At 44.8% G+C, this 66,991-nt stretch overlaps 2 protein-coding genes across 2 annotated transcripts in view; both read right to left on the bottom strand.

Moving 5' to 3' along the window:
• Positions 1 to 25,672: 25,672 nt before the first annotated feature.
• Positions 25,673 to 49,592, bottom strand: LOC311238583 (amino acid transporter heavy chain SLC3A2-like). Its single transcript, XM_084326692.1, has 11 exons — positions 49,471 to 49,592; positions 47,681 to 47,871; positions 46,863 to 47,050; positions 40,169 to 40,342; positions 37,365 to 37,459; positions 36,390 to 36,526; positions 31,916 to 32,025; positions 31,061 to 31,263; positions 30,354 to 30,431; positions 29,640 to 29,853; positions 25,673 to 26,480 (listed from the first exon to the last, which is right to left on the bottom strand). The coding sequence occupies exons 2-11, from the start codon at positions 47,842 to 47,844 to the stop codon at positions 26,341 to 26,343; spliced, it is 1,503 nt and encodes a 500-aa protein (XP_084182818.1). The 5' UTR covers positions 47,845 to 47,871; positions 49,471 to 49,592; the 3' UTR covers positions 25,673 to 26,340.
• Positions 49,593 to 64,425: 14,833 nt separating this feature from the next.
• The window catches only part of LOC311238576 (amino acid transporter heavy chain SLC3A2-like), a 23,579-nt gene continuing 21,013 nt past the window's right edge, over positions 64,426 to 66,991 (bottom strand). Inside the window, exon 10 of the mRNA XM_084326678.1 lies at positions 64,426 to 65,212. Within this exon, the coding sequence (XP_084182804.1) occupies positions 65,073 to 65,212 (140 nt within the window). The 3' untranslated portion in view covers positions 64,426 to 65,072. The remainder of the gene's footprint in view (positions 65,213 to 66,991) is intronic.

The following is a 66,991-nucleotide window of genomic DNA, read 5'->3' as shown; positions in this document are numbered from 1 at the left end:
ACTAGTAGGTTTTAATGAGGGTCTCCAAATGACAAGAGTACTAGTAGGTTTTAATGAGGGTCTCCACATGACAGGAGTACTAGTAGGTTTTAATGAGGGTCTCCACATGACAGGAATACTAGTAGGTTTTAATGAGGGTCTCCACATGACAGGAATACTAGTAGGTTTTAATGAGGGTCTCCACATGACAGGAGTACTAGTAGGTTTTAATGATGGTCTCCACATGACAGGAGTACTAGTAGGTTTTAATGATGGTCTCCACATGACAGGAGTACTAGTAGGTTTTAATGATGGTCTCCACATGACAGGAGTACTAGTAGGTTTTAATGATGGTCTCCACATGACAGGAGTACTAGTAGGTTTTAATGAGTACAAGGGTAGATTTTTTGGTGAGTGTGATGAGACTGAGGTTGGGAAAACTCCTATGTTATGGCTATCTATAGCATCAATATTATAAAAATATTTAAATTCAAAGTGGAAATAGAAACTGTTCCTACATGACATTCTTTTCCAATTTATTGAATATGCTTGTCATTTACTTTGTCACATGGTAGTCACATGTCTGTAACACGTATTCTGACTGGTATTATGACTATTTTGGTTATTGAAGTGGTATTTTTATAGCAATGTACATAAATAAACATATATAAATAAACATGTGACTATTTACGGCTTGGGTATCAGACGTATTATTCTAATCAGTGTGGATGGTAAACGTTTAGGAACAACCCTGGACTAAATGGATTTAACAGCTGAATGCTCTTCGATGCTGACATTAAACGTTCTAATTGGGGTCTGCTGGTGCTAAGAGGGCTGCTGGCAGCGTGGGTTCGAAGTCTAGGTCATCATGGCCTTTGTTGCACGTTACCCCCACCCCACCCCCTCTCACTCTTTCTCACTCTTTCTATCTATTTATGTACTGTATCTCTATGTCTCTCTCTCTCTCTCTCTCACTCTATCTCTTGAATGACAACAGACTGTGAAGTATCTAAAGCTGTTATGATCGAGGTTATGTCACCATATGGGGTGACAGTGGCTCAGGAGGTAGAGCGGTTGTCTGGTAATCAGAAGGTTCCCGGTTAGATTCCAGCTACTCTTGGCAGTAGTAATAGTGTCCTTGAGCAGGACATTTAACCCCTAACTGGTTACGATGAGCAGGTTGGCACCTTGCATGGTCGCCTCTGCCATCGGTGTGTGAATGAATGTGAGGCATAAGTTGTAAAGAGCTTTGGATAAAAACAGTAAAAAAAAAAACTTTTTTAATTACACTAACCTGTGAAAGGTGTGCGCGCATGTTTTTGTGTGCGTGGGTGTTTGCGGTGTACAGTAGATGTTTACAGAGTGTGTCAGCTGAGTCAGCTGACAGGAAGTGAGCGAGGAGGAAACAGGAAATGAGATGGCGAACAACGACCAGGGAACCCTCTGAACACTCCGCTATCACTGCCCACACACACACACACACACACACACACACACACACACACACACACACACACACGCACACACAAACACACACACACACACACACATCAAATCGAGCTTTTTCCAGTTGAGGCAGCTGGCCAAAATTAAGCCCATCCTATACAGGCGCAGCATTTTGAAGCAGTAATCCATGCATTTGTGACGACTAGGCTGGATTACTGCAATGCACTTTATATATCAGTGGCTCGCCTTCAAATGGTGCAGAACGCCGCTGCATGTCTTTTAACTGGCACTCGTAAATATGACCACATCTCACCGATTTTATCCTCACTCCACTGGCTCCCCGTGCACTTTAGGATTAATTTTAAAATTATTTTATTTCAAGTTTCAAGTTTCAAGTTTCTTTAATATATGCTTCTTACTGTTACGCTCCAGAGACTGTGCTAGACAAGATAGTATCAAATAACATAGTATAGCATGTAATTTAGAAGTAGAAAATGAGGTCACAGTGTTCAGTATAGACATATGTACAATGTTCGATGCAGAATAGACGTAACTGAGTTACCATATAATATACAATACTATGCAGTGTACTAATGTACAGTACTATATAGTGCAAAGCAGAAATGGGATGAGGTGCAATTTAGGTACAATTTACAGTAAGGTGTACGAGTTGTAGTGCAATCCTTCATCAATAAATATAAAGTGTGGGGAGTGGGTGCTACAGTGTGTTTGTTTAAAGGTGTCATGCAGTGCTATTCCTAGCACTATTTGGGCAACTTTACACACTTCCTGTGAGTCTATGTAACACATGTGTAATTTTTATTCCAAAAATAATCATTGTTTTATATTTCTAATCTTGTACTCAAAACCAGCATTTTTCAGCCTCATGAAAGCAGGCTATTATTGGCTTGGCTCCACCCACACTTTGAGTGACAGCCACCCACCAAATAGCTCCGCCCATCTCCCCGTCATTCCATCCAGGTGGAGGTCTTATTGATTGATTGATTGATTGATTGATTGAAAACTTTATTAACAGATTGTAGAATGGGTACAATACAGTACAGCTCAATACACACAATTGTTAAGGGGATGCAGACCAGAGAAAGACTTTCGTCTTGTTTACATCAGGGTCCCCCCTTAGGTTTCAGGTTACATACAAATATGGTATGTCATAAATATAGAGATGTAGCAGTACTGTCTATCTATATATATATATGTTACCACTATTTGTAAAAGCCACAACCACGTTACCATATTTGTAATAATGTAAATCATTGTGTCGTTGTACATATTGTGTATACACCGTTAGAAGCTAACATAGGTTCCATCACTCTGAGAGTCCATGTTATGAACTATTACCACAGATATTTTCAGTTTTCAGGGTTGATCTAACAGTTTTGATTATGAAATCTCAGTCAAGGGTACCACAGGTCCTCTTCTCAGACCTGTGGGGCAAAGCACTGCACCATGCAAGCTACATGTCGCTGCATGTTGATCAATAGTAGCCCACTCGGTGCATCACAGTGGGCTACTATTGTGCTAACAACATGCTGCGACGTCTAGCTTGTTAGCCGGCATGAATACCCGATTTAAAATGGTTCTCTCCTCTTTGTATACCTTTGTCCTCACAAGTATTCTGCCAGGGAACTTATGGACACGACAATAGTAGTAGTTATAAGGTGTTTGAGCTTGTAACGTTAGTTAGCTCATAGCTATCGTGGTACACGAGAGCTATGAGCTAACTAACGTTACAAGCTCAAACGATAGCTATGAGCTAACTAACGTTACAAGCTCAAACACCTTATAACTACTACTATTGTCGTGTCCATAAGTTCCCTGGCAGAATAATTGTGAGGAAAAAGGTATACGAAGAGGAGAGAACCATTTTAAATCGGGCATTCATGCCGGCTAACAAGCTAGACGTCGGGGTATGTTGTTAGCACAATAACTACCAAGCTAAGCTACGTTAGCTTCTAACGGTGTATACACAATATGTACAACGACACAATGATCAAACACCTTATAACTACTACTATTGTCGTATCCATAAGTTCCCTGGCAGAATACTTGTGAGGACAAAGGTATACAAAGAGGAGAGAACCATTTTAAATCGAGCACTCATGCCGGCCGACAAGCCGGACACCGCGGTTGTTGTTAGCACAATAGTAGCCCACTGTGATGCACCGAGTGGGCCACCATTGATCAACATGCAGCGATGTGTAGCTTGCATGATGCGTGTGCAGTACACAGGTCTGAGAAGAGGACCTGCACATGATAGCAACCGGGAGCGTCGCGGAGCATTCCTAGATCCACTTCAACCAGCCGAGCGTCGGGAGCTCCAGCAGCTTGTCGATGTGCTAATAGCCTGGAGCCAGCTACCGTTAGCTTGCAGAGGCTATTAGCACACCGACAAGCTGTGTAGCCAGCAGGCTGAATGCTCCGCGACGCTGGTTGAAGTGGATCTAGGTAGCCAGCAGGCTGAATGCTCCGCGACGCCCCCGGTTGCTAACGCCGGCCCCGGCTGGTGCTAACTAGCTAGCGATCGCTCCCGAGTCCCGAGAGCTAACGCCGGTCTGTCTGTCGAAGAATGGAGGCGGGCATTACTAAAACCACAGAGCCAATCACATCACCGTGCGCTATAAACAGCGCCCTGTGACGTGCACCAGGTCGTCAAATCAACATGACCTGATTTACTAGAGGCAAACAGGGGATGGGCTGTAGCTGAGGAATTCGTCAATATAGTATTTAGGCCCAAAAACACATTGATACGAACTCCTATTACTATAATACAATGCTAGAGACTGAAAAATGACATTTATAACGCATAGCCCCTTTAAAGTGGGTGTGTGCTATAAAGTGTGTGGAGTGGGTGCTACAGTGTGTTTGTTTAAAGTGAGTGTGTGCGTGTGGATGTGTGTGCTATGTGCGTTTGATGGTTGTTGTTGTGTAGTGTTCATTGTTCGTTTAGCAGCCTGATGGCCTGGGGATAGAAGCTTATTTGCTTTTAAAGCTCTTCATGACCTTGCCCCACCCTACCTCTCTGAGCTGTTGCAGGTCTATACACCTTCTCGCTCTCTCAGGTGAGCTGACCAGCTGCTCCTATAGTGCCTACAACTAGGCGTAAGCTCAGGGGGGACTGTGCCTTCTCCGTTGTCGCCCCCAAAATGTGGAACGAGATGCCACTGCAGATTAGGCAGGCCTCATCACTGCCCCGTTTCAAAGGCCTCCTTAAGACCCACCTTTTCTCTCTGGCTTTCGACACCATGTAGCTTGTTGATTTTATGATCTTATTGTCTTACTGTGTTGTTGTTGTTGTATCGTTTTGTTACTGTGTCCTTTGCTTTTAAATATATTTTAAGTACTCTGATCTATTTAAATTTGTATTGCTGCCTATGTTTACCTTCTTTTTTTCTTCTCTTTTTTGGTACTCTTGTTTTATTTTTTAATCTATTTTTAGTGCTGCTTATAGTTTTTAATATGCTCCCTCTGTACAGCACTTTGTGCCCCTGTGGCTGTTAAAGCGCTTTATAAATAAAGTTGGATTGGATTGGATTGGATTACTATTTCTGTTACTATTACTATTTCTATTACTATTACTATTACTATTTCTGTTACTATTACTATTACTATTTCTGTTACTATTACTATTTCTGTTACTATTACCATTACTATTCTGTTACTATTACTATTTCTGTTACTATTACTATTACTATTATGAATGTGCTTTTCTTCTTCTGTTTCATCATCATCACCAACAACTTCTCAATGTGTTTAAGGACTGCAAATTCTCCATCTTTGAATATGAAAAAATAAATAAACACAAACTAGACTGAACCAAATATGCCCACCCACCCCCACCCCCTCATCCAGGACCCATCCTGTACAAGAAATGTATTCTGCATTCAGAATGTTTTTATAAGAAACATATTAGTAGAGTCAAAACCCTAAGTTCCGTGACCATCCTCTGGCAGACATGTTCTGATGATTTTTTTCAATTCTGGGGACTATTTAGAGAAGATTTTGCCCCCATGTCCCTCCAAAAAAAAAAAGTATATTTTTTTATAGGGCTTAATACAAAATATCACCTGGTGGCCATCTTGAAAATGTAACTTTTGAACTAAACCACCTAGAATCATACATGATGACCACTTTTCATATAAATCAAGCATGAGGATTCAGATTCTGACATCAGTTATATGTTTTGACATCATTATGACACAGAAATCCAAGATGGCCACTGTCTGGCCTTTCAGATTTAGTGAATTAACGGAACGTAGGCCAAATGCGTCCAAATTTTTATAGGATTCTATCACATTTTCATAACAATAGCACCCTGCGCCGTTTTCATTGAGGTTCTTACAAATTGACAATGCTTTATCTCGTCCTTTATATGCCGATTATCATTAGAATCTTAAATTGTACCATATGTCCCCCTTTAGACAACATATGTAACGCTACCAGCGCACTTTTGTTAAGATAATTAGTTGGCCATTCTCGGTCGCTATACCGAGGTTGCAGTAATAGTTTAACGCTGTTCAGATCACGTCGGAGAATATAGACACATCCCAGTGACCTGCGACCTGTGCTACCGCTCTTGGAAATGCAGTGTGTAGTTCTCAACATTTTCAGCCTAAATTTTAAACCAATGCTGCCATCTACTGACAACAAAAAAGTGTTGTCTAATCGTCACCTTGAGAGCTACTTCCGTATACAGCGCCGCCCCAACCCATTCTAGAGATTCCCACTTTTTGCTGGGAGTGGGGCGTGGCCGTATTTGGTCCAGACAATAAGAGTGGTTGCAATTGGTCACCGTGACGTTAGCTCCTAGTGTTAGTCCCAACTGTCAGAAACGTTACACTCAACTGCTGCAGTCCTTTTTTTCATGCCGTATGACCGATCATCTGTAAGTATTTTGTCTTTTTATTTGACTAATTAACACAGTAGACTGAGTAGAGCATGATTTTCTGAGCATGTAAAAAAAGTAAGTCTCTAGCCCATTCCTGTGAGGAGTTATGGAAGAATTAATAACCGAAATTAGCAAAAATGGCTACAGCTAGCTAACGTTATGTAACTAAGGGTAGCAAAATGAAGTCTGGCTGGCTATCCATTCTCATGAATGAGAAGCAGCTGCTGGTGCACTCCAGAAATGTGAACAATGTTGCCCAGATCCGGGCAGCACACAATGCCCAGGCCAACTGAAAAATTGTGGAAAAGAACCACAAGGAATGTGGCCCAAAAATGATGCGAGAAGATGAACAGTGTGTGCAAGACCTGATTGCATGCATGCAGGAGTTTGACTCCTTCCCGTTTGACCCCGCCTCACCCACCCTCCGCACCCTACAGTCAGCCATGCCAGCCTCTAATGAGCTTTGAGGACTTCCACACAGCCCATGCTGCTGGAGAGGACAAGTTGAACAGCTTCTTGCAAAACCGGATGTTCAATAAAAATACAACCCTACATGCACCCGTCCCTCTGAGCAAACGCCTGATGTTTGCCAAGGAGCTATGCACAGAGAACCCCAGGGGGGAACTAAAAGCAAGAGCTGCTAAGATGGAGCGGAATGATCTCAAAGCAGTGATCGACCTGGTTGAGGGGAGTCAACTTGTCAACCTTACCGAGTTGCTGGAACACCGTGTTGTTGACGAGAGTGTGGCCTTATTCAATTATAATGGCACATACAGGAAGACGCAAGAAGAGCAAGCTGATCCAGAATCTTTCTCTCCAATCTGTAGATCTGCAAGAACCCTACATCGCTCTCATCGACATGGGAATGATCTGGAGGATGGCAACTCCATCTGCAGAAGATTGGCAGACCGAAGATGGCACACCATACAAATGGTCAGACTACATGCACAAGCTGTCATCCATCATCTTAGCCCGCCATGATAATGCTACCCGTATCATCTGTGTGAATGATCCATACAATGAAGCATACGTGGTCCCACTAAAGATGATGAAAGAGACCTGCGGATCCAGGGCAAGGCACATGTCCCCAACACCTACATGAAATTGGGCGACCCATTTCCTTCCTCCAGGGAGTTCAAAATGCTCCTGTGTAGTACCAGCAACAAGGGCCGGCTGCAAACACTAATATGCAGCTACCTAACTTCCATTGCACAAAATGTAGATGCAGAGATCATCTACTCTGTTAGCTGCCACTGCACCAACCTGTCCACTGGGGAACCAATGCCCGACTACAGCTTTGAGCAGTCTGAGGCGGACACCATCAGAGAGTCATGCTAGTGGCCCTGTTGTAATGGATGTAGATGCCTATGTACAGTAGCAGCAGCAGTCATCTCCCAGCAGCTGCCAGGTATGCTCTGCATCAAGAGAAAGAAGGAGACAGTCTTGTGCCGTGGCCTGGTGAGGTGACTGAGGAAATGACGGACTGTATTGTACAACTGCACTGGTTGTGATGCCAACTCTGGATTTTATGGCAAGGGCAAGTCAGCAATGTTCAAGAAAGTAGCAAAAAAAACTATTGCACAACAGCAACTCTCTTGGTGCGGCAATAGCCTGGACCTTGAGGAGCAAGTGTTGTAGGAGCTCTTTGAGTTTACTCGAAAAGTCATCTATTGTGACAAGGTGAGCAGCACCTTGGGTGAGACCCGAGCTGCCAAGTGGAAGCAAATTAAAACGAAAACATTAATTCGTCTCCCTCCAGATGCTGATAGCCTAAGACAGTGCTTCTCAAACTTTTTCTGTCAGGCCCCCCTTTGGCGGACCAAAATATCTTGGGCCCCCCCCCCCCCCCCCCCCCCCCTCGCCCCAACAAAATAGTCATGAAATGGGCCATGTTTAAATTTATCGAAATAACACCAATATCGTGACCTTTCAAATTGACAACACCTTCCCTCGCGAGAGCCACCTTGCCTCGCTGTGAAACAGCACTGCAGAATGGTCAGCTCCCATCTCCTCACACAGCGCAGAGAACAGGCGCGCTTTCAGGGCTCGGGTTTTGATGAAATTTACCACGTTTATAACTTCTGTCAAAACCTCATTCAGTTCAGGGCTAAGCTGTCTTGACGCTGGCGCCTCTCTGTGAATTTACAGTGCGTCCATTGCGCGTTTGGCGAGACCCCCTTGATGAGCGCCTGTAGCCCCCTCCTTTTCCCTGCCATGGCCTGCGCACCGTCAGAGCAAAAGCCCACACAGTTCTCCCATTTCAGTCCATGTTCTGTCAGGTAACTGTCAATAATTTTGAAGAGCTCATCAGCTGTCGCTCTGTTTTTGACATATTTGCAAAACAGCAGATCTTCACTCAGTGACTGGGAATTTACAAAGCGAACATAGGAAATAAGCAAACAGTCTTTATTGCTGTCAGTCTTTGACAAGGCAACGCGCATGTCATCCTCAGGGCTCAACTTGGCCCTATATTTTGTCTTCAGAGCTGTCATGGATTAAAAGCCAGCTTCACACAGATATGTGGTGCTGAATGGTATCAACACCTTAACTGCTGCATCATAAGATACTTGGTACTCAACACCACACTCTGAAACTAGCTCTCCAGGTGGTATCAGATGAGATTTCAATTAGTTCTTCCAAGAGTTTGGATGGAGATGTGTCAGGAAGCTTTGTCTCAATGTTGTCTGTAAAGTTTTTTTTTATCGAGAGTAACTTGGTGATCCTTTTCTGTGTTTTATTAAATAATGATTTTCAGATTTTGAGAAATATGGTATTTTCATGGAGAACAGTGCAGCTGCAACGGATAGCACTTTAGTGATAATTTTCTGTAATCAAAAAAAAATAAAAAAATAAATGTATTTATTTTTTTAAATCTCAATGCCCCCCCTGTCATGCCTCTGCGCCCCCCCTGGGGGGCGCGCCCCCCACTTTGAGAAACACTGGCCTAAGACAACACTGTCTCCGAGCCAACTACTTGGCATATCTGGTGCGCCACCCATTCCTTAAGTGCCATCCCTCGCCACTCGGACATGGCTGGGAGCTGGTGGGTGGTCGCTGTCGTCCAGTCAGACACACGCGACCTGCTCTCCCAATACATCTGCCTGCACCTGTACCAGCTGAAGAGAGCGAGAGAGAGTGACAATGATGATGAAGAAGGAGATGATCTAGAAATTAGCAGGAATCTGAATGAGGGGAAGGAAACTGAATCTGATGATTCAGAATGTAGTGAGGCAGAATTCTCAGAGTGATGACTACAACTTGTAAGGCATAGGGCTTAGGTTAGGGTGGCCTTTAGAGTTTAGACTAGCCTTTAGAGTAGGGTAGCCTTTAGGATAGGGCATTTGAGTGTGCATGCACTTGTGTGTGTGTGGGAGAATTTCCCATGTACAATATTTAAAAAAATTTATGTGAATAAAATAATTGATTGATTAATTGGTTTTAAGTTGTCGTATATTGGAGTAGTCAAAGGTAGTTAACCAACATTGTTTGCTTAACACATCCCACGCCGGAAACGGCTTACGACGTGTTTCAAGTTCATGCGAATTCTGCCATTCCACGGCGTACGACGTTATTGAGATCATATTTAATTTTTTCGCCATGTTATTCATAATTCCCTCACAGAGCCTGGTCTGATGCAGTGGGAGCCTGCACAACTCTGCAACGCTTCAATACTGCCGCCTGGTGGATGATTGGCGAGTTGCAACCGGAAGTGGATCTCTGGATATTTTCAGATCATGTCAGTGGTCTGCTCTCTGTTAGACCAGCTGGTTTGGCTGTAGTCAGGGTCACGCTAGGGTGTGACTTCTGGTCTTTGTTCTGGTGCTGACATTAACATCTTAATTGTCTTCTGTTATCCTAATCACACAGTCCTAAAGGCATTCCCACGCTGGGTGAAACTGCCGTCAGAAGCTAATCAGTCATGCATTCTGGTCAAAACAAAGTTACTCTTGGGCGGTCAGGTGGCGTAGCAGAGATTGCGTTCGTCACCAACACCGGAGACGCTGGATTCGCCTGTTCGAATCCAGCTCACAGCTCCGGCGTTGTCACCAGCTTGGCTGGCCGTTCACACTAATACAATTGGCTGTATTAGAGGGTGGGAAAGCTGGCGGGGTGGGTCCGGGTCGTTGTAAACAGCGACTCCTACAGTTCGGTCGGGGCGCCTGCTCAGCGCGGATAGGATCTAAGGGGGGTAGTGTGATCCTTCCACACGTTACACCCTCTCAGTGAGAGTCCGCGCTACCAGGTGAAAAGAAGCGGTTGATTGGCTAGATGTGTGTCGGAGGAAGCACGTGATAGCCTCCACTCTCCCAGACCGACTGTGGGGGGTAAGTGCGCAGCGACCAGGAAGGGGATTGGGAATTGGCATAACGACTAACATTGGGATGGGAGAAAATCCGAGGAAAAAGGAGGGGGAAAAAGATAATAAAAAAAAAAATAAAAAATTACTTTTCATATTACATCCACGTCAATTTACTACAAAGTGTTGTAAGTTTCAGTCGCCCCTTCCTAGATTACTACCTGAACTTTGAACTTGTTTTGTACCTTCATTATTTTAGTTTAAGAGGACCTTTCAGGGTCACCAGAAGTCAGATATAATTGTTGTTAAGTCAAAACAGTGTCAAAATAAAGTTCCAAAAATGAGTTAATTCTTAAAATTCTGAATATGAATTGATGATACATAAACATGTGTTGTGGGTTCATATTATGTCACAAATCAAACATTTTAATACCAAATTGAAGAGAACCAGTTGGGCTTTACAAACATATATGTGTGTATGATTATTTGATGATTGATTATTGATTATGAATGACAACGATTTGGATTGTTTTCCAAATTAGTCACACTAGGAGCTAATTGACTAAATCTGAAGGCCAGACAGCGGCCATATTGGATTTCTGTGTCATAATGATGATGTCAAAACATAAAACTGATGTCAGAATCTGAATCCTCATGCTTTATTTATATGAAAAAGTGTCATCATGTATGATTCTAGGTGGTTTAGTTCAAAAGTTAAATTTTCAAGATGGCCGCCAGGTGATATTTTGTATTTAGCCCTATTAAAAATATATACATGTTTTTTGGAGGGACATGGGGGCTGAATTTTCTCTAAATAGTTGCCAGAATTTAGAAAAATCATCAGAACATGTCTGCCACTATCACCGACATCTAAGAAGGGAGATCCCCCCTTGAATGGCCCTTCTAAGGTTTCTCTCCTCCACACTGCCTGTGGAGCATTTTCCCTATTGTTAGGTTTTAGTGAGTTTTTCCTTACCTTCGCGTGGGGTATGTCTGGGAGTGCTTGCATTCATTCATTTATTTGCATTTATTTTACATTTGTTGGACCTTATGGTGTTCTTGTTTTGTTCTTGACTTATTGTTATGTTTCTTCTTGACTTGTTTAAAGAAGACGTGTCCGGCCCATGGGGACATTAACGTGTGTTGTCGGGCCTTACAAATAAATTGTATTTGATTTGATTTGATTTGCCAGAGGATGGTCACGGAACTTAGGGTTTTGACTCTACTATATAGTTTCTGTGTGCGTTTATTATTACCTTACTTATTTCATCTATGTTTTTATTTTATGCTATTATACAGTATGTTAGATTACTGGTTGCTAGGCTGTATCAGTGTTGTAGTCGAGTCTGAGTCCTGGACTGATTTTCAGGACTCGTGACTCGACGTGGACTTGAGCACTGATGACTCTGACTGTATTCGGAAGGTGCAGACTCGGACTTGGACTTGTTCATTGATAAATACAGTTATTTAAAAAAGTATAGGCTCTAATCATTTGGGATAAGATATTGATGGCGGTGCATTTGTTTGGCTATTGTGTCACAAAGTAAATAAACTCCCTTTGAAATGGTGACCGCTGTGTCATTTATGTTTAATTTAGAACTCAACGGATCATTGTAGAAGAAGAACCTCCTTGTGGATCACGTGTCCGTCTCTCTCATTCCATATAGCCTGATTTACAATCAGGACCGGAGGTGGTATCGCGCCTCCACCTCCTGACGGTTCAGCTACAGGTCCTCAACGGACTCGAACACTGGGGACTCAAGACTCGACTCGAGATTTTGTGACTCGACTACAACTTCATCCAAAAACCCTGAGCACACTTCTGATTCTAGATGTTTGACATGTTTGGATCTTTTGAATACTGACACATATAGGCCTACTGTGTTTTGTGTGGATTGTTGAGCTATGTCGGTCATGTATTTTAATATGTTCGTTGTCATCTTTTAACCTACAAATCAAACTGTCCCTTGGGAAGATAAAATCGACAGAGACTCTAAGATAACTCTCACAGATTTAGTAACAAATGACATTCTTGAAATACAAAGCATTTGGTGTACTGATGCTCCCAAAATATGTATGCACTTATAAATCTTTTAAATATCAATATTTGCTATCTTTTATTGTTGTTGTCATGGTTTTAATATGATTTTAATATGGAGGCAAATGAAGACCCACAATTACAAGACTGTTCTTTTCCGGGCGGCTGGGTGGCGCAGCGGACTAAGCGCTCGTCACCAACGCAAGAGACACTGGTATCGAATCCGGCTGTCAGCGTTGCCTCCGGCTTGGCCGGCCGTCATACTGGCTCAATTGGCAGAGTCGGGAGGGAAGCCGGTGGGGTGGTATTCTGGTTGTTGTAAACAGCGACTCCTACAGGTCGGTCAGGGCGCCTGCACAGCGAGGAAGGGAGATGGTGAGGGTAGTGTGAGCCTCCCACACGTTACATCTCACCAATGAGAGTCCGCGCTGGCAGGTGAAAACAAGTGGCTGGCTGACTCCGCATGTATCGGAGGGGACATGCGATAGTATCTATCAACCCTCCCTAGACTGACCAGTGGGGGGCACATGTGAGCAACGACCAGGAAGGGGAGGGGGGAATTGGCACGACTAAATTGGGATGGGAGAAAAACACAGAAAAACAGGAGGAGAAAAATTGGATTAAAAAAAAACAGACTGTTCTTTTCCCTAGGAATAATTCATAGTAGTAATAATAGTAATAATTCATAGTAATAATTCACCTGACGAGGCATTTCACCCGCTTCCTGGAGCAGCTATTTATCAAAGTGTGCTATCAAATAATGGGTTAACCCCCTTTTAACTAGAGCTTCCTGCAACAAGTTCCAAGGGTTTTGCCCTGATTTATTTTCTGCTTCTCACGCACACGACTGCACCTGTTGACTATTTATGAAAGTTTCCATTACATTTTGTGAAGAAAGATTATTCAACTTTTCTATTCATTCATTAGCTAGTGCACAGTGAAGTTTGACAGGAACGATGGTTTGAGAGAGAGAGAGAGAGAGAGAGAGAGAGAGAGAGAGAGAGAGAGAGAGAGAGAGAGAGAGAGAGAGAGAGAGAGAGAGAGAGAGAGAGAAAGAAAGAGAGAAATAGAGAGAGAGAAAGAGAGAGAGAAATAGAGAGAGATAAAGATAGAGAAAGAAAGAGAGAGAGAGAGAGAGAGAGAGAGAGAGAGAGAGAGAGAGAGAGAGAGAGAGAGAGAGAGAGAGAGAGAGAGAGAGATAAAGGCTGTCAAATAGATTTGTATAGTATTACTTATTACTTTTACTTCTTTTACTTACTTCGTTTAGTACTGTATTTTATTCGTATTACTTTTTATCAAGTCTATTTCTTTATTTCTTTATTGTTTGTATTTTTGCACAATCCAGGCAGGCCACCTGCATTGTGTATTGTATGTACAGTATGTGACAAATAAAACTCTTGAATCTCTTGAATCTTGAACCTATACGGGAGGCCTGCTGTCACTGTGAGCCACGATGTAACACGATACAGAGTGTTGCCGGCAAAGTAAGAGTGTGTTTTGTATGAACACAGCAGTGCCGCTAGGCTGCAGTTGGGATGTTATGAGACAACACATTACAATAGACCACCACAACACTTCTGGTATTCTGAAATCATGGGAGAGAGAGCGAGGGGGGGAGAAAATGAATGAATGTGGATGAGAGCTGAAGTAACATTTATGTTCATATGGCCAATAGATTTGATATTATAGTGTATTTTTGATTGATTATTAATGGTTATTTAACATTATTATAGCATTATTCAAAATGGCTAGTTGGGAACAGACCACAGTTTGGCTTTACCTTTGTAACCTGATTAAGTTGGCACACACACACGCACACACACACTCTATCTCCCCCCCGCGTCTATATTAATCCCAGCCGAAGAGTGCAAGAGCGCTTCCGCATTCCTCGCCGCGCATGCGCATGAGGTCCTCGCTTGGTTCAGACGCCCCATTCAACACGGTTAATCACACATGCCAGAACGCGCCGCATTAAAGCCTTTGGTTCATATTAAGCAACGCTGGTCGCAACGTTCATATATGTGTCTACGCCTTCTTGCTGTCATTACATCCATGTATGTGCATCTTCTGTGTTTGTTTCCTTATTTGATCAATTGCAGGTATGAAAAGTACAGGTACATTGAGCGCCTCTACAGTCGCAGAGAGTGCTATGGGCACTCAGTTACCGGGGCGCTGGGCACCCAGTTACCGGGGCGCTGGGCACCCAGTTACCGGGGCGCTGGGCACTCAGTTACCGGGGCGCTGGGCACTCAGTTACCGGGGCGCTGGGCACTCAGTTACCGGGGCGCTGGGCACTCCGTTACCGGGGCGCGCGCGGTCTCCTCACCCGGGGAAATAACACAAACAATTATGCTGAAGCAGCGATGCGGTTATGGCGCTGGGCACTCAGTTACCGGGGCGCTGGGCACTCAGTTACCGGGGCGCGCGCGGTCTCCTCACCCGGGGAAATAACACAAACAATATGCTGAAGCAGCGATGTGGTTATGTGGTCCTCGTTTGGATAATATGTAAAGTACAGTTGGCAGCTGCGTTGTGTTAACGTTGCAATGTACAGGGAAATCACGCCATGACGTTATTTCCCTGTACATTGCAACGTTAACACAACGCTGTTAACCCCCAGGAACCAGTTTTGGTGTAAACCTGATTAACGAGACACACACACTAATGCATGTGACAGAGATTAAGACTCACACACCAGGTATAATGTCATTAACATTTGAGTGACAGAAACCCCCATCCCAGAGACTCACCCACACACACGCACACACACACACACACACACACACACACACACACACACACACACACACACACACGCACACACGCGCACACACACACACACACACGCACACACACACACACACACACACACGCACACACACACACACACACACACACACACACACACACACACACACAAGAGAGACAGACAGACATATCAGATGACACCCCCACTCAGACAGAGACCAAACCGGTTTACCCAGGTAGTGATAAGCGAATCATATCACAGCATTTAGATTTGGTTTGGGCACATAAACGACTCATCTTGACATTAGAAGACACACTCGACAGGACAAGCTGTGTGCAGATTCTTTGTATCCTGTGAAAGTTACTGTATGATGTTGCTCTGCTGAATAAATTGACTGAGAAACCTGAAGCCATCGTTTTTCAACTCGTATCCAGCGTCTGCTTTCTTGCCGTGAAATTGGTCATTGTATCATCGTTGTTTACAAAGTCATAGCTGATTTGTAACTTCAGAGCCTTGACATTAAGTGGTTGTAGCTACGGCTGTGGGGGTGCTGGAGACATGATCCAATAGACTTTTATATGCCTGAGTCTCCTGACTACTACTATTAATAACGGCAGCAATATGAGCATATGCGCTACGTTATATGCGTAAATGTGCACTATGTGCCTAAAGTCAAGACTCGACAGTACTGAACCAGAAAAATTATTTAGGAGCAAATTTTTTGCATGATTAAAAACGATGGTTCGAACGTCCGTTCGAAAAATCCTGGCGAAGTTCAAATCCCAAAAACAGGCTTCGGGGACAGCTCTAGCCTACGGACATTGGCCACTTCACACTGACAACTGGGGGCGGTGCAACCTCTGCCCAAAGGGTGTGTCAAGATGGAAATGTGGGAAGTGCAACGTTTTCCTGTGCTTGATCGGAGAGAGGGAATGCTTTGTGTGAGGATGGGGTTCTTGTGGAGCCCAATAGCAAAACACAGGAGGAGAGAGAATGGAGTATGTTTTAATGTTCTTCCCAAGCAGACAGAAATTATATACAGTAAATGTATGACAGACAGGTCTGAATGTTCTTGGGGTTAGACAGGTGCACTACTTGTGCAGAACGGGTGAATGTAGACACCGGCTGTGTCAGGGGGTGAGAGCAGGAACTCCGTACGGGAGAATGTAGACACCGGCTGTGTCGGGGGTGATAGCAGGAACTCCGTACGGGAGAATGTAGACACCGGCTGTGTCGGGGGTGAGAGCAGGAACTCCGTAGACAGCTCCAGGGGGGTCCAGACGGGCTTGCTGGAACGGAGGTCCTTGGGCACAAGAGAAGGTAGGTTAGAACAGGGAATTATAAGGAGAGAGTGTCTAGTAGGTCTTCGGACTGAAGGGTCGTACCTAGGTAGGCAGTTTAACACTGCGACGAGGGACGACAGGATCCGTCAGGTGATATAGGGGCTGCCTGATGAGGGAATCCCTCACAGCCGCGCTGATTGATGTTCATCTGGCAGCATGGGAACGCTCCAGCAGGAAGCTGTCCATATATGGGCGCGGCAGGATGAGGGCAGAGGAAGGCCCGAGCCCTGATCGTGACACTTTGCAGCATACCATCAAAAATAAAGTGGATTCCCATGGGTCCTTTTTTTCTTTGTGCATGTCGTTTGAGAGAAAACAAGTTTTTGAATTAGTTTGATTGATTTATTGAAAATGTTATTAACAGATTGTAGAATGGGTACAATACAGTACAGTTCAATACACACAATTGGATGCAGACCAGAGAAAGAATTTCGTCTTGTTTACATAAGGGTCCCCCATTTTCAATTCATCATAACATATATGACAATGGTATACCCAGTGTGTACTCTGTCTGCTGCAGTGTGTACTCTGTCTGCTACTACTGCAGTGTGTATTCTGTCTACTACTACTGCAGTGTGTATTCTGTCTGCTGCAGTGTGTATTCTGTCTGCTGCAGTGTGTATTCTGTCTGCTGCAGTGTGTATTCTGTCTGCTGCAGTGTGTATTCTGTCTACTACTACTGCAGTGTGTATTCTGTCTGCTGCAGTGTGTATTCTGTCTGCTGCAGTGTGTATTCTGTCTGCAGTGTGTATTCTGTCTGCTGCAGTGTGTATTCTGTCTGCTGCAGTGTGTATTCTGTCTGCAGTGTGTACTCTGCTGCAGTGTGTACTCTGTCTGCTGCAGTGTGTATTCTGTCTGCTGCAGTGTGTACTCTGTCTGCTGCAGTGTGTATTCTGTCTGCAGTGTGTACTCTGTCTGCTGCAGTGTGTATTATGTCTGCTGCAGTGTGTACTCTGTCTGCTGCAGTGTGTACTCTGTCTGCAGTGTGTATTCTGTCGGCTGCAGTGTGTATTCTGTCTGCTGCAGTGTGTACTCTGTCTGCTGCAGTGTGTATTCTGTCTGGTGCAGTGTGTACTCTGTCTGCTGCAGTGTGTACTCTGTCTGCAGTGTGTATTCTGTCTGCTGCAGTGTGTACTCTGTCTGCTGCAGTGTGTACTCTGTCTGCAGTGTGTATTCTGTCTGCTGCAGTGTGTACTCTGTCTGCTGCAGTGTGTACTCTGTCTGCTGCAGTGTGTATTCTGTCTGCTGCAGTGTGTATTCTGTCTGCTGCAGTGTGTACTCTGTCTGCTGTAGTGTGTACTCTGTCTGCTGCAGTGTGTACTCTGTCTGCAGTGTGTATTCTGTCTGCTGCAGTGTGTATTCTGTCTGCTGCAGTGTGTACTCTGTCTGCTGCAGTGTGTACTCTGTCTGCTGCAGTGTGTATTCTGTCTGCTGCAGTGTGTACTCTGTCTGCTGCAGTGTGTACTCTGTCTGCTGCAGTGTGTACTCTGTCTGCTGCAGTGTGTACTCTGTCTGCTGCAGTGTGTACTCTGTCTGCTGCAGTGTGTATTCTGTCTGCTGCAGTGTGTACTCTGTCTGCTGCAGTGTGTATTCTGTCTGCTGCAGTGTGTACTCTGTCTGCTGCAGTGTGTACTCTGTCTGCTGCAGTGTGTATTCTGTCTGCTGCAGTGTGTACTCTGTCTGCTGCAGTGTGTACTCTGTCTGCTGCAGTGTGTACTCTGTCTGCTGCAGTGTGTATTCTGTCTGCTGCAGTGTGTACTCTGTCTGCTGCAGTGTGTACTCTGTCTGCAGTGTGTCTCCTCCCAGGTACCAGCAGCTGAGATAGAAGATAAAGAACAGACCTCCCATTATAGCAGTTGCTCTGTCTGCATGACACACATACTGCGTGTGCATAGTAGAGAAGTACATCAACAATATAACGGATGCCATGTGGTGTGTATGCACACACACACACACACACACACACACACACACACACACACACACACACACACACACACACACACACACACACAAGCAAATGCGTAAACCAATTAGAAATATAATTTTTATTCTGACTCTATTCTATTCACACATACACAAACAAAATGATAGTCAACTGCAGCTGAGGGTGCCATTTTATGTTTATGTATCAGAGACTGGAGAGAAGTTAGTATGTAAGTTAAAGAGCTATCAGAGACTGGAGAGAAGTTAGTATGTAAGTTAAAGAGGTATCAGAGACTGGAGAGAAGTTAGTATGTAAGTTAAAGAGGTATCAGAGACTGGAGAGAAGTTAGTATGTAAGTTAAAGAGGTATCAGAGACTGGAGAGAAGTTAGTATGTAAGTTAAAGAGGTATCAGAGACTGGAGAGAAGTTAGTATGTAAGTTAAAAAGCTATCAGAGACTGGAGATAAGTTAGTATGTAAGTTAAAAAGCTATCAGAGACTGGAGAGAAGTTAGTATGTAAGTTAAAGAGCTATCAGAGACTGGAGAGAAGTTAGTATGTAAGTTAAAAAGCTATCAGAGACTGGAGAGAAGTTAGTATGTAAGTTAAAGAGCTATCAGAGACTGGAGAGAAGTTAGTATGTAAGTTAAAGAGGTATCAGAGACTGGAGAGAAGTTAGTATGTAAGTTAAAGAGGTATCAGAGACTGGAGAGAAGTTAGTATGTAAGTTAAAAAGCTATCAGAGACTGGAGAGAAGTTAGTATGTAAGTTAAAGAGGTATCAGATACTGGAGAGAAGTTAGTATGTAAGTTAAAGAGCTATCAGAGACTGGAGAGAAGTTAGTATGTAAGTTAAAGAGCTATCAGAGACTGGAGAGAAGTTAGTATGTAAGTTAAAGAGCTATCAGAGACTGGAGAGAAGTTAGTATGTAAGTTAAAGAGCTATCAGAGACTGGAGAGAAGTTAGTATGTAAGTTAAAGAGCTATCAGAGACTGGAGAGAAGTTAGTATGTAAGTTAAAGAGCTATCAGAGACTGGAGAGAAGTTAGTATGTAAGTTAAAGAGGTATCAGAGACTGGAGAGAAGTTAGTATGTAAGTTAAAGAGGTATCAGAGACTGGAGAGAAGTTAGTATGTAAGTTAAAGAGGTATCAGAGACTGGAGAGAAGTTAGTATGTAAGTTAAAGAGGTATCAGAGACTGGAGAGAAGTTAGTATGTAAGTTAAAGAGGTATCAGAGACTGGAGAGAAGTTAGTATGTAAGTTAAAGAGCTATCAGAGACTCCTACAGGTCGGTTGTGGTGCCTGCACAGCAAAGACAGGAAAATGGCGGGGGCAGTGTGAGCCTCCTACACGTTACTCCTCGCCAAATGAGAGTCCGCGCTGGCAGGTGAAAAGATGCGACTGGCTGCCTACACATGTATCGGAGGGGACATGCAATGGGCTTCTATCCTCCCTACAACCGGCCAGTGGGGGGCACATGCGAGCAAGAAACGCCTGAACCACAATATCCCGGGAGCGGAAGGAACTCCGGATATTCTTAGGCATGAAAGCAGGATTAGGTCGCAGAGTGGCACCGCAATCGGCCCGAAAAGACAGGCACTCTGGACGTACCGAAAGAGCACAGAGCTCACTCACGCGTTTAGCGGAGGTGACAGCCAGCAGGAACGCGGTCTTGAAAGACAGCTGTCCCAACGGCGCCTGCTCGAGCGGCTCAACCGGGGCCAAGGACAACCGACCGAGGACCAATTGAAGATCCCAAGTCGGAGCCAAAGAGCGTTGCACCGGTTTAACGCGTCGAGCGCCAAGCAGGAAACGCTTCACAAGAGGGTGGCTGAACAAGACATTCCCCTCAAACCCCTCATGATAGGAGGATATAGCCGCCGCATATACCCTCACCGTCGAAGCCGACAGTCTACCAAGGAGAGACTGGAGATAACCCAGGACAGCATCCAGGGGGCAGGAGACTGGGTCCTGTCCCCCCGCCTTACACCACTCTTGGAACATACGCCATCTGCCCGCGTAAAGCGCGACAGTGGAGGGAGCATGTGCATTCCGGATGGTATCAACCACAGAAGGGTCCATCCTCTCCAGACTCACCCTCCCACCAGCCACACCAACAGGCGTTGGCCCAACATCGGGTATTGGAACAGTGACCCGTTGTGCTGTGAGAGGGCCGTCGCCGACCAAGGAATAACCCAAGGAGGAGCGACCAGAAGCTGGATCAAGACCGGGAACCACACTGCCGTGCCCCGGTCCGGCGCGACCAGGATCACCGTCCTGCGCTCCCTCCGTATCCGCTCCAACAGCTGACCCAACAGCTGTACAGGAGGAAAAGCGTACAGAAGACCGGGCGGCAATGGAAAGGTCGAGAAGGCATCCACCCCCAAGGGGGGATGATCTGCTCGACTGACCGAGAACCACAAGGGGCACTTGTGAGAGCATCGGCTCGCAAACAGATCTACCGAGGCCTCCCCGAACCGATCCCAGACCTGTCTGACTATGTCGGGCGGAGTTCCCACTCGTCGTAACGAGGACCGCCCCGAGACATCATATCCGCGCCCATATTCTCTGCGGCAGGAATGTGGAGCGCCCTCAGACTGCGCAGCCTGCGAGATGCCCATAGCCAAAGTTCGACCGCCGCCCGGAGCAGGCGGATGGAACGAGTCCCACCCTGCCTGTTGATATACGCCGCTGCCGTCATACTGTCTGTCCTGACCAAAACGTGCTCGCCTACCACCAGGTGGTCGAACCGTTTGAGGACCAGGAGGACCGCCTTCAATTCCAACACATTGATGTGCGGGGTAGATGGGCCAGCATGAACCTCCGTCCAGCTGCCCCCCACTGCGTGGGTCCGACACGTCCCTCCCCAACCCGTGAGAGAGGCGTCGGTGAAGACCGTGACGTGTGAGCGCCTGCTGCCCATGGGGACCCCAATGGTGAGGATACCCAGCCTCTTCCATGTACAGTTTCTACGTCAAATGTATATACTTTTTTTTCTGGACTCTTTTTGTATCACAAACAGTACTGTATTTGCAAATCTGGTATGTCATAAATGTATAGATGTAGCAGTACTGTCTATCTGTATGTCATATATGTTACGATGAATTGAAAATGGGGGACCCTGATGTAAACAAGACGAAAGTCTTTCTCTGGTCTGCATCCCCTTAACAATTGTATGTATTGAGCTGTACTGTACTGTACCCATTCTGCAATCTGTTAATAAAGTTTTCAATCAATCAATCAATCAATTCCAATGGGCGAGATCTCCCCATATCGACAAAGGAACTGTCAACCGTTTCCATTTGTCCCTCACCGGATCTATTCTCATAGAGAAAAACCACCTCTGTATTCTCCTCATGAAGAGGAGGCCAAGAGGAACCACCGTGTGAGCAGATGCCATCATACCGAGCAGACGCATCACTTGAAGCGCCGTGACCGTCCCTCCCAGACGGAAACCCCCGAGCGCACGAAGGATAGACACCCGGCGCTGCTCCGAGAGGGTTACAATCATGGGCCTCGACCTCAACGTCAAGCCCAAGTACTCCACCTGTTGACTGGGAAGAGGCGTACTCTTCTTCCAATTCACAGCAAAACCCAGCCTGGTGAGGAATTCCACCACCAGCCTGGTATGAGACCTGGCAACCTCCTCCGAACGACTGAGGAGTAGAATGTCGTTGAGATAGAATAGAACCCGTATCCCCCGACGACGTAGAGGCTCCAGTATAGGTCTGACCCCCCCTGTTTTCTTGGGTACCAGAAAATAACGGGAGTAGATGCCTGACATCGCGTCCTCTCTCGGAACCACGACGACGGCCTGCTTCGCCAACAGAGATTGGATATCGTCGGCCAGGGCTGTCACTGCTTCTGACCCTGACAATAGGGTCGGCACCAAACCTGAGAACGGAGGGTGGGGTTGTGCGAACTGCAAAACAAGCCCCTCCCTCAACGTTCTCTCTATCCACCCTTCCAAACGGCATTCTTGTCGCCATATGTGAAAATAATCCCACAGCGCACCCGCCGTCAACTGACGCTGGGCCGCAAGGAACAGTAGATAGTTGGCCCGGTCCCTCCCGCTGTGCGACGCACCCAAGGGGGGACCCCGACAGAAAGGGCCGGTTTGATACGGGAGAAGCTGTCATCAAACTGGTTGACACCAGTGGTGCAGTGCTGGGCAACCGCGGTCAAACGGCGTTTGGGCTTCGAAGTGCGCGCATCCTATTATTATGCAAAGTCTATGGTGATAAGTGCCTAGACTTTGCATAATAATAGGATACCGTTTGGCCTCCGCCCATATTACGACTGCACCCCTGGTTGACACACACCCCCCCCTGAACACCCCTCTAGCGCATGCTGAGGAGTTGTTCCGCAGCTAGAAACGCAAGGCATGAGGACCCCATGGGCTCCTACACGCCGAAGCCCTGCAGTGATATTGCTACCACCCAAATCACGCTCGCCTCTTCTTTGCAGACCACTGCCGCTCTCACGGGAGTGGGAGGCATCAGCGCGATACCCCGCCTGGCAAAGGCAAGGCCGGGGTAACCCTTGCTGTGCATTCAACAGAAGAGGCCTCGAGTCCCCCTGCTGACCACCGTAGCTAGTGGCAGCTGTAACACCAGGCTCATCCATCACACAACGTGTGGTGCAGGAGCCACGCGACAGCACAACATTCTCACGGACAGGCTCAGCCATCAACTGGGTGTCAGCCCCTGTCCCCATGAGAAGTGAAGAATGGGGCCGCATGCGCTTCAAAGAAGGTTCGCGGCCCGCAGCCAAAGGAAAACGATCAGAGCCCCGCTTCCGTGGGTAACAGAGAGAGGATTGAATGGGGAGCAATGTTTTATCCAAGCCGAATTCACCCAAAATGGCCGATCCCTCGGCCGCCAAGGCTGTCGGCCTTGTGGAACCCTGTTGACTCTCCGCCCAGGGCACCACTGGCGGGGGAAACATGGCCGCCTGTCGAGGGTCTCGCCACAGTCGTCGACGAGACCGTGCTCCCACCTCTGGCTGCACAGCGTGAGGCGGTGTAGGACCCAGATCAACAACCGCCTGCGCTTCCACAGAACGACCAAAAAGACTTTCCGTGGAAAAAGGAGTCGTGAGGAGAGAAAACCTATCCTCTTCCCCAAGAGGAGAGTGCTCCAACCAAACATGCCTAACAACAAACGTTGATAGCATCCTAATCCTCCCCGCAGTTATAGCTTGCGACTGAGTCAAGATCTCTATAACACCACAAACATGCAACATGTTTACAATGTCGGCTGGACCCATAGCCCTACTACCCGACGCCAATGTGGATAGGAAACTAGCCAGCTGAGCCATAACACTGGCCGCCGCTACAAACCATCCTGCAGCAGTATACCACTCATCCGTCCATACTGCCACCCTCCGAGCCGATTCGCTCTCAAGCATCGGCCGGGTGGGACATCGTTCATCCCCGCCGGGGTACAGGAACAAAGCTACCTGGCTACGTAGCCACGGTACACCCGGCCTGCACCCTGTTGTTAGCCCGTTTACCCGTAAAAAAGGTAAATAGGACTCAGCGAAACCCCCCACATTAGCAACCGACTGACCTTCATCAATGAAGCGGGCAAGAGGAGGGAAAAACGGCAATGTCCCGCGGCGGGGATTATTAGAACAACGACCCATTTCAGCATCAACATTAGCATCAGCAGTAGCATTAGTAGCATTAGCGTTAGCAGCGTGCTCCAGGATCGCCAGGAAATCGTCCACTGCAGTGGAACGTTCACCAAGCCACCCCAGCCCTGCCGCCGAAACATACTCCACAGCATTACCAATACCAACATTAATGCCTGATGACACAGGGCCTACCTTTGTACAAGCCGGCTCGATAGCCAAACCTTGTACGCTGCCCCTTGGTCTGCTGCCGTCAGACGAGGAAACATCAACACAGGCCGGACGTGTCGCTGAAACATTCCCCGAAGATGCCAGGGGTAAGCAAACCTCCGGTAAGCATTCAACATTACGCAATTTCTCTAATCTTTTCATAACAACTAGTTAACATAAGGTGCACTGCATCCGTTATGATGGAAACGAAAATAGAGGAAGTGTTTGGTGACCAGGCCCACTGTCTTATAGGCTACGCCTCCATAGGGGCGGGACCCGGCAGGTGTAGGTGTACTTGTTTTTTCGTTGATGGAGTACAATAGGTACATGAGATGAGGTATATCTCGATAGGCTTAAAGAGCGGGACGCGATGGCCAAGTTCGATAATATAACTGCTTCAAGGTCCTTGAACAGGCATAGTGCAGCGAGGGAAACGGCTCCCTCCTACCTCCAGTTCATGGTCTCTAATTATTAATTACACACCCTCAGGAACCCTACGCTCTGCATCTTCTGGCCGCCTCAGACCCACTCCTATCCGAGCTCTGGACGATCATCAAAACGAAGCAGGCTATTCAGTCCTCGATCCAGTCAGGACAGCTGAAACCAGGACAATTTTCCGCCATAGACTAAAAACACACCTCTTCAAACAATATCTACCCTCTAACCTTTTTATTATTATGTACCCTAATACTGTGCTACTGTTCTTATGATCTTGCTAATGTCTATACTACTATGCACTCAGAGTGTAACACTCAGGCTCAATATTATTTGATGAACACAATGCACAATCTGTAAGTCGCTTTGGATAAGTCAGCTAAATTACTAAATTCGAATTGAATTTCAGGCGATCATTTTATACACAGACCCAAATCCTTAGACTAGGAAAAACTAATCTCTTTTAAGATGTCACCTTTAAATTATATAGACCTACTTACAGTATTGAACTGAAGAAAACTGGATATACCATACTTATTGAATACCTTATTAAAATAGTTAACAATATTATAATATCTTCTAGAAAGGAATCATGTAAGATTTGAAATACAGATCAAATGGATAGTAAAATCATTTTATTTTTTTGGAACGAGATCCTTCATGTACGGTTTGTGGGGATATTCCTGAAAGTCACAAAACACACTCAGTAGTTCATACCAGGACTTTGTTTATTTGTTTCCAATTGAATCCAGGTTACCGTCAGGACTTATTAACCATCCGAGTCAGCGGTCTCATCAGTTTCAATACAACACATACACATCAGTGTAACCGAAAAACGTCTTACCCCATTAAAATACATTTAAATAGTTACTAAAACATCCTCTTAAAATATGTTAAAAATCAATTACAAACGAAAGGGGGTACACCCTCAATGAAATGCCCAGAGGAACAAAAATGGAATGTCTTGAAAGAAAAAAATTTAGTTAGACCAACTTTCCGACAATAAATCACATGAACAAAAGAAAGAGCTACACCGCTGGACACCTCATTGGAACTCTTTTTCTAGCCAAAAAAACGTGTCCGTTCCAAGTTCTTTTAGACAAATTAAAATGTGCCTGCCTTGAGCATGTCGGGTATGCCTTATGTTATTATCTATGCACGGTCATACTGGCCTCACCATTCTGCATTATTTTCAGTTTCTCATTAACTCTCTAAGCCCTGACTGAGGCACCTGAAATGTATCTTGTATTTCCCCCCCCAATACAGTCCTGTAATTCTTGCATGGTTTTATTTCTCAATCGGGGACTAGAGTGTTTCGTCTTGGGACTAGGTATCGGGGGCAAGTCAACTCTAGTCTCGCTGTAGTTTGGCGCCCTCTTCAGACCAGGTAGGGGAACTGCAGCAGGAGTGCCTGCCTGGGCCCCATGATGATTTTGTCCAGGGGTATCTTCTGGCCTTCTTCCAGCTCTGGGTCTGTCGATACCGTCACCTTGGCTTTTACTGGCAGCTCCATCTCACCTGGAGGGAGAGAGAGAGAACAAGGGGAATCAATATGTGGATCACACACACACACAGCTGATAATATATATAAAAAAAAATGGGCTTTCTGTATTTTTCACCCATCCCAATTTAGTCGTTATGCCAATTCGCTTCCTGGTCATTGCGTGCATTGCCCCACTGTTGGCCTGGGGAGGGTGTAGAACTACCATGCCTCCTCCGATACATGTGGAGTCGCCAGCCGCTTCTTTTCACCTGACAGCGAGGAGTTTCACTGGGGGAATGTAACGCGTACAGAGGTTCATGCCATTTCCCCCAGATCCCCTCCCTGCTGACCAGGCGGCGTGAATATTTTCGGCAACCAACTTGTGTTCAGCGTTTCTCTGATTGGCCACTACGGCCATGTGACCGCGGCAGCGCGAGAGAGCTGCAGCGCGGAAATAGGCTGTCTATTGCCTCGTGCTGCAGCGCGGAAATAGGCTGTCTATTGCCATTCTCTAAGACAAACTCTAACCTTAACCTGTTAGAACAGACTGTAATCTTCACTTGCTTATGGCAGATCAATCAGCATGGATTGTCTGTAAACTTTCACTTGCTTATGGCAGATCAATCAGCATGGATTGTCTGTAAACTTTATGCATTGTTGTCACTTGCCATATCTTGCTATGCTCGCTCATGCCTGTATTTTTTATGTCCGTTCTATTTTATAATTTTTATTTTATTTTATTTTATTTTTATTTTACTATTTTTAAACTGAATCATTTTAAACTATTTTTACTATTTGTGTTACTGAAAACTGTAAGCGGAGAGCCTATTGGGATGCTAGATCCTAATGTGAAACACTGTGATTCTACCTGTCTATCTTTTTATGCTCGCTTATGCCTGTATTTTTTACTGTTGTGAAGCACTTTGAACTGCAACCTCTGTATGAAAAGTGCTATACAAATAAAGTTATTATTATTATTATTAACCAGCTCCTTAACAGCGCCTAAACTTAACCCTTCTAACCTTAACCAACTCCGAAACAATGCCTAACCTTAACCATAACCAACTCCGAAAGAATTTTGCCATTCTCTAAGACAAACTCTAACCTTAACAGCGCCTAAACTTAACCCTTCTAACCTTAACCAACTCCGAAACAATGCCTAACCTTAACCTTAACCAACTCCGAAACAATGCTTAAAGTTAACATGCCTAAACTTAACCGGCGAAAGAATGCACGTTAAAAAAAAAAAAAAAAAAAAAGATTTAAGGGAATCGAACTTGTCACCAACGGACCGCAGGATCCACAGCAAGGCAGCGCTGCCAGTTGTCGATGGTAAAAAAGGGGGGATTACTGCTACATAATGCTGCCGCTCCGCTGCTGCCGCGTCGCCGTGGCTAGACACAAGTTGGTTGCCTTTAATATTTAGGCGCCCCAGCGCCCTGACCGACCAGTAAAAGTCGCAGTTTACAACGACTAGGACACACACCCCACCGGCTTCCCACGCACGAACACTGCCAATTGTGTTAGTAGGGACGACTGACCAAGCCGGAGGTACCACTGACAGCTGGATTCGATCCCAGAGTCTCTGACACAGCTGATCATTTTGATAAGCTTAAAATCGCCTTTGGGTTGTGTGTGTGTGTGTGTGTGTAGTAGTAGTAGTAGTGGTTAAAAGGGGTATGAAAACAATAGAAATCAAACGGGATCTAATTAAAAATTATATGTTCAGTGTTTGAAAGTCAAATAATCAGGTCACAATTGATGAACGAGTTTTAGAAAATAATGAATATTATAAATGTTAGCTAGTTATTTCTGTTGTCATGGATACGTGTCATGTGTGTGTTTGTGTGTATTTACCTGTAGCTGTCAGGGTGAGTGTATTAATATAGCCCCAGTTCTATGGGTCTAAGAGTGTGTGTGTGTGTGTGTTTACCTGTAGCTGTCAGGGTGAGTGTATTAATATAGCCCCAGTTCTATGGGTCTGTGTGTGTTTACCTGTAGCATTCAGGGTGAGTGTATTAATATAGCCCCAGTTCTATGGGTCTAAAGGCCTCTGCATGCTACAGAAACTTCAGAGCAACTGCAACACAACATCGACAAAGCAACGGTGTTGCAGACACTCTACCTTTATGCTTCTGCAAAATCAACGCGCAGCCTATGTAACATTGTACCCCGTACGTAGCTAGGTTCCCTAGATAGATGACGCTTCCCTTCTCAACCAACCCATTGATAACAGGCAGAAGAATAAGCATCATTTTTACTTCCGGGCGGGGGGTTTCAAAATAAAAGAGAGAGTCTAAAAGCACCGTAAATACGTTTATTTTTTACAATATCTAACGTTACACGAACCTAAACTAATCTAAAGTTAGTTTAGGTTCGTGTTAACGTTAGATAATGTACAAAATAAACGTATTTCCGGTGCTTTTAGTCGTCGCTCTTTTATTTTGAAATCCCCCGACCGGAAGTATTATAGTGTCTGTTGCTAGCAGCTTAACTTTTGTCAGCCGGTTCTGTGCTTCAACGTAACTTCATTAGTTTCCAATGGAGAGGAGAGAAAGACCGGCTCACATGCAGCTCAAACTACCGGTTGGAATAAATTAATTGATTGATGTTTAACTTGTCCCTGTGTGTGTCCAGTCATTTCGACTAGCAAACGTTGTATTTAACATTACCTCAGGATACCATTGTATTTAGTTGGTTAGCTATGTAGCTAATGTGGATAGCATTTTGAATATCACCAATGCTAGCTGGCTGGCTACAGCTTTATTTACTAAATTATGGAGGCTTTTTAATCGTCAAGGTAAGAGAGGATTTGTCATGATCAACTGAAGGCGTATGCTATGGAACAATATGTGCTTGGGTTTTCAGAAAAAGGCCAGTTATGACGCTAATTATTTAGCTAATATTGATAGCATAGCTTGCTGCCTACAACAATGGCGGGTGGTATTCCTCGCTGACCAATATTATTCTATGACAGCCCCGCCCCCATTCACTACCAACCAATCACTGCTACGCAATACCAACGCAACGGGTCTTTAGATTAGATTTTGGACACAGGTACGCAACGCCCAAGCAACACAGTCTACAAGACTGTCTGCAACAAGCGCGCTGAAATCGCTCCGATGTTGTGTTGAAGTTGCTTTGAATTTGCTGTAGCATGTAGAGGCCTTAAGAGTGTGTGTGTGTGTGTTTACCTGTAGCTTTCAGGGTGAGTGTGGCGGGGGCGTCGCCCCAGTTGAAAGCCGCCACGAATCTGTCGCTCTGGTCCCACGTGCGGAGGAAGGCGAAGGAGGAGTCGGCGGCGTGCAGCGACTGGTAGTGTCCGTGGAGGAGGGAGCGCTCCTTACCCCGCAGCTCACTCAGCGACCGGAACCATTTACGAATCGCCACACGCTCCTTCCTCACGGCCTGCGGGAGGAGAGCATCGCGGGACGTTAGATCGCCTGTGGTCGTCCTCCGCTAAACACATTCTTAGTCGGCTGATATGTATATATGTAGAATAGAATAGAAGTACTTTATTGATCCCCAGGGAAATTCAGCGCCACAGATCGCTCACAATAAATATTTAGGTAGTTAAGTCACAAATAAGAATAAAAATAGTCAGGGATATACATTCTAAAATATGTATATACACATTCTAAAATATACAGCCAAAAATGTACAGTAATAAGTGTAAAAAGTATTTAATGTTGACGTAAAGGTAAAAGGTCATAAGTCAAAAAGTCCAGGAGATATGTCAGAGTTTGTACTGTGCTCAGTGAGGCAGTGATATACTAAAAGGTACTATAGTCAAATTGTGTATTTAAATCCGTTATAAATAATGTCTCAAGACTAAGAGCATGGAGTGGTAAATCTCCTATCAGTAACATCCACATGCGAGCACGCTCCCTCCCTCCCTCCCTCCTCACCTCGACTGTTTCGTTCACAACCGCTCCTTCTGCAGGCTCCTTTTCTATGTCCCAGAGCATCTTGGGAGGCTCTGCCCCCTGGTGGAGGGAGGGAGAAGAAGAGCATGGGTTAAAACCAGTCATAACGTAGCGATTCCATCTCGACACTCGATCAATGATTTTTAAACTCTCCTTCTCTTTATCGCAGGATCACATAATGGTGGGGAAAAAAAGGATTCTTAAAAATGGGACGAAAACGGTCTAAAAAATAAAAAATTAAATAAAAAAGTAAAATATCTAGTTTCAAGTTTATTATTAGTCACAACAAAATACAGAATACTTTATGATGAAATGCTTGTTTCTTTATGAGCCCCTGAGTGTGTTACATACAGTAAAAAGAAAGTAATTTTTTTCTTTAAGTAATAAGTAAGTAAAGTCAATATACATACAATACAATATACAATATATATACAATACAGAGTAAAATGAACAGTGAGGTACAAACAGTTAGGGTAGGGTGCAAATGCGGTATGAATGTAGTGCAAATCTCTTTAATAATAGATCAATATAAAGTGTGTTAAAGTGTCTAAAGTGAGTGGTAAGGTGAGTGTTTGTTTAAAGTGAGTGTGTGTGCATGTGGCTGTGTGTGCAGTGAGTGTAGCTGATGGGTTGTTACATAGTGTCATTGTCATTGAGCATCTATTGTGGTTGGTTCGTCATTTACGGACCTCTGCCATCAGTCCGATCTCGTCTCCGTAGGTGAACACCGGTGTCCCCGGCAGAGTGAAGAGCAGCAGCTGGTAAAGTCTAACCAGATCAGGGCCTACTTCCTGGGCCAGCTGCTGCTTGGCACTGGCACCCATCCCCCAGGCCAGACTGGTCTGCTTGTTCTGGAGGAGGAGCACGTCGATGGCCGCGGCACGCTGAGCGCCTGCAGAGAGGAAAACGCCTTTTTAACCAACCACTACCACCCCCGGCTGAGCTGTAGTTCTTTATAGTGAAACATAATCTGTAGTTCTTTATAGTAAAACATAATCTGTAGTTCTTTATAGTAAAGGATGAGCTGTAGTTCTTTATAGTGAAATATGTGAGCTGTAGTTCTTTATAGTGAAACATAATCTGTAGTTCTTTATAGTAAAGGATGAGCTGTAGTTCTTTATAGTGAAATATGTGAGCTGTAGTTCTTTATAGTAAAAGATATGAGCTGTAGTTCTATAGTAAAATATATGAGCTGTAGTTCTTTATAGTAAAAGATATGAGCTGTAGTTCTTTATAGTCAAACATAAGCTGTAGTTCTTTATAGTAAAAGATATGAGCTGTAATTCTTTATAGTAAAAGATGAGCTGTAGTTCTTTATAGTAAAAGATGTGAGCTGTAGTTCTATAGTAAAAGATATGAGCTGTGGTTCTTTATATTAAGATATGAGCTGTAGTTCTATAGTCAAATATATGAGCTGTAGTTCTTTATAGTAAAAGATATGAGCTGTAGTTCTTTATAGTAAAACATAAGCTGTAGTTCTTTATAGTAAAAGATATGAGCTGTAGTTCTTTATAGTAAAAGATAATGCGTGTTGTTGTTGATACCTCCAGTATTGGTGCTGAGCAGGTCAGAGATGAGCAGGTCGACACCAGAGGAGTTGAGGAGCAGAGACACTTGACCAGCCGTTTGTCCTTCTAGCACTCCTATCAGAGCCCTGAGAGAGAGAGAGCGAGAGAGGTCAACTTCATGTTATAGACGGTTTCAGTGGAATTGTGTTGCTAGGGGAACAGCTTGAACCCCAGTTTATGTCCTGTCAGTGATATTGGTAAACACTGCTCCAGGAAATAAACATTTTGAATGTTTATGTCAAGTTGAAAACAGTTTTATTGGAGAATAATAAGGGAGAGAAGAAAGAGAGCTGAGGCCAGTGCTCCTAACCACCGCATCAGTACTGTGAGAGAGACCTGCGAGGTAGAGGGGGGGGGCTAGTCTAGCCCGATCCTGGAGTTGGACACACTTGAGAATCTCGAGGGAACTACTTTCTGCTATTCCTAGTTTTCTCCACAAGGGGTCTCCAACCAACGTATGTGTTCAAGGATCCACGACTACATAATAGTACCCACTAAAAAAAGATAAAATAGCTCAAACACAGGAACCATCAACACATTAACCTCAAACCCGTTTCAATGTTTGTAATGACAGCTCCTGGTGTTTTCAAGTAAAAAAAGTAGATATAAGTCAGCTTCAGTCAGCTTGTACAGTCAGGAGCGAGACCTCATCGACTGAAAGGACGCTACCGTCCCATTAACATCATTACATTTACATTTAGCGGATGCTTTTATCCAAATCGACTTACGAGTTCTGTACAACAAGTCATTTGGAAGGGTACAACTCTGGCAGCTACGGGTCAGTAAGATTGTTCATCAAACAAGTGTCAAACTTGAGTGCTACAATCTTGAGTGCATAGTAGTATAGACATAATTAGCATAGTATGTAGTAATATAGGCATAGTAGTATAGACATACTAGCATAGTAGGTAGTAATATAGGCATAGTAGTATAGACATACTAGCATAGTAGGTAGTAATATAGGCAAGTTTCAAGTTCCAAGTTTCTTTATGTCATACAGAATACTTTGCATGAAATGTTTCTTTCTGTGTTGCTCCTGACAGTGTGCTAGATAATAACAAGATAGTATAAAATAAGTATAAAAAAGAAAGTCAAGAAGTCAAGTACGTAAACAAGTGTAAACAACTAAATTGTTCAGTGTATCTATATATACAGTATGTACAGCTGGTACAAAAATGGTGAGGTATAGCTTAGCTTGTGGTGCCACCTTGTAGTGGTGAGGTGCAATAAGGGGGTGCAATAAGGAATGAGAATGATGTGCAATTTCCTTACCAATAATATAAATATAAAGTGTAACGTGCGTCTAAAATGGTAAAGTGGGTGCTACAGTGTGTTGTTTATTTAAGTGAGTGTATGTGCGCTGTGGTTGTGTTGTGTGCACAGTAGATTACTTAGTAACAAAGTACATAATAGTAAAAGACAGTACAAAGGTTAGTGTATTTTCTTTTTTTTCTCCTCTCTTTCTTAATTTCCAATATTGATTGAAGAAGTGTGTCTTTAGGTCGACAGCGGAAGACTGGGTGGGTTTCGGCAGTCCTTCAATGTGGCTAGGGCTAAAAACAATCTGAACTGTCCCTTTAACCTTCAAATTGTATTAAAACTCCTATTATTCACTGAATAGGTTTACACGGCAGAAGGTTTTCAAACTGTACAAGGACCCCCGTCTCCCCTCCCCCTCCCGACCTCATGCTGTGACTGTGGAATGCTTTTGATCCCCGCTTCCCTCCAGGACACAATACTCTCCAAATCCCCCCCGTCTCTGTAAAGCAAACATGCTTTATTACTAGACCAAAACCCATTTACTGGAAAAATGTACGCCCCAATTTCCCTGCAGTGATTTATATATAATAATAAAAAATGTACTCTATACTTTGTGCTACTTTTTGGCTACGAGTGAATAGGTATTTTAATTTTTTTCAGTGGAGTCATCGTTACAACTTGGTTTTTAACAAGGCATTCATTATAGAAACCAATGGCATGCTTAACACTTTGAGTGCCAGCGACGAGATTTCTCGTTAGTTCATGCCGACCGTTGATTTTTTTATATTAGCTATTTGAATTCATATTTCATCAATCTAGCCTCACGTTAGTGCTGCAAACTCTCTCTGAGCTCCATTGGGAAAATACCGCCCCCTATCGTCTCTCCCTGCACCCCTTTGGAATGGATTGAATGAAACGCATGGAGGGGGGGAAATCCAGCTTCCTCATTTTACTTCTCAGGCAAGTCACCCGAGAGGATCGGATTCATTGCAGAGCCCCAGAACAGCATCGAATACATATTTCCAGTACCCAGCATTGGATCAATAAACGCGATCGATATTTGGAATGGCGATCAGGAATTGGAATAATCTTTTTGGAGAACATCTGATCTGAGGTAAGGAATCTATTTTACCAGTCTTAGGATAATCAGAGCTTTTTTCACAGAGATATCAACGTGTGCCCTATGTGTGTGTGTGTGTGCTGATCAGGAAATGAGAGAATCGATTTTTCAGCTCGCTTCTATAGCGTGCATAAGTACACATAATATGTTACACATTAAGTACACATATTATACTATCGATAATCTAGCGTTTATTTGAAAACGATTCATAAATAGGCCGAAAAATTACAACGTTTTTTGTGTATTCCAGAATATTCCAGTAAAGGGCGATTATCACAGAATCTTTATATTTTCCTGAAACTTTCAAAAGACAAGAGTTTTTCAAAATGGTATAAAACGGAAATGAACCGATTAAAAAACAATCAGTTTCGACAATGTTGACTGCAAACAAGTCATTGATAAGCGACGGCCAGATTAGACACATAGCCATAATTTAAGACAGTTTATGCGTTTGCAAATATGAGAGCTCTATCATTGAAGTGGGTGGCGGCATTCAAGGGGGGTAAGGCGCACCGCATGGTTGGTGTTACAAAGGATCAGATTAAACCGAATATATATATTTATTTATTGATATATATTGCATAGTATTTGTATATCGTTTGATATCCCTTGTATATTCCTTGTACATATACACGGAATATCCCTTTAGCCCAGACCATAATATTTCATTCTCCTATTGGACAGCGGTCCACAGGCGCCAGAGCCGTGCCTCCGGAGTCAGGTTCAAAGTCACCGTCAAGACATGTCTGTGCATGCCCGGCCTTGCCCAGGGATACGAGACAGAAATGTCGTTGGCACTAGTTTGTTCACCGTGCGTATAAATACGGCGCAGGTGAATACAGAAGCACTTAGTCTTACTTAGTCAGAAGTCAAGAGTTACCCAATAAGTTGAAGCCTCACCCACGATACAACGTGCGGTGAAGTATGGCCTGTTTGGCCCCAGAATAGAGCATTGAGACCGCGTGCGAATTAATAACTGAATTGTCAGAGTTTGGCGCTATACCGTCGAGTGCGACATATTTCTATTAAGTCAGTAATAGTCTATTTGTGTATAGTGTATCGTGCGGCTAAAGTTCTACAGTGACCAGCATCACCAACGCTTCCTCGTATTAGCTAGAGTTCTTATCCAGGCTGGGCTGCTTTCCTGGCGCTTTCACCCGAGGAGACCTAGACGAGAACCGTGTGGACATGTACACTGGATTAATCTACCCGACGACTACATAGCCCTTTGCGGCTGGATTATATTTGCTTTGGTCCTGTGATTTATGGAGCGGAGAATCGCCGACGCTTACACGTGTTGGATTTACCCCGCGAGGAGCCAAGTCGAGTCGGCGCCTCAGAGAGCCTGAGGCCGGCTAGCTTTCTTCACTGTGGAGCTACAGTCTACGGAGAACAGCTGTATTCGTCTGTGGATCAAGAGGCTATTGCACCGTCTCCTGTACTTGGAGTCTCCTTAGTCATCGTTGACCAGACTCTCTACTACCGACAGATCCTATACCCCTGCTGGCTTACAACCAGGGGGACCCTTCCAGTATCTCCCGCTATATATTACTAGTGCACCATAGATGTAATTCCCTAAGATTCAGGTTGTATAATTACCTCCTGCGTAACCAGAGAATGGACATTCATTGTTGATTTGCCTACGCACATTCCTTTGCCTTACAAGTGCATTCAAAGTATAATAGAGAAGTATTATGTACCTTTTGCTGCAATAAATACTTAAAGACAACTTTGTTTAGAACCGGTTCATTGTGGGAAGTGTTCATTATATTTATATATCATGTACTGTATGGCCAGTAATTAAAGTACATAAAGCGGTAGTGGTTTAATGATACCATACTTATCAATACAGTCAGGGAATTGTACCCCTCAGTTACAGTTGGCACTGAGTGTGTTAATGCACTCATTTGTTTCAGTAAGGAACAACAAATACAAAGCTATTTAAGGTTAAGTGAAAGACAAAATGGAGAAACTGCTTTCCCAAGGCGGCCGTATTATGGGATGGCAAGATAAGGTTGTATTATGGGATGGCAGATAAGCTTGTATTATGGGATGGCACACCCTGGTTACCTGCTCTTGGCATCTTTAGTGCGATTGCTCTGGACAACGGCCTGGACTTCTGACCAATTGGTTGAATTGGTGGCCATTTCGAAACCAGACACCTTGACTCCGTCGATGCCCAGAGCCAGCCAGTGTGCAGACGCAGCCTGGGGAGGGGGAGAACGCTGGGATCAGTATACTTGTGAGGACCATCCATTGACTTCAATTAAATCCCCAGACCTTCAAGGTTAATTGCGGTCATAGTCAGCGTTGCACGGTTGCCCTGTTGGGATTGAATTACAGCTGCAGACAACTTTTGAGTTGCCCAGAAAGACACAACTCACTCGTTGTGCTGCTGGATGATAGAACAATATAGTCTGGGTGGAAATAATAATAATAATAATAAGTGCTTCACAACAGAAAAAAGACAGGCACAAAATGAGCACATAAAGTGCAGACATATAAAATCACAGTTTTTCACATTAGGATCTAACATCCCAATAGATCACCTTGTTTATGGTTTGATTCTATGGCCGTTTTAAAATAGACAATAACAAAAAAGAGTAAAATGGTGCAATGCAATAAGATAGTAGAATAGAATAGACAGAGTAAAATGATGCAATAGTGCAGTGCAATGAAATAGTTCTGAATGACTGTTTAACAGTTTTAAACCGTCTTTAACTTCCCTGTTTGATGTCCACAGTTTAAAACCCGACAGTCTTCCTTCCTGTTCGAAATGAACCAGAAGTATCCTTCCAACCATAACGCCTAACCCTACAATACTTGTTTTATTGTGAGGATGGGGGAAAAACTACCCTCACAACATTTTAATCTTTAATACAGAACTTATTAAAAATAAAGGTTGTTTGTATCTCTCTCTTCCCCCCCCCCCCCCCCATACAAAAGTAGTATGCTTATAAATCATATATCGTATTACATTTAAATTTGAACTTGTGCTGTATTATAACCGAATTACCGGACTCAAATAAACTTAAATGTTTGTACCGTGAGTTTGTCCACCATGTCGACCACGCCATCGTCGCTGAACCAGGGGTGCTTCCCCAGGTAGTTAGGAGTGACGTCCAGCACCACCTGGATACCTGCAGGAAGGAGAAGAGGGTTGAGGTTAAAGCTAGTGTGTGCACTCTCCATCTACACACTGCAGTCAATCAATAACCTCATTGCAGAAAAGAGCCTCTAGGTGGCGGTATCCACACGAGAACAGTCATCCCCATGCGCGCGTTGATCCGACTCAAATGGCGTCAGACCACGAGGAGCAGTACTCTTCAGAAGCACAGACTCTACATCTCTATGGTTTATCTGTGGTGTTCTCAGTTCAACACACTCTACATCTCTATGGTTTATCTGTGGTGTTCTCAGTTCAACACACTCTACATATCTATGGTTTATCTGTGGTGTTCTCAGTTTAACACACTCTACATCTCTATGGTTTATCTGTGGTGTTCTCAGTTCAACACACTCTACATCTCTATGGTTTATCTGTGGTGTTCTCAGTTCAACACACTCTACATCTCTATGGTTTATCTGTGGTGTTCTCAGTTCAACACACTCTACATCTCTATGGTTTATCTGTGGTGTTCTCAGTTCAACACACTCTACATCTCTATGGTTTATCTGTGGTGTTCTCAGTTCAACACACTCTACATCTCTATGGTTTATCTGTGGTGTTCTCAGTTCAACACACTCTACATCTCTATGGTTTATCTGTGGTGTTCTCAGTTCAACACACTCTACATCTCTATGGTTTATCTGTGGTGTTCTCAGTTCAACACACTCTACATCTCTATGGTTTATCTGTGGTGTTCTCAGTTCAACACACTCTACATCTCTATGGTTTATCTGTGGTGTTCTCAGTTCAACACACTCTACATCTCTATGGTTTATCTGTGGTGTTCTCAGTTCAACACACTCTACATCTCTATGGTTTATCTGTGGTGTTCTCAGTTCAACACACTCTATAATAATAATAATAATGGATTAAATTTGTATTAAATTCGTGAGAATCTCAGAGTGCTACAGGAGAATAAAGACAAAAGTTAAATGAATAAAACAATTTAAAATGAATAAAAACAATTTAAAATGAATAAAAACAATTAAAAAGACTAACAACCAGTGAAATGGAAGAACCTAAGAGTAAAATAAAAATAATAGTAAAATGAATAGAAGTAAAAAATAAAAGTAAAAGAAAATTCAGGCAAAAGCCTTGTTAAAAAGAAATGTTTTTAGGCCCCTTTTAAAAACCTCGACGGATTGTGGTGCTCTCAGGTGGATGGGGAGAGCATTCCAAAGTCTGGGTGCGGCGGAGCAGAAGGCGCGATCACCCATGGAGTGCAGTTTAGTCCTGGGGGCTTTGAGGAGGTAGGCTGTGCCGGAGCGGAGGGAACGTGAGGAGGACTGGGGGGTGAGGAGTTCCTTGAGATAGGCAGGGGCACCACCGTGTACGCACTGGTGAGTGAGGAGGGACACCTTGTACTCAATTCTGTGTTCCACGGGGAGCCAGTGAAGGGATCTGAGGGTGGAGGTGATGTGATCATATTTGCGCACCCTCATCAGGATCCTAGCAGCGACATTCTGGATGGTTTGCAGTTTTTTAATGCTTTTGCTAGGAATCCCGATGAGGAGTGCATTGCAATAGTCCAGCCTGGAGGAAACAAAAGCGTGGACGAGTTTCTCCGAATCTGCCAGGGTGAGTGAGGGGCGGAGTTTAGTGATGTTACAGAGGTGAAAGAAAGAGGTCTTGCAGAGGTGTTTGATGTGTGTATCATATGTGAGGTGGGGGTCCATTTTCACGCCCAAGTTGGTGACAAGGGTGGAAAGGAGAATGTCCTGACCGGAGAAGGAGATGGTGGTGATGGTGGTTGACCGGACCTGGTGTGGGGTACCGATCAGCATGGCTTGTGTTTTGGAACTGTTGACCTGGAGAAACCTGTGGTTCATCCACGCCTTAGTCTCCTCCAGGCAAGTGGTCAGTGTGGGGGGTGATGAAGGTGATGATGGTGTGATCCGGATATATAACTGGGTGTCGTCAGCGTAGCAGTGGAAAGACACACCGTGCCGGCCGATGATGCGGCCGAGGGGGAGCATGTACAGGGTGAACAGCAGGGGGCCGAGGACGGATCCCTGGGGGACACCGCAGGTGACAGGGTGGTTGGAGAATGTTGCGCCTCCGAGGGAGACACACTCAGTCCGACCAGCCAAGAGGGACTGGAATAAGCCAAGGGCTAGGTCGCGGAGTCCGACATTGGAGTGGAGACAGTCCAGTAGATTGGGATGATCCACCGTGTCGAAGGCTGCGGATAGGTCGAGAAGGACCAGAATGGATGGGGTTCCCGCATCCGCCGCCATCAGTAGATCGTTAGTTACCCTGACCAGGGCTGTCTCTGTACTGTCTCTATGGTTATTCATTGTGTTCTCAGGGCAATTTAGAACGGATCAAAAGGTTGGATTTAGCAGGTTGGCGCCTTGCATGGTTGCCTCTAAATTTTAAAGCACTTTGAATGGTCAGAAGACTAGAAAAGCGCTACATTAACACAGCCCAAGCAACTAGCAAGGCTCTGTTCCCTTTCTGCCATAACAAGTAGCCAGGCTGTGTGGCAGACACCATGCCCTTTGTCATCCTTAATGTCCTTAAAACCACATTGAAGCTCTGTAACATTTCAATCTTTAGGTGTAAATGATATAAATGACAATGAATGAACGCTCCATCGTCAGCAGGTAAAGGTCGATTTCCGTTTCCATTTTGAAGGGACTGAATTCATCCCAGCGCTTCTCTCTCCCGGTCCTCTTACCCTTCTTGTGGGCCTTCTCCAGCAAGGCAGTGAGGTGCTCCACTTCACCCTGGGCGGGGTCGATTGCCATCAGGTTCAGAGTGTCCGGCCTGTCGGCCTGCACGGTGTGGAGAGGGCCCAGGACCAGACCTTTCACCTTCAGCTGATTCACACTGTCCAGCTTCTTCTCCACGCCTGGAGAGAGAAAACAGAGGGATAGAGACAGAGAACGATAATTGGACGTTAATAAAATGGCTGCTCCAATAGAACGAGGTGGAGAGGGTATTAAAGTGGGTGATGCGGTTTTAGGCAGCAGAGACAGCGGAGGTCGGGGGTCATTCCCAGTTCAACGTAGAAGTGCATAAAACCGCGTGTAGAATTCCCGGGGTCAGGGGGTCGTGAGAGATGGCAGAGGAAGGTGAGAGGTACTCGAGAACTACTAGGAATGTCTGATCACTGAGTGTGTCTGACTCCCACCTAAACGGAAAACGTATGAGGTATATCACGCCATACGTACCTTATGCATACTGCACCCGTGTATACTGTATACTTACTTACTCATAGTATATTTAGATTAGTGCCTATTGTAACTATATTTATCATAATGCAAATATAACAGGGCATACAGACCCTCATATGCACCTTGATTTACACTGCCTACTTGCTCATAATGCGTATACTCAGTTAATTATATTGTTATATTGTTTACACTGCCTTATTTATATTTTTCTACTGTACTATAATTGTATGACCTGTATCACGTCTTCTACTATTACCATGTACCTGTACCCCCCCTCCCCAATGCTGCTATGATGCCTGAACTTCCCCAAGGGGCTCAATAAAGGAATATCTTATCTTGTCTACCTTAGGTAGGCAGAGGAAAGGAGAGAAAATGGAGGTGGTTTGACAAGAAAGGATATATTATACCGTCAGGCAGTGAGAGAATTGGGACCATGAGTTAAACTACGTCCTTCTTTTCCTGTGTTTCTTTTATTATTAGATCATAATTACTAGTGCTGTCATCGATTAAAATATTTAATCTGATTAATCGCATGATTGTCCATAGTTAACTCGCGATTAATCGCAAATTAATCGAATTTTTTTTCTTTCTTTTTGTATCTACCTCAAACAGATCTTTTTCAAGTTCCAAGTTTTAATACTCTTATCAACATGAGTCAACAAATGCTTGCTTTATGCAGCCATTTAACACAAAAGGATGACCCTCATGCATTGCAAATTTGCATCAAATTCAAAACAGAGTGATGCACAAAATAACTTAAAAGAAAATAATAATTAAAAACAATGAATAAAGTGTGCATGAAATAATAGGGGAAAGAAAACGTTAGGAACTTGTTACATTCACCCACACAAGGGCTGAGTAATCACACCACCCCCCCCCCTCTCTCTCACACACACACACACACACACACACTCTCCCAGCTCTTTCTCTCTTGCCCCTTCCTCATCTCTCACCCCCCCCCCCTCTCTCTCTATCTCTCACACACACACACACTTTGAGTCAGAAACAAACATAGTATCAATGAGAGTATCAATAATACACCTGAGTGAAGTCTAGTAAAAAAAAATAATAATAAAAATTGTTTCTTCTAAAAAGTTAATCGTGAGTTAAAAGAAATAGTGGCGTTAATTAGAGCTGCCGCGATAACCGCATTACCGCGGTATCGCTGTTGCATCATGCCCACCGCAGAGTTGGGCTGAATACCGCATCACCGCTATTTTTTATAAAAATAATAAAGTAGCGCCCAGACGTTGGGCTTGCGGCTCTGCAGATATACCCTACTTGGTTCCAAGCGACCCTATTGGGTAGAAGTGGTACCAGAAAAGTCATGTGAAACATTGCAGACCACCGATTGGTCAGAAGAGAGACACGTCACACGTTGGGGTCTCTGAACAAAAACAGAAAGCCGCCATCTTTACTCCCTCGCTAAGGATGTATTTCATTCAGGATTTGTTTGCGACAGCACCAACTCCAATAAACAAAAAAGGATGGATTCACTGTGTATTCTGCCTCATTTATTGATGAAACAAAACCGACATCAACCCAATTTACCACCGAGCGGAGAGTTTAGTGTCACAACAAGATTGCTGATGTGTTAAGTTGGTTGTTGTTATTAGCCTAATACTACCGTCAGCAGATATACACGAGAGGTAACGTTAAACCCGGGTTGCTTGGTAGAATAGACACAATGAGAGGTAACGTTAGCTTTAGCAGAATAGACACAACGAGAGTCTGGTTAATGTTGTTATTGATTGATTGATTGATTGAAACTGTGTTAAACTCTGGCTTGCTGCAAGCCCTCGGACATGACTATGCCCACGGAGCTTTCAGTGTACACAAGCGGCCCCGCCTGCATCCCCACACGGAGACAAACGGAGTAGTACCATGGCTGCAGTGGAAAAGGAACGAAGTACCAGGTACCTAAAGCGGGTCGAGTCGAGTAGGTACTATGCAGTGGAAAAGCGCCATTAGACTAGAGGCAGGCTATAAGAGTAGACTACTAAAAAAAAAAAAAAAAATGTGCGCACTGTGCGGTAATAACCGCGGCGGTAGGAAATATTTCGCAAATTTGTGCGGTAAGGAAAATATTAATACCGCGGCAGCTCTATATGCAGGGTTCTACGCATAATAGAGCATAGCACAATCGCGCATATATTATTATTATGCATGCGTATGTGTAGGGATAGGGGAGCTGTCCACTGTGTGTGGTGCTGAACCTTGCGTAATGTCTCTCTCGCTCTCTCTCAATTCAATTCAATTTTCAATTCAAATGGGCTTTATTGACATGGGAAACATACGTTTACATTGCCAAAGCCAAACAAAACAAAACAATCAAACAGAGAAAACAAAATAAATCAGTACATTACAGACGGAATTTCTAGTACAGTCTTTATGGTGGTTGCATTCCGCTGGATGTCCTTTTCTTGTCACAGCAGCTCACAAATCTTGCTGCTGTGTTTGCACATTCTTGTATTTCTCCCAGTAGGTATGGGAGTTTTGAGTTATTGTCCATGTTTTCAAAGTCTCTTTGGGTGTTTGCAATTTGTGGGAAGTATATGTCTCTGATGTCTTGGTATAGTGGGCAAGTTGTTAAGAAGTGGAGCTCGGTTTCCACCTCATCTTGTGTGCAGTGGGTGCATAGTCTGTCTTCTCTTGGGAGCCAGGTCTGCCTATGGCGGCCTTTCTCAATGGCTAGGCTGTGCTCGCTGAGTCTGTACCTAGTCAAGGATCTTCTTAGTTTTGGGTCAGTCACGGTGCTCAGGTATTCTGCCATTGTGTACTCTCTGTTTAGGGCCAAATAGCATTTCAATTTGCTCTGGTTTTGGGTTGTTTCTTTCCAATGTGTCAGATAGTTTTCTTTTTGTTTTCTTATAATTTGATTTAGTCCAGTGTGGTTACTGTCTGGTGGTTCTGCTTGTGTTTGTGAGCAGAGTCCCAGAACCATCTGGCTGAGTGGGCATCTATCGAGGGTCTCTCTGTGGGTGAGGGCTGTGTTGTGGAGTGTGTCTGGGTCGCTTTCTTTTAGGTGGTTGTGGAATTTGAATGCTCTTTTTTGAATTTTTATGATTAGTGGGTATCTTCCTAGTTCTGCTCTGCATGCATTATTTGGCGTTTTCCGTTGGGTGCGGAGAATGGATTTGCAAAATTCTGCATGCAGAGTCTCAATTGGGTGTTTGTCCCATTTGGTGAAGTCTTGGTTTGCAAGTGGGCCCCAGACTTCACAACCATATAGGGAAATCGGTTCTATGATGGAGTCTAATATTTTGAGACAGATTTTGACTGGAATGTCTAATATGATGTTCCTTTTTATGGCATAAAAAGCCCTTCTTGCTTTGTCTCTCAGGTCGTTCACAGCTTGATTGAAGTTCCCTGTAGCACTGATGTTTAGGCCGAGATATGTGTAGTTTTTTGTGTGTTCTAGGGAAATTGTGTCTAGGAGGAATTTGTGTTTTTGTAGGCTGGGCCTTTTTTGGAATATCATAATTTTAGTTTTGTTTAGGTTTACTGTCAGTGCCCATGTCTGGGAGAATTTGTGCAGAAGGTCAAGGTGCTGCTGTAGCCCTTCTTTAGTTGGGGACAGCAGCACCAGGTCATCTGCAAACAGTAGGCATTTGACTTCTGTGTTTGCTAGGGGGATGCCAGGTGCTGCAGTTTGTTCCAATGTTTTTGCCAGTTCATTTATGTATATGTTGAAGAGGGTTGGACTCAAACTGCACCCCTGTCTAACCCCACGGCATTGAGGGAAGAAGTCTGTGTGTTTTCCCTCAATCCTCACAGCACATGTGTTGTTGGTGTACATTGACTTTATGAGGTCGTAGGTTTTCCCTCCAATTTCTCTCTCTCTCTCTCTCTCTCTCTCTCTCTCTCTCTCTCTCTCTCTCTCTCTCTCTCTCTCTCTCTCTCTCTCTCTCTCTATAGCTGGCTCTGGTGGAGAGATTGGAGGAGGAGGAGGAGGGCTAGGGGAGCTGTCCACTGTGTGTGGTGCTGAACCTTGCGTCATCTCTCTCTCGCTCTCTCTCTCTCTCTCTCTCTCTCTCTCTCTCTCTCTCTCTCTCTCTCTCTCTCTCTCTCTCTCTCTCTCTCTCTCTCTCTAGCTGAGAGAGAGAGAGAGAGATCTGGTGGAGAGATTGGAGGAGGAGGAGGAGGAGGAGGGTGTGCTTTGTGTGTGCACTGTGTGTGTGCCATCATGTTAGCCTCAGTTAAACCTTGCGACGCCTCGTTAGATGAAGCTGTGTTCGGAGGTCCTGTGTGCTGATCTGTGTTCTGATCTGTGTTCTGATGTGTGCTGATCTGTGTTCTGATCTGTGTTCTGATGTGTGCTGATCTGTGTTCTGATCTGTGTTCGGAGGTCCTGTGTGCTGATCTGTGTTCTGATCTGTGTTCTGATGTGTGCTGATCTGTGTTCTGATCTGTGTTCTGATGTGTGCTGATCTGTGTTCTGATCTGTGTGCTGTGTGCTGATCTGTGTTCTGATGTGTGCTGATCTGTGTTCTGATGTGTGCTGATCTGTGTTCTGATCTGTGTGCTGTGTGCTGATCTGTGTTCTAATGTGTGCTGATCTGTGTTCTGATGTGTGCTGATCTGTGTTCTGATCTGTGTGCTGTGTGCTGATCTGTGTTCTGATGTGTGCTGTGTGCTGATCTGTGTTCTGATGTGTGCTGATCTGTGTTCTGATCTGTGTGCTGTGTGCTGATCTGTGTTCTGATGTGTGCTGATCTGTGTTCTGATCTGTGTGCTGTGTGCTGATCTGTGTTCTGATCTGTGTGCTGTGTCATGTGACACTACACATATTTAATTGAGACCCTTTATTTGTTTATTTCAATTTAGCTGGAAATACATTGCTACATCATTCAGTAACATTTGCAGAGCCTTATAACAAAAACATTATTAAGGTCACCATTGTGACATTGTGACATTTTATTATTTATTTTTCTATTATTTCATTGAACATTGCACATGTTAAAAGCCATTTTTTACCAAGTCAACTATATTCTTAAAACAATGACAATAAACAGTTTTATTAGGTTGAAATAATGTGGTTGTGTACTTATTTTTCTGTTAACTTATTATGGCTTGAAAACTGGTTCTCCTGGTGTTCTCCATTAGGCCTGTAGGTGGAGCTATGACAGCACACGTACAGTACACACACCGATGGTGTGTGATGTGTCCACAAATAAATGGGCGATTGTGAGTGAAATGGTCGCACTGTATGCAGCTGTTTGTCTGCATTGCATTCACCCCCCCCCCCCCAACTCAGATTTAGGGTTGATACAACCATCATAATAATATTGTTAATAATAACAATAACAATAATGATGTAATAATGTAAAAATTATCATTAAAAAGACCTGATTATGAGAAGAAAAAAATTACGATGCATGGAATATTGTTGAGGCACACTAGTTACAACTATATTTCAACCAGGCACTCCATGTCAAAAAGGTTGCTGACCCCTGCTCTAGCGTAATGAACTGAATTAGGACGGTTGCTGCTAATGTTTTCACCCAAGCCACGGACCAAAGCTGCGTGTGTGTTTGTGCGTGCATGTGTGTTTGTGCGTGCGTGCGGAGGTAAGGGTTAAAAGAAACAACAGTGGCACTCTCCTATCTGGGTCACATTCCCACGAGGAACATCGGAGTGTCGAACCAAAATGTTTGTGTGCATCTAAATGTGCGCACGTCGACTCCCTCGGGTCTAACAGAAAGGTTAAAAGGTCATCCACCGTTCCACAAGGGGCAGTGGTGGCCTAACGATTAGAGCAGCAGGCCTGTGAGCGGAAGGTTAAAGGTCAGAGGAGCAAGGCTCGTCGTGATCGATATGAAATGTCCTTGATTATTTGACCCTCCTTGGCTTGTGACTGGAAGGTCGCAAGTTTGATCCCCCGGACTGGCTGGAAAAATCGGCGAGGACAAGTGAACGAATAACCCGCCATTCACACGACGATACCCACCATTGACGTGCCCTTGAGCAAGGCACTTAACCCCCAACACTACTCAGTGGTCAACGGTGTCAGACTGTGGTTGTAGTGGGCAGCACTCAGGCTCTGAATGAGTGGAACCGAGTGCAAACCTTTAATTCCCTCAGAAGTGAATTTCCACACGGTCAGATATCTGGTATTGGGGCCCACCTTTCCATTAGCTTAACTGTATGTACAGTATGCATCCATCTTTATCTACATTTCTGTCTTTTCCCTACCTTTGATTCCTTCATCGGCGAACGCCTGGAGGTCAGAGATCTGGTACAGGGGTCCTTCGTTCCACCAGTTCATCTCGGGGAGGGGTTTACAGCGGGGAGCCTGGATGATGAGCGCTATAGCACCAGCCAGCATCCCCAACCAGCCGAGCCAAAACAGCACCAGCAGCGCCCAGCGGGTTCCCTTCCACCTAGGGGGAGGGACGGAGACGAGACGATGATCAGTGTGAATTCAGTCAGCATAATAACTGCAATTCATGACTCGTCCCATCTATAGATTTGTCATCTTTTTTATCAACAAACATATCCATGGGTATACAAATCTGCTTAAAGAGCGACTAAACACCACAAGTTAACCCATTGAGAAGCTGCCATGTGATGCATATTGTGATGTAGGCATCTGTGAAATCAGATGTGCGATCACCTGGCGCCAAGATCAGCCAATAACAGATTGCAATCAATGTAACCATTAGACGGCAGTCCCGCAATGGATTTCTTTGTGGTGTTTAGTTGCTAATTAACTATATATATATATATATATATATATATATATATATATAGAACACTCTCTTCCCTCTCTTTATGGAGTTCAAGTGAAATATCCACAAGTGCAATACTCACCCACTACCGTCTGACACTGTGATTGTTATTTTGTATATTGTAACATTGTTTTATTGTATAGTATTTAATGTTTCTCTTTAATTTGCTTCCACTACTGCACCTTCGGTTTGAGTCCCTAATCTCGTTGTATGCAAATATAATGACAATATATAGTATAGATTCTATTCTATTCTCTGGAGGTTTGTCAGATCCAGCCTTACCCGGGAGTGCCAGCCACCTTGACCTCCTCTTCCGGAACCTTCTGCTTAACGCTGCCGTTCTTCTCCACCGCCGCCGCGGGCCCCTCGCCCGTCATGGGCTGCTTCTCCGGGTCCAGCTCGTTCAGCTCCACATCCTTCATGTCCACCTCCGTTTCCTTGCTCATCTCGGACGCCCTTTCGTGTTAAATCGGCTTCAGGATGGATGGGGGGGGGGGGGGGGGGGGGGGGGGGGGAGGTAAAAGTCGGGAGAGAAAGGAGGAAGAGAGCTATTAATCATCTGATTGCTTTGTCTTCCATTCTGCTTTTGATCAGAGGGTGGAAAACCCACATAGCCGTCCAACATGCTTAGCACAATGTTGATCATAAATGCTGGCTAGGTTGACATTGCGTCTCATTCTCCAACGGACTTACGACAAAAAGGGCTTTCTCTTAGGGGCCCATTTGAGACCTTTTCGGGCAAGACATGAATATAGACAATATATTATAATATAATATTAATTATATATGTTTTATTGGGACGGTTGGTGAATCCCAAAATCGGCCCGAAAGGTCTCAAATGGCCCTAAGAGAAAGCCCTTTTTGTCATAAGTCCTTGGTCTGCTTCGTACGTCTCAAAAAACACTTGACAAAAGTGCTTTTTAATGGATTTAAAAAGACCCAGTTACCACACCGTCGTTAGGTATCCAAAGAATGTCCCGTCCCCTTTCAGCTAACCTGCCTGCTACTTCCACGGAGAAACAACCGCAAACCTCTAACCACTAAGACAATATTTACACTAGACAGCTCAGCACTTCTGACATCCACGTTGCCTTGGTTTGTAACCTCGACTGGCGTTACTTTGACCACAGGTAACACAACATTCCTTTTAATTGTCACGTCATTCAGTACCGTACAACAAAAAGAGTGAAATTCACTTAGCTGTTGCCCCTTGACCATATAAGCTAAACTAAAACTAAAAATAGCACAGAATAAAAATAACACCAAGATGACTATATATTATACATTCATCAACAGTAAAGCAACAGGTGTGTGTGTGTGTTGCTGTTAGGGCTGACCTTTGAATGGTTTTGGAATTCGAAGCTTCGGGGCCGAGATTCGATTTTAATTCGAAGCTTCGATATTAAAAAATATATATTATAATATTTATTTTCTTTATAAAAGCAGCACAATGAACACAAATCTGTCAGTGCCGAGTCCGACCTCATCTTAAATAACAAACAGCATTGCTTGTTGTAGTTAACAAAGAGAGGCAGAGTTGATTTTACAAAAAAATTATAATAATAATTTAATAATCGATTTTATTTTCATCTTCGAATCCCATGCCAAACGAATGAAGCTTCGAATTATTTAAGACAGCCCTAGTTGCTACATCTGTTCCGTCTGGCGGTTTCTAATATGTGTTATTAGCGTGTAACTAGTAATAATAAGATAAAATAACAGCAAGATGACTATATATACATTCATCAACAGTAAAGCAACAGGTGTTTGTTGTTTGTTGCTACATCAACACAAACCTGCCACGTGTAATACGTTTGTTATTAGCGTGTAGTAGTATTATATTAATACATACATAATCCTAGTCTGGTCGGTTTTACATCACGGAAAACAAAACGATGATGAACAAATGATGATGAAACCGCGTCCATCGGTGGCGTCCCCTTCCTCCTTCAGCTTCAAACACGAGGCGGCGAGCAGCGAACTCTCTTCCTCATATCTCATGAACATCAACACAGTATTACATCTGACTCGCGATACAGTGGTGCGTCCGATATCATTCATTCAACAATTACCTGAGAAAACGTACAAATCCGTTGGACTTTATCGACAAAGTATCTCCACAGTTTGCGCTCGTCTTGTGCTAGTAATCGTATTACAAGAAAGAAAAGGGCTGGTCTATTTATCTGCGCCTTGGTTTCTCAGGTTTTGAAAGTGGGTAGTGATCCACATTCCTTTACAGCTTTGGGTAGGGCGTTCCACATTGATGTGGCATAATTGCGAAACGTGTTTAGTCCCTTATTTGAGTATAGGAGTAAGGTCAAGCAGTAGTCTGACCAGTTTGTTTTGTTTTTCAGTTTGAGGTGCTTTGGTCGTAGTACCCTTGAATGAGTGCTCCTGCCAGTCTTCAGGGTATTCTTGTTTACCAGAGAGTAGATCCGGTACAGGAATCTAGTTTGTTGGTTGACTTTTTTTTATTACATTGGATGCCATTTTGTCACAGGAAAGATTCGCCTCTAGTATGTAATTTCATCTTTCCTTGTGACAATATTGTCACCCACTGTAACAGAGAAGCCGTTGGTCTTGCTGAGTTTGTTATTTGATCCCAAGAGAATGGACTCTGTTTTACCCAGGTGTAAGGATAGTTTGTTATCAGCGAGCCAGGTGCAAATTCTGCAGAGTTCTGAGCTGAGGGTTGAAAGTCAGGTTTGAAATATTTTGAATTTGTTTATGTTTTATTCCCAAAACTTTGTCAGAATATATATTGTACCATATCTGTTCTGAAGGGCCAGATTAACACTGAGAATCTACGTTTATTATTTTATATAACTTGTATATTATTTACATATATAAGCTATATACCTTTAAGCCTCCGTTTGAATCATAGCATTATTCGCTTTCCTCATTGGACACCGCCCTTGGCATTGACAGCGCCAACAGACAAGTTCAAAGACGAGTCCGGGCAAGTTGAGACATGCCCTTGGCCAGCGCATTGATTCCGGACAAGAGATTCGGTTGCGCTCTAGAAATCACTCTGAGTATATATTGTAGAAGCAGCAGCAGTGAAACCTAAACACGTGAAGTGCGAAGTGAACAAGTGAAAGTGTGAATCTAACGTAGTGTGCTGCAGTAACGAGAAGCGCGTGAACCTTAGCAAGTGTGTGTGGACTTAACGTAATTAGTATCAGAACACGAGGTGAACCTAACAGCAGAACGATTGGACATGTGAGCAGTGGAACCTACCGGTGGTGTATCGTTACGGATAGCTAGTAGCTCCTTAGATACGACCTTGATATTGTAGAACCATTGTTGGTGTATTATAGTGAATTGTGTAAGCGTAGTACCGTGGAGAAGAGCATCGTTAATACCATTGGCGTTTGGATTTAACTACACCTGAAGATCTGCATCGGGCTAGCTTCGAGGACGAAGCTAGCTAGCTATCATCACTGCCGTCGGGCATTGGATTAAAAGCTATTACCCTGCTATCGAGCACTTGGATTACAAAGATTGGATCCGTATGAGACCCCTTTTCTTCAGTGACCAGCAGGAGTATCCGACTATTCTTCAATTCCTCTGGAGCTTACCACTCCGTGGGGGAAATCACCAGTCTCCAGCTATACCCCTCGTTTGCCCTGTATCGCCATCTCACTCCATGCAGCGTTCCGGTCGAGTATTATTAACCTAGGAATTATTCATTCCCACTGACTTTGATACTCTGACATTCTACTATCATTCGTCATAAAAGAGCAACGTACTAATTCTCAGTTGTATATTTGATATTGCTAATAAAATACTGTAAACGTTATCTCTTTGTCCCCGTGCCGTCTATTGAGTGTCTGCCATATTTAACTGTACTGTCTGGCAAGTAATAATAATATTTAGTAGTGGTTTAATCAGGGGCACGAGAAGTCCGCGGGGAGTGGGGGTGCTGAGATATCGATCGTTTTTTATTTTATTTTATTTTTTATATATATATTTTTTTTATATAAAATATATATATTATATAATTATACTTGTAGTTGTATTGTCTGCGAGACATCGCCACCACGCAACACGTCAAAATGCTCGCTATCTGCAAACAGCTCCACATGTCTGTCAGTCATAACCAACACTCTCGTTCATACTATGATGAATTGAAAATGGGGGACGGTCCCTGATGTAAACAAGACGAAAGTCTTTCTCTGGTCTGCATCCCCTTAACAATTGTATGTATTGAGCTGTACTGTACTGTGGATTATTTATACTTTTTATTTATTTATTATTATATTATATATATATATATATATATATATATATATTATATATATATATATTATATTATATTATTTATTATTATTATTATTTATTTATTATTATACTGTGGATGGTTTGAGAGAGAGAGAGAGAGAGAGAGAGAGAGAGAGAGAGAGAGAGAGAGAGAGAGAGAGAGAGAGAGAGAGAGAGAGAGAGAGAGAGAGAGAGAGAGAGAGAGAGAGAGAGAGAGAGAGAGAGAAAGAAAGAGAGAAATAGAGAGAGATAAAGAGAGAGAGAAATAGAGAGAGATAAAGATAGAGAAAGAAAGAGAGAGAGAGAGAGAGAGAGAGAGAGAGAGAGAGAGAGAGAGAGATAAAGGCTGTCAAATAGATTTGTATAGTATTACTTATTACTTTTACTTCTTTTACTTACTTCGTTTAGTACTGTATTTTATTCGTATTACTTTTTATCAAGTCTATTTCTTTATTTCTTTATTGTTTGTATTTTTGCACAATCCAGGCAGCCCACCTACATTTCACTGCATGTCTTGTGTATGTTGTACAGTATGTGACAAATAAAACTCTTGAATCTCTTGAATCTTGAACCTATACGGGAGGCCTGCTGTCACTGTGAGCCACGATGTAACACGATACAGAGTGTTGCCGGCAAAGTAAGAGTGTGTTTTGTATGAACACAGCAGTGCCGCTAGGCTGCAGTTGGGATGTTATGAGACAACACATTACAATAGACCACCGCAACACAACACTGGTATTCTGAAATCATGGGAGAGAGAGCGAGGGGGGGAGAGAATGAATGAATGTGGATGAGAGCTGAAGTAACATTTATGTTCATATGGCCAATAGATTTGATATTATAGTGTATTTTTGATTGATTATTAATGGGTATTCTGAAATCATGGGAGAGAGAGCGAGGGGGGGAGAGAATGAATGAATGTGGATGAGAGCTGAAGTAACATTTATGTTCATATGGCCAATAGATTTGATATTATAGTGTATTTTTGATTGATTATTAATGGTTATTTAACATTATTATAGCATTATTCAAAATGGCTAGTTGGGAACAGACCACAGTTTGGCTTGACCTTTGTAACCTGATTAAGTTGGCACACACACACGCACACACGCACTCTATCTCCCCCGCGTCTATATTAATCCCAGCCGAAGAGTGCAAGAGCGCTTCCGCATTCCTCGCCGCGCATGCGCATGAGGTCCTCGCTTGGTTCAGATGCCACCATTCAACACGGTTAATCACACATGCCAGAACGCGCCGCATTAAAGCCTTTGGTTCATATTAGCAACGCTGGTCGCAACGTTCATATATGTGTCTACGCCTTCTTGCTGTCATTACATCCATGTATGTGCATCTTCTGTGTTTGTTTCCTTATTTGATCAATTGCAGGTATGAAAAGTACAGGTACATTGAGCGCCTCTACAGTCGCAGAGAGTGCTATGGGCACTCAGTTACCGGGGCGCTGGGCACCCAGTTACCGGGGCACTGGGCACTCAGTTACCGGGGCGCTGGGCACTCCGTTACCGGGGCGCGCGCGGTCTCCTCACCCGGGGAAATAACACAAACAATTATGCTGAAGCAGCGATGCGGTTATGGCGCTGGGCACTCAGTTACCGGGGCGCTGGGCACTCCGTTACCGGGGCGCGCGCGGTCTCCTCACCCGGGGAAATAACACAAACAATATGCTGAAGCAGCGATGCGGTTATGTGGCCCTCGTTTGGATAATATGTAAAGTACAGTTGACAGCTGCGTTGTGTTAACGTTGCAATGTACAGGGAAATCACGCCATGACGTTATTTCCCTGTACATTGCAACGTTAACACAACGCTGTTAACCCCCAGGAACCAGTTTTGGTGTAAACCTGATTAACGAGACACACACACTAATGCATGTGACAGAGATTAAGACTCACACACCAGGTATAATGTCATTAACATTTGAGTGACAGAAACCCCCATCCCAGAGACTCACCCACACACACGCACACACACACACACACACACACACACACACACACACACACACGCACACACACACACACACACACACACACACACACACACACACACACACAAGAGAGACAGACAGACATATCAGATGACACCCCCACTCAGACAGAGACCAAACCGGTTTACCCAGGTAGTGATAAGCGAATCATATCACAGCATTTAGATTTGGTTTGGGCACATAAACGACTCATCTTGACATTAGAAGACACACTCGACAGGACAAGCTGTGTGTCAGAGAGATTCTTTGTATCCTGTGAAAGTTACTGTATGATGTTGCTCTGCTGAATAAATTGACTGAGAAACCTGAAGCCATCGTTTTTCAACTCGTATCCAGCGTCTGCTTTCTTGCCGTGAAATTGGTCATTGTATCATCGTTGTTTACAAAGTCATAGCTGATTTGTAACTTCAGAGCCTTGACATTAAGTGGTTGTAGCTACGGCTGTGGGGGTGCTGGAGACATGATCCAATAGACTTTTATATGCCTGAGTCTCCTGACTACTACTATTAATAACGGCAGCAATATGAGCATATGCGCTACGTTATATGCATAAATGTGCACTATGTGCCTAAAGTCAAGACTCGACAGTACTGAACCAGAAAAATTATTTATGAGCAAATTTTTTGCATGATTAAAAAACGATGGTTCGAACGTCCGTTAGAAAAATCCTGGCGAAGTTCAAATCCCAAAAACAGGCTTCGGGGACAGCTCTAGCCTACGGACATTGGCCACTTCACACTGACAACTGGGGGCGGTGCAACCTCTGCCCAAAGGGTGTGTCAAGATGGAAATGTGGGAAGTGCAACGTTTTCCTGTGCTTGATCGGAGAGAGGGAATGCTTTGTGTGAGGATGGGGTTCTTGTGGAGCCCAATAGCAAAACACAGGAGGAGAGAGAATGGAGTATGTTTTAATGTTCTTCCCAAGCAGACAGAAATTATATACAGTAAATGTATGACAGACAGGTCTGAATGTTCTTGGGGTTAGACAGGTGCACTACTTGTGCAGAACGGGTGAATGTAGACACCGGCTGTGTCAGGGGGTGAGAGCAGGAACTCCGTACGGGAGAATGTAGACACCGGCTGTGTCGGGGGTGATAGCAGGAACTCCGTACGGGAGAATGTAGACACCGGCTGTGTCGGGGGTGAGAGCAGGAACTCCGTAGACAGCTCCAGGGGGGTCCAGACGGGCTTGCTGGAATGGAGGTCCTTGGGCACAAGAGAAGGTAGGTTAGAACAGGGAATTATAAGGAGAGAGTGTCTAGTAGGTCTTCGGACTGAAGGGTCGTACCTAGGTAGGCAGTTTAACACTGCGACGAGGGACGACAGGATCCGCCAGGTGATATAGGGGCTGCCTGATGAGGGAATCCCTCACAGCCGCGCTGATTGATGTTCATCTGGCAGCATGGGAACGCTCCAGCAGGAAGCTGCCCATATATGGGCGCGGCAGGATGAGGGCAGAGGAAGGCCTGAGCCCTGATTGTGACACTTTGCAGCATACCATCAAAAATAAAGTGGATTCCCATGGGTCCTTTTTTTCTTTGTGCATGTCGTTTGAGAGAAAACAAGTTTTTGAATTAGTTTGATTGATTGATTGAAAATGTTATTAACAGATTGCAGAATGGGTACAATACAGTACAATTCAATACACACAATTGGATGCAGACCAGAGAAAGAATTTCGTCTTGTTTACATAAGGGTCCCCCATTTTCAATTCATCATAACATATATGACAATGGTATACCCAGTGTGTACTCTGTCTGCTGCAGTGTGTACTCTGTCTGCTACTACTGCAGTGTGTATTCTGTCTACTACTACTGCAGTGTGTATTCTGTCTGCTGCAGTGTGTATTCTGTCTGCTGCAGTGTGTATTCTGTCTGCAGTGTGTATTCTGTCTACTACTACTGCAGTGTGTATTCTGTCTGCTGCAGTGTGTATTCTGTCTGCTGCAGTGTGTATTCTGTCTGCTGCAGTGTGTATTCTGTCTGCTGCAGTGTGTATTCTGTCTGCTGCAGTGTGTATTCTGTCTGCAGTGTGTACTCTGTCTGCTGCAGTGTGTATTCTGTCTGCTGCAGTGTGTACTCTGTCTGCTGCAGTGTGTATTCTGTCTGCTGCAGTGTGTACTCTGTCTGCTGCAGTGTGTACTCTGTCTGCAGTGTGTATTCTGTCTGCTGCAGTGTGTATTCTGTCTGCTGCAGTATGTACTCTGTCTGCTGCAGTGTGTATTCTGTCTGCTGCAGTGTGTATTCTGTCTGGTGCAGTGTGTACTCTGTCTGCTGCAGTGTGTACTCTGTCTGCAGTGTGTATTCTGTCTGCTGCAGTGTGTACTCTGTCTGCTGCAGTGTGTACTCTGTCTGCAGTGTGTATTCTGTCTGCTGCAGTGTGTACTCTGTCTGCTGCAGTGTGTACTCTGTCTGCTGCAGTGTGTATTCTGTCTGCTGCAGTGTGTATTCTGTCTGCTGCAGTGTGTACTCTGTCTGCTGTAGTGTGTACTCTGTCTGCTGCAGTGTGTACTCTGTCTGCAGTGTGTATTCTGTCTGCTGCAGTGTGTATTCTGTCTGCTGCAGTGTGTACTCTGTCTGCTGCAGTGTGTACTCTGTCTGCTGCAGTGTGTATTCTGTCTGCTGCAGTGTGTACTCTGTCTGCTGCAGTGTGTACTCTGTCTGCTGCAGTGTGTACTCTGTCTGCTGCAGTGTGTACTCTGTCTGCTGCAGTGTGTACTCTGTCTGCTGCAGTGTGTATTCTGTCTGCTGCAGTGTGTACTCTGTCTGCTGCAATGTGTATTCTGTCTGCTGCAGTGTGTACTGTCTGCTGCAGTGTGTACTCTGTCTGCTGCAGTGTGTATTCTGTCTGCTGCAGTGTGTACTCTGTCTGCTGCAGTGTGTACTCTGTCTGCTGCAGTGTGTACTCTGTCTGCTGCAGTGTGTATTCTGTCTGCTGCAGTGTGTACTCTGTCTGCTGCAGTGTGTACTCTGTCTGCAGTGTGTCTCCTCCCAGGTACCAGCAGCTGAGATAGAAGATAAAGAACAGACCTCCCATTATAGCAGTTGCTCTGTCTGCATGACACACATACTGCGTGTGCATAGTAGAGAAGTACATCAACAATATAACGGATGCCATGTGGTGTGTATGCACACACACACACACACACACACACACACACACACACACACACACACACACACACACACACACACACACACACACACACACACACACACACACACACACAAGCAAATGCGTAAACCAATTAGAAATATAATTTTTATTCTGACTCTATTCTATTCACACATACACAAACAAAATGATAGTCAACTGCAGCTGAGGGTGCCATTTTATGTTTATGTATCAGAGACTGGAGAGAAGTTAGTATGTAAGTTAAAGAGCTATCAGAGACTGGAGAGAAGTTAGTATGTAAGTTAAAGAGGTATCAGAGACTGGAGAGAAGTTAGTATGTAAGTTAAAGAGGTATTAGAGACTGGAGAGAAGTTAGTATGTAAGTTAAAGAGCTATCAGAGACTGGAGAGAAGTTAGTATGTAAGTTAAAGAGCTATCAGAGACTGGAGAGAAGTTAGTATGTAAGTTAAAGAGGTATCAGAGACTGGAGAGAAGTTAGTATGTAAGTTAAAGAGGTATCAGAGACTGGAGAGAAGTTAGTATGTAAGTTAAAGAGGTATCAGAGACTGGAGAGAAGTTAGTATGTAAGTTAAAGAGGTATCAGAGACTGGAGAGAAGTTAGTATGTAAGTTAAAAAGCTATCAGAGACTGGAGAGAAGTTAGTATGTAAGTTAAAGAGCTATCAGAGACTGGAGAGAAGTTAGTATGTAAGTTAAAGAGGTATCAGAGACTGGAGAGAAGTTAGTATGTAAGTTAAAGAGGTATCAGAGACTGGAGAGAAGTTAGTATGTAAGTTAAAGAGGTATCAGAGACTGGAGAGAAGTTAGTATGTAAGTTAAAGAGGTATCAGAGACTGGAGAGAAGTTAGTATGTAAGTTAAAGAGCTATCAGAGACTGGAGAGAAGTTAGTATGTAAGTTAAAGAGGTATCAGAGACTGGAGAGAAGTTAGTATGTAAGTTAAAGAGCTATCAGAGACTGGAGAGAAGTTAGTATGTAAGTTAAAGAGGTATCAGAGACTGGAGAGGAGTTAGTATGTAAGTTAAAGAGCTATCAGAGACTGGAGAGAAGTTAGTATGTAAGTTAAAGAGGTATCAGAGACTGGAGAGAAGTTAGTATGTAAGTTAAAGAGGTATCAGAGACTGGAGAGAAGTTAGTATGTAAGTTAAAGAGGTATCAGAGACTGGAGAGAAGTTAGTATGTAAGTTAAAGAGCTATCAGAGACTGGAGAGAAGTTAGTATGTAAGTTAAAGAGGTATCAGAGACTGGAGAGAAGTTAGTATGTAAGTTAAAGAGGTATCAGAGACTGGAGAGAAGTTAGTATGTAAGTTAAAGAGGTATCAGAGACTGGAGAGAAGTTAGTATGTAAGTTAAAGAGGTATCAGAGACTGGAGAGAAGTTAGTATGTAAGTTAAAGAGGTATCAGAGACTGGAGAGAAGTTAGTATGTAAGTTAAAGAGGTATCAGAGACTGGAGAGAAGTTAGTATGTAAGTTAAAGAGCTATCAGAGACTGGAGAGAAGTTAGTATGTAAGTTAAAGAGGTATCAGAGACTGGAGAGAAGTTAGTATGTAAGTTAAAGAGCTATCAGAGACTGGAGAGAAGTTAATATGTAAGTTAAAGAGGTATCAGAGACTGGAGAGAAGTTAGTATGTAAGTTAAAGAGGTATTAGAGACTGGAGAGAAGTTAGTATGTAAGTTAAAGAGGTATCAGAGACTGGAGAGAAGTTAGTATGTAAGTTAAAGAGCTATCAGAGACTGGAGAGAAGTTAGTATGTAAGTTAAAGAGGTATCAGAGACTGGAGAGAAGTTAGTATGTAAGTTAAAGAGGTATCAGAGACTGGAGAGAAGTTAGTATGTAAGTTAAAGAGCTATCAGAGACTCCTACAGGTCGGTTGTGGTGCCTGCACAGCAAAGACAGGAAAATGGCGGGGGCAGTGTGAGCCTCCTACACGTTACTCCTCGCCAAATGAGAGTCCGCGCTGGCAGGTGAAAAGATGCGACTGGCTGCCTACACATGTATCGGAGGGGACATGCAATGGGCTTCTATCCTCCCTACAACCGGCCAGTGGGGGGCACATGCGAGCAAGAAACGCCTGAACCACAATATCCCGGGAGCGGAAGGAACTCCGGATATTCTTAGGCATGAAAGCAGGATTAGGTCGCAGAGTGGCACCGCAATCGGCCCGAAAAGACAGGCACTCTGGACGTACCGAAAGAGCACAGAGCTCACTCACGCGCTTAGCGGAGGTGACAGCCAGCAGGAACGCGGTCTTGAAAGACAGCTGTCCCAACGGCGCCTGCTCGAGCGGCTCAACCGGGGCCAAGGACAACCGACCGAGGACCAATTGAAGATCCCAAGTCGGAGCCAAAGAGCGTTGCACCGGTTTAACGCGTCGAGCGCCAAGCAGGAAACGCTTCACAAGAGGGTGGCTGAACAAGACATTCCCCTCAAACCCCTCATGATAGGAGGATATAGCCGCCGCATATACCCTCACCGTCGAAGCCGACAGTCTACCCAGGAGAGACTGGAGATAACCCAGGACAGCATCCAGGGGGCAGGAGACTGGGTCCTGGCCCCCCGCCTTACACCACTCTTGGAACATACGCCATCTGCCCGCGTAAAGCGCGACAGTGGAGGGAGCATGTGCATTCCGGATGGTATCAACCACAGAAGGGTCCATCCTCTCCAGACTCACCCTCCCACCAGCCACACCAACAGGCGTTGGCCCAACATCGGGTACTGGAACAGTGACCCGTTGTGCTGTGAGAGGGCCGTCGCCGACCAAGGAATAACCCAAGGAGGAGCGACCAGAAGCTGGATCAAGACCGGGAACCACACTGCCGTGCCCCGGTCCGGCGCGACCAGGATCACCGTCCTGCGCTCCCTCCGTATCCGCTCCAACAGCTGACCCAACAGCTGTACAGGAGGAAAAGCGTACAGAAGACCGGGCGGCCATGGAAAGGTCGAGAAGGCATCCACCCCCAAGGGGGGATGATCTGCTCGACTGACCGAAAACCACTAGGGGCACTTGTGAGAGCATCGGCTCGCAAACAGATCTACTGAGGCCTCCCCGAACTGATCCCAGACCTGTCTGACTATGTCGGGCGGAGTTCCCACTCGTCGTAACGAGGACCGCCCCGAGACATCATATCCGCGCCCATATTCTCTGCGGCAGGAATGTGGAGCGCCCTCAGACTGCGCAGCCTGCGAGATGCCCATAGCCAAAGTTCGACCGCCGCCCGGAGCAGGCGGATGGAACGAGTCCCACCCTGCCTGTTGATATACGCCGCTGCCGTCATACTGTCTGTCCTGACCAAAACGTGCTCGCCTACCACCAGGTGGTCGAACCGTTTGAGGACCAGGAGGACCGCCTTCAATTCCAACACATTGATGTGCGGGGTAGATGGGCCAGCATGAACCTCCGTCCAGCTGCCCCCCACTGCGTGGGTCCGACACGTCCCTCCCCAACCCGTGAGAGAGGCGTCGGTGAAGACCGTGACGTGTGAGCGCCTGCTGCCCATGGGGACCCCAATGGTGAGGATACCCAGCCTCTTCCATGTACAGGTTCTACGTCAAATGTATATACTTTTTTTTCTGGACTCTTTTTGTATCACAACCAGTACTGTATTTGCAAATCTGGTATGTCATAAATGTATAGATGTAGCAGTACTGTCTATCTGTATGTCATATATGTTACGATGAATTGAAAATGGGGGACCCTGATGTAAACAAGACGAAAGTCTTTCTCTGGTCTGTACTGTACTGTACTGTACCCATTCTGCAATCTGTTAATAAAGTTTTCAATCAATCAATCAATCAATTCCAATGGGCGAGATCTCCCCATATCGACAAAGGAACCGTCAACCGTTTCCATTTGTCCCTCACCGGATCTATTCTCATAGAGAAAAACCACCTCTGTATTCTCCTCATGAAGAGGAGGCCAAGAGGAACCACCGTGTGAGCAGATGCCATCATACCGAGCAGACGCATCACTTGCAGCGCCGTGACCGTCCCTCCCAGACGGAAACCCCGAGCACACGAAGGATAGACACCCGGCGCTGCTCCGAGAGGGTTACAATCATGGGCCTCGACCTCAACGTCAAGCCCAAGTACTCCACCTGTTGACTGGGAAGAGGCGTACTCTTCTTCCAATTCACAGCAAAACCCAGCCTGGTGAGGAATTCCACCACCAGCCTGGTATGAGACCTGGCAACCTCCTCCGAAGGACTGAGGAGTAGAATGTCGTCGAGATAGAATAGAACCCATATCCCCCGACGACGTAGAGGCTCCAGCGCAGTCGCCACGCACTTGGTGAATGTGCGGGGAGCCAGAGAATAGCCGAACGGCAACCTCTGGTACTCGTACGCTACGCCCTGAAACAGGAACCGTAGGAACTGCCTGTGAGGAGGGAAAATCGGGATGTGAAAATACGCATCCTTCAGGTCTATGGAGGTGAACCAGTCTCCCCTCCTGACAGCAAGCAGAAGGAGTTTGACGGTCAACATTCTGAATGGTCTCGCTACAATCAACCGATTGAACGCGGACAGATCCAGTATAGGTCTGACCCCCCCTGTTTTCTTGGGTACCAGAAAATAATGAGAGTAGATGCCTGACATCGCGTCCTCTCTCGGAACCACGACGACGGCCTGCTTCGCCAACAGAGATTGGATATCGTCGGCCAGGGCTGTCACTGCTTCTGACCCTGACAATAGGGTCGGCACCAAACCTGAGAACGGAGGGTGGGGTTGTGCGAACTGCAAAACAAGCCCCTCCCTCAACGTTCTCTCTATCCACCCTTCCAAACGGCATTCTTGTCGCCATATGTGAAAATAATCCCACAGCGCACCCGCCGTCAACTGACGCTGGGCCGCAAGGAACAGTAGATAGTTGGCCCGGTCCCTCCCGCTGTGCGACGCACCCAAGGGGGGACCCCGACAGAAAGGGCCGGTTTGATACGGGAGAAGATGTCATCAAACTGGTTGACACACACCCCCCCCTGAACACCCCTCTAGCGCATGCTGAGGAGTTGTTCCGCAGCTAGAAACGCAAGGCATGAGGACCCCATGGGCTCCTACACGCCGAAGCCCTGCAGTGATATTGCTACCACTCAAATCACGCTCGCCTCTTCTTTGCAGACCACTGCCGCTCTCAGGGGAGTGGGAGGCATCAGCGTGATACCCCGCCTGGCGAAGGCAAGGCCGGGGTAACCCTTGCTGTGCATTCAACAGAAGAGGCCTCGAGTCCCCCTGCTGACCACCGTAGCTAGTGGCAGCTGTAACACCAGGCTCATCCATCACACAATGTGTGGTGCAGGAGCCACGCGACAGCACAACATTCTCACGGACAGACCCAGGCTCAGCCATCAACTGGGTGTCAGCCCCTGTCCCCATGAGAAGTGAAGAATGGGGCCGCATGCGCTTCAAAGAAGGTTCGCGGCCCGCAGCCAAAGGAAAACGATCAGAGCCCCGCTTCCGTGGGTAACAGAGAGAGGATTGAATGGGGAGCAATGTTTTATCCAAGCCGAATTCACCCAAAATGGCCGATCCCTCGGCCGCCAAGGCTGTCGGCCTTGTGGAACCCTGTTGACTCTCCGCCCAGGGCACCACTGGCGGGGGAAACATGGCCGCCTGTCGAGGGTCTCGCCACAGTCGTCGACGAGACCGTGCTCCCACCTCTGGCTGCACAGCGTGAGGCGGTGTAGGACCCAGATCAACAACCGCCTGCGCTTCCACAGAACGACCAAAAAGACTTTCCGTGGAAAAAGGAGTCGTGAGGAGAGAAAACCTATCCTCTTCCCCAAGAGGAGAGTGCTCCAACCAAACATGCCTAACAACAAACGTTGATAGCATCCTAATCCTCCCCGCAGTTATAGCTTGCGACTGAGTCAAGATCTCTATAACACCACAAACATGCAACATGTTTACAATGTCGGCTGGACGCATAGCCCTACTACCCGACGCCAATGTGGATAGGAAACTAGCCAGCTGAGCCATAACACTGGCCGCCGCTACAAACCATCCTGCAGCAGTATACCACTCATCCGTCCATACTGCCACCCTCCGAGCCGATTCGCTCTCAAGCATCGGCCGGGTGGGACATCGTTCATCCCCGCCGGGGCACAGGAACAAAGCTACCTGGCTACGTAGCCACGGTACACCCGGCCTGCACCCTGTTGTTAGCCCGTTTACCCGTAAAAAAGGTAAATAGGACTCAGCGAAACCCCCCACATTAGCAACCGACTGACCTTCATCAATGAAGCGGGCAAGAGGAGGGAAAAACGGCAATGTCCCGCGGCGGGGATTATTAGAACAACGACCCATTTCAGCATCAACATTAGCATCAGCAGTAGCATTAGTAGCATTAGCGTTAGCAGCGTGCTCCAGGATCGCCAGGAAATCGTCCACTGCAGTGGAACGTTCACCAAGCCACCCCGGCCCTGGCGCCGAAACATACTCCACAGCATTACCAATACCAACATTAATGCCCGATGACACAGGGCCTACCTTTGTACAAGCCGGCTCGATAGCCAAACCAATGTACGCTGCCCCTTGGTCTGCTGCCGTCAGACGAGGAAACATCAACACAGGCCGGACGTGTCGCTGAAACATGCCCCGAAGATGCCAGGGGTAAGCAAACCTCCGGTAAGCATTCAACATTATGCAATTTCTCTAATCTTTTCATAACAACTAGTTAACATAAGATGGAAACGAAAATAGAGGAAGTGTTTGGTGACCAGGCCCACTGTCTTATAGGCTACGCCTCCATAGGGGCGGGACCCGGCAGGTGTAGGTGTACTTGTTTTTTCGTTGATGGAGTACAATAGGTACATGAGATGAGGTATATCTCGATAGGCTTAAAGAGCGGGACGCGATGGCCAAGTACGATAATATAACTGCTTCAAGGTCCTTGAACAGGCATAGTGCAGCGAGGGAAACGGCTCCCTCCTACCTCCAGTTCATGGTCTCTAATTATTAATTACACACCCTCAGGAACCCTACGCTCTGCATCTTCTGGCCGCCTCAGACCCACTCCTATCCGAGCTCTGGACGATCATCAAAACGAAGCAGGCTATTCAGTCCTCGATCCAGTCAGGACAGCTGAAACCAGGCCAATTTTCCGCCATAGACTAAAAACACACCTCTTCAAACAATATCTACCCTCTAACCTTTTTATTATTATGTACCCTAATACTGTGCTACTGTTCTTATGATCTTGCTAATGTCTATACTACTATGCACTCAGAGTGTAACACTCAGGCTCAATATTATTTGATAAACACAATGCACAATCTGTAAGTCGCTTTGGATAAGTCAGCTAAATTACTAAATTCGAATTGAATTTCAGGCGATCATTTTATACACAGACCCAAATCCTTAGACTAGGAAAAACTAATCTCTTTTAAGATGTCACCTTTAAATTATATAGACCTACTTACAGTATTGAACTGAAGAAAACTGGATATACCATACTTATTGAATACCTTATTAAAATAGTTAACAAGATTATAATATCTTCTAGAAAGGAATCATGTAAGATTTGAAATACAGATCAAATGGATAGTAAAATCATTTTATTTTTTTGGAACGAGATCCTTCATGTACGGTTTGTGGGGATATTCCTGAAAGTCACAAAACACACTCAGTAGTTCATACCAGGACTTTGTTTATTTGTTTCCAATTGAATCCAGGTTACCGTCAGGACTTATTAACCATCCGAGTCAGCGGTCTCATCAGTTTCAATACAACACATACACATCAGTGTAACCGAAAAACGTCTTACCCCATTAAAATACATTTAAATAGTTACTAAAACATCCTCTTAAAATATGTTAAAAATCAATTACAAACGAAAGGGGGTACACCCTCAATGAAATGCCCAGAGGAACAAAAATGGAATGTCTTGAAAGAAAAAAATTTAGTTAGACCAACTTTCCGACAATAAATCACATGAACAAAAGAAAGAGCTACACCGCTGGACACCTCATTGGAACTCTTTTTCTAGCCAAAAAAACGTGTCCGTTCCAAGTTCTTTTAGACAAATTAAAATGTGCCTGCCTTGAGCATGTCGGGTATGCCTTATGTTATTATCTATGCACGGTCATACTGGCCTCACCATTCTGCATTATTTTCAGTTTCTCATTAACTCTCTAAGCCCTGACTGAGGCACCTGAAATGTATCTTGTATTTCCCCCCCCAATACAGTCCTGTAATTCTTGCATGGTTTTATTTCTCAATCGGGGACTAGGTATCGGGGGCAAGTCAACTCTAGTCTCGCTGTAGTTTGGCGCCCTCTTCAGACCAGGTAGGGGAACTGCAGCAGGAGTGCCTGCCTGGGCCCCATGATGATTTTGTCCAGGGGTATCTTCTGGCCTTCTTCCAGCTCTGGGTCTGTCGATACCGTCACCTTGGCTTTTACTGGCAGCTCCATCTCACCTGGAGGGAGAGAGAGAGAACAAGGGGAATCAATATGTGGATCACACACACACACAGCTGATAATATATATATAAAAAATGGGCTTTCTGTATTTTTCACCCATCCCAATTTAGTCGTTATGCCAATTCCCTTCCTGGTCATTGCGTGCATTGCCCCACTGTTGGCCTGGGGAGGGTGTAGAACTACCATGCCTCCTCCGATACATGTGGAGTCGCCAGCCGCTTCTTTTCACCCGACAGCGAGGAGTTTCACTGGGGGAATGTAACGCGTACAGAGGTTCATGCCATTTCCCCCAGATCCCCTCCCTGCTGACCAGGCGGCGTGAATATTTTCGGCAACCAACTTGTGTTCAGCGTTTCTCTGATTGGCCACTACGGCCATGTGACCGCGGCAGCGCGAGAGAGCTGCAGCGCGGAAATAGGCTGTCTATTGCCTCGCGCTGCAGCCGTCTATTGCCATTCTCTAAGACAAACTCTAACCTTAACCAGCTCCTTAACAGCGCCTAAACTTAACCCTTCTAACCTTAACCAACTCCGAAACAATGCCTAACCTTAACCATAACCAACTACGAAAGAATTTTGCCATTCTCTAAGACAAACTCTAACCTTAACAGTGCCTAAACTTAACCCTTCTAACCTTAACCAACTCCGAAACAATGCCTAACCTTAACCTTAACCAACTCCGAAACAATGCTTAAAGTTAACATGCCTAAACTTAACCGGCGAAAGAATGCACGTTAAAAAAAGAAAAAGAAAAAAAAGATTTAAGGGAATCGAACTTGTCACCAACGGACCGCAGGATCCACAGCAAGGCAGCGCTGCCAGTTGTCGATGGTAAAAAAGGGGGGATTACTGCTACATAATGCTACCGCTACGCTCTGCTGCTGCGTCGCCGTGGCTAGACACAAGTTGGTTGCCTTTAATATTTAGGCGCCCCAGCGCCCTGACCGACCAGTAAAAGTCGCAGTTTACAACGACCAGGACACACACCCCACCGGCTTCCCACGCACGAACACTGCCAATTGTGTTAGTAGGGACGACTGACCAAGCCGGAGGTACCGCTGACAGCTGGATTCGATCCCAGTCTCTGACACAGCTGATCATTTTGATAAGCTTAAAATCGCCTTTGGGTTGCGTGTGTGTGTGTGTGTAGTAGTAGTAGTTAAAAGGGGTATGAAAACAATAGAAATCAAACGGGATCTAATTAAAAATTATATGTTCAGTGTTAGAAAGTCAAATAATCAGGTCACAATTAGGGCTGGGCGATATGACGATATTATATAAATATCGGGTACAGTTCATTAACGATACACTTTTTTAACGTATTGTGGATATCGTGATGTTTTGCCCAAGAGGATTGTGTCGCGTCAATCTGGTCCACACCCGTTCAAACTTTTGAACAACGCCGCCCCCACACACACTACTGCATCAAAGTTACTAATTATTATTAACAAAGGCATTCGTTTTGTGGCATTAACGTTATATAGTTACACGTTCAATAACATTAGCGTATTTACCCAAACATAGCAACGTCCGATGACGACATAGATAGCAAGCGTTACTGTTCATATCTCAGCCCGTGCGGAGTTGTGCATGCCCATTCTGCGGTCTGTTAATAAAGTTTTCAATCAGACAGATGTATGGAAAGGCTTTTATTATAACATTCGTTGCAATAAAATCATTATGGCTTGTTTAGTCATGCTGCGGTGCGCTGGTAATCACTCGTCTGCCGCAGGGAGCTGTTGTTGTCGTTGAGCTGAGCTGAGCTCTCGTCAAAAA

This window comes from Notolepis coatsorum (genome assembly GCF_963971535.1).
Source record: "Notolepis coatsorum genome assembly, chromosome: 1".
NCBI classification, from domain to species: domain Eukaryota; kingdom Metazoa; phylum Chordata; class Actinopteri; order Aulopiformes; family Paralepididae; genus Notolepis; species Notolepis coatsorum.
Note: the sequence above shows the minus strand (reverse complement) of the source record. Positions and strands in the feature narration are given on the sequence as shown.

Coding starts and splice junctions, on each gene's coding strand:
- LOC311238583 (XM_084326692.1), bottom strand. CDS start 47,844: ATGAGCAAGGAAACGGAGGTGGACATGAAGGATGTGGAGCTGAACGAG. Junction 32,026..36,389: donor ACTAAAGATGCCAAGAGCAG/GTAACCAGGGTG, acceptor TCTCTCTCTCAG/GGCTCTGATAGGAGTGCTAG. Junction 30,432..31,060: donor AGATCGGACTGATGGCAGAG/GTCCGTAAATGA, acceptor TCCCTCCACCAG/GGGGCAGAGCCTCCCAAGAT.